The sequence below is a fragment of the Chenopodium album genome, chromosome 11, assembly GCF_948465745.1.
Source record: "Chenopodium album chromosome 11, dcCheAlbu1.1, whole genome shotgun sequence".
Lineage (NCBI taxonomy): Eukaryota > Viridiplantae > Streptophyta > Magnoliopsida > Caryophyllales > Amaranthaceae > Chenopodium > Chenopodium album.
Window position 1 is genome coordinate 43854295 of NC_137844.1, and position 72089 is coordinate 43926383.

The following is a 72089-nucleotide window of genomic DNA, read 5'->3' on the forward strand; positions in this document are numbered from 1 at the left end:
GAAATCACCCGGAAACCATATTTAAGTGTAGATCTGAGGATTTTGTGAGGATTTTGTGGTTATTGTGAGGAAGTCATGGGTTTTGTGAAGATTTGTGAGGATTTGTTGGGTTTTCTCAACAAATTTGTGGGTTTAGTTGGTTTTTCTTACCAAATTCGTGGGTTTTCTCAGCAAATTCGTGGGTTTTGTTGGTTTTTTCAGCAAATTTGTGGGGTTTTTCAGCAAATTTGAGGGTAGATCTAGCGATTTCGTGGGTTTGGCGGGTTTTTCAACAAATTCGTGAGTTCTTGTTTAGCAAATTCATGGATTTTTTTTCAAGAAAATTTGTGGGTTACATCACAGAGCAAGTGTGAGGATTTGTTGGGTTAGATCTAGAAAGGAGAAAAAATTTCATGGAGGAAGATGAAGAACCCAGATGAACATTCATGGAGGAAGGAGAGAGAACGTCATGGAGGAAGATGAAGAACCCTGAAAATATCAATGAAGGTTAGGTTCATTGAATGAGGTTGGTTGATGGATAAATAATTTGGTGGGAATTATTTATTTAATGATGTTAGATAAATGATTTAATGTAATTAGATTATGTTATGTAATTGAGATTATGATTTTTAAGTAAGGGTAAAATAGTAATTTTATAGGAAAAAATTTAATTACCAAAAAAGGAAAGAAATAGAAAGTTGCAACTAATGTGTACCACTCCTAAATAGCACAAGTTGCAACTAATAAGAAACGGAGGTAGTATTATTAAAACTCATGACAATACATGTGTCACCTTCTTTTAACCAATGACATGATGCCAAGTCATATGTATAGTCACATAGCTATTTATATTATTTTGAAAAATAATGAATTACGGAGTACTCCCTCCGTTTTTAAATACTTGCTCCACTTTCATTTTTCGGCTGTTTTTAAATACTTGCTCCGTTTCCTTATTTTGAAAACTTTTACAATATTTAATTAATTTCTCTCACCAAGTGAACCTAACAATATTAATTCCATATTCTCTCTCCTTCAATTCTCTCCACTACTTTAGGTTTTTTTTTTATAATTTTTTATTCTTCCACCAACCCCACTACCTCCATATTTTATTAGTTTCTCCTATTTCTCCTAAAACTCCATGCATAGAGAAATGGAGGAAGTATTTAAAAACGGAGAGAGTACAATTTAAATTAATGCTGTCAGTAAAATAAGAAATTTAAGATGATAGAAAACGTTTTAGAATTAAAAATATATAAACACACCTCCACATGATTCATGGCCTTTTCAATTCCCATTTTAAATGTTCATAACTATATTAATTAAAAAAATAATTAGTTATGGTAATACTTTGTAACTAATATGAAACTCATTATTAATATGACTCAAAAACCACAATCACTAGTGTATCATATTTAACATAAGTACGTCATAATTATTCATTTACGATATGAAATTTTTTTCTCACAAGCACGTTCTTTAATCTCATACTGTATTACATTTAGGAGTGTTCATTAATCGGTCCGGAGCAAAAAATGGACTGGAGCACCCTAGACCAGACTGAATTAATCGGTCCGGTCTTTAGGTCTTGAAATTTATTTTTCCGGTCTTCGTGTCTTGAAATTTATTTTTCCGGTTCGGTCCAAAACCCTATAAAAATCAGTCTTGAACCGGATCGATTTTTTGATTAAAAATATGTGTGAAACCTTAAATAATGGTTAAGATTATCGTTAATAAGGTTAGAAAATTTCATAAGATTTTTTGTACTAAACATACAAAAAAAGACGTTAAAACATAGTTTTTCCTTTACTTTTTTCGTGCTTTCCATAACTTTATTAAAAATTTAGAATTCGTTTAAAAAAAATTCTTAAATCGGTCCAAAGCAGTCTGATCCGGGTTTTGGACCAATTCTTTCGGTCTGGTCCGGGTTCGATCCCAACTTAATCGGTCCGGTTTTCGGTTCTTAAAATTCTAATTTTCGGTCTAATCCGGGTCGGTCCGTTCCGTTCCGGTCCGGTCCGATCTTGGACCGATGAACAACCCTAATTACATTAGATAACCTGGGGCATCGCTTGGGCCAACAACTAGTTTTTTTAGTAAAAACAAGGAAAATTTGTGAAAAAAAACCTTTTAAATGCCCATTTTGCTAGAAAAAACCTTTTAAAGCATTCTTTGTTAAAAAAATCACCACGATAACTTTTTTTGTTTTATGAAACCTGAGCACTCTTTTCCGGCATTGACTCCTACTTTCAAGCGTTGACCCATTACTTTTCCTACTTGTAGCCCACTATTGGGTAATTTTCCCTCCTTGTTTGTTTGGCTACCTTATTTCCCCCCTATAAATATTCTAGGGCAAGCCTCCCCAAATCACTTCATCAAAAATTAGGGCAAATCGACTCCATGAATTTAAACCAAGGTCAAACACATTCACTCTACCATTAAACTTGACAAACACACCAAACAAAAAAAGAAAAAATCGAACATATTCAACAACTTAGGGAAATAATTCAACAATACTACTAAACAAATTCAAGAATTCAACAAAGTTTATGGGTGTTAATTAAGCAGCACCACACTTCAAAATCAACAACAACATGCAACAATTAGGTAAATTGGGTTTCTTTTTTGTCGAATTAATTTGTTAAACCCTAACCAATTTATTGCATTTCATGCAATTCAATACGAAGTTGAAGAACTTACTTGGGTTTGTACTTCTCTCTATAATTAGGAAACCTTGATTCCGTCCAAACGACCCCTTTCTTCCTCCTTTAGCCATTGACAACAGTAAATACGTGAGTTTTGCTTTCCTCTTAAAAAAGCCCCAATTTTTATACTACTTTCAGTAATAAATTGATGATTATAAACTTACCTTAAGAATAGTTGAGGAGAGAGAGAGAGCGAGAGAGAGAGAGAGAGAGAGAGAGAAACCCAAATTCATTTGATGGAATTGTAGAGCATTCATGGAAGAATGAGAGAGAAAATAAAGGGGAAATAGTTTGGAGGGAAAATGGGGGGAGGGGGGAGGGGGGAGGGGAGTGCAAATATCAAACTAATTGGCTGCTAGAAAGCAAGAAGGAAAAGTAATGGGTTAACGCCTAAAAGTGAGAGTCAATGTCGAAAAAGAGGGCCCATATTTCATCAAACGAAAAAAAGTTATCGCGGTGATTTTCTTACCGAGTAACAAAGAATGTTTAAAAGATTTTTTCTTGTAAAATGAGACATTTAAAAGGTTTTTTATATGATAAATTTTCCAAAAAAACAATTAAGATGCTACTCCTAATAAAAAGTTAGCCGAAAGAACAATAAATTCCCAAAAAGTGTGCTTTGAAGGTGCGCTGTCTTCCTCTGTCCATTTTCTCTGTCATCCCCAACTCAACTCGTATAGAAGAAAATAGGCAGAGTTTCTTTGTTCTTTGTTTTCTTCCTAAAATTTGTTTTTCTTATTTTCATTTTTACGACATTCAATTCAATTACTCTTTCAACCCCTTTTCTCTCTCCTACCTTCAGCAGTCAGATCTGACCAAATTTTCAGGTTCTTCATTTCATCAATTTCTTGCTTTCCTTTTTAAAATTTTTGAATTTTTTTAGCATTTCTCTGGGATCTATGTATTTCAAAATTTTGAATAATTTTTATTTATTTGAATTTTTTAAGATCCCCATTTCTTGCATCTTGATTATTGTTGTTGAAAAATTTGAATTTGACTTAGTCTTATTAATACAGGCCTGGGATTCAGCTGGGTCTTGTTCTGCTGCTTCGGTAAACTCTCTTTTCCTAATTTTTGTTTGATCAGCAATATCTATGTTGCATTTGATTCTTCTTGTCATTTATGAATTGGGTTTTTGATGAATATTATCATTTTCCTAATTTTAATGCTGTTATTTTGATTGTTTGTAAGCCACTATGTGCTAGAATTTCGAATTTTAAGTTGGTTCGAGCTCGAAAGATTCAAATTGTGATGTGTTGATCTGATCGTTTGGTCTTAGTTTGGTCGTTTACATTATATAATCTCGACCTTTAAGTGTGTGCCACAAGGCTGTGTTGTAAGCTTTTATAAACGGAGGAAGTATTATTCATTTTATTAATTTTGTACACAATTGTGTAATTACTTTATCTTTCCTTTTGGAAGTCTGTTTCATCCGGCAGTGGTATCGATTAATCTCAGTGTTGCTAATTTATTACTCATACAGTTGTCAGTTTGCGTGATCAGTTTCTGATCAAACTGTATTTTCGAAAATTTTCTGTGCAGTGCCTGTTGAAGGGGAGAGAGTTGGAGCATGTCAATGAAGAAGGCATTCGACCAAACCATTCGGGACTTGTAAGTTGTTTCGAACCTGGTTACCTTGCCATATTTCTTTTTATGCTCCTTGAAGAGAAATTACTGACCTCTTAGTCTCGTACTTTAATAGTATCCCTACATACCTGGCATCCTAAATGTGTGCATTACCAATTGCTAGTTGGTGTGTGGAACATTGTTTTTGAGTCTTTGCTATGTTCTTCATGCCAACATTTGGGGAATATGCTGATATGGTGAATAATTATTATAAATTTCATGTTGGACATGCTAAATAATCAGATATTGTTGTTTGCCTTGGCAGAAAAAGGGAGGTCAACAAGAAAGTTCTTAAAGTTCCGTCAATAGAGCAGAAGGTAAACCCTCTCGAATTTTGATTGAGATTTTATTTTAATTCATGGTAGTCAATGTCAGACAGTCGTGCAGTATGTTTCACCTTGCTTGCTAAATCTCAGTCCTGTCCATTTTTATGGATTTCTAATAGATACTAACGTTGCTAATTCGGGTCTTTGGTTCTCTGGAAGTTTTTCTACAGGTTCTTGACGCTACTAGCAATGAGCCCTGGGGTCCTCATGGGTCACTTCTTGCAGACATTGCACTGGCTACCAGAAATTAGTAAGTCACATTGATTGCCAATTAATCCCTCTATTTTCTTTTTCAATGTCGTAGTTTGAAAAATGCTAATTCGGTTAATTTCTCACACTTATGCAGTCATGAATACCAAATGATCATGGCAGTGCTATGGAGGAGGTTGAATGATACTGGCAAGAACTGGCGCCATGTTTATAAGGTGGAGGAATTTAAACAAACTTTCTTGATATGTGCTCCTGTTGTTTTTAGTTGTTACACTTCTTACTCTTTGCACTTTGACTATCTTTAATGATTTATACGTGAGGAAAAACGTAGACTTGTGGTATCTTTTCAGATTCTTCTCAATGCATGTAACGAAAATATTAACTAATTATTTTACTTATAGATAATTGAAACTCTAGATATTCACTATCCAAGTTATGCATTTGCAAGTAAAATAAGAGGGTGTATTGGACTGTGTGTTACTGTTGATTGTTTAGGCAATAGAGTACTTGAAGTTAGTATAATGAGTTGGGATTCACCTTCCCTGAAACTATTATTTTTGTAGTTTGTTACCAGAGTTTGGATGACCTCATTTAAAGAGAAGAGGATGACATGTAGAAATCGAGGGGTTTGAAACAATGGTTTACCTTTATAAACTTAAATTCTTAGCACAGAGGTAGAGGGATGTTTTGGGGGGTTGGGGGGGGGGGGGGGGGGAGTTGTGGTTGTGTATTTGAGTTCATAAAAATTGCTGATTGTATTATACAAGGGAAAGTGAATAATGGTGATGAGAGTGCAATAGCTTAGTATGCCAGTTTCTTTCTTAATGAACAGGGGTTTGAATGTCCTATTCACTTTATTAGTATTGCTTTTAGATACTGGTTCATGCTGAAGATTAAAATGATGACTATGAAAGATTAAAGACAATTCTAATCTTTCAATTGGTGTTGCTTGACTAAATTTTGTTGATATCTATGGCATTTATGCTTTCAGGCTTTGACAGTTTTGGAGTACCTGGTGGCACATGGGTCTGAGCGTGTTATAGATGAAATAAAAGAACATTCTTACCAAATATCAGTAAACATTCAATCTTCAAGTCTTACTTTTGATATTCATTTATTGATCAGTCCATTTTTATTACTACTAGAGGGCCCCTCTTCACTTGTGTGTGATTCTCTAAACCATTTCTCTGTAGACATTGTCTGATTTTCAATATATTGACTCCAGTGGGAGGGATCAAGGAAACAACGTGCGAAGGAAATCTCAGAGCCTTGTGCAATTAGTAAATGACAAAGAAAGGATAATAGAAGTTCGGCAAAAGGCTGCTTCTAATAGGGATAAGTAAGTTATATTTTCAATTGTCATCTACTTTTGTCAAGTAGCAATTTGTACTTGTGGATATAGGGCTTAACGGTCTACTCTGCTCCTAGTACATCTTTCGTTCACATTTTGTATGGCCTTTGATGCTTGATATTCTTGCTGCTTTGTGCTACCCTTTGAATGTTTTTATTTATTTATTTATTTATTTATTTATTTTATTTAGCATAGTTCTCTATGCTTTGATGTAAATATAGAGGTTTGAAATTCTTTCAAAATCTTGGGTTGTTCAAACTTCGCGATGTTGGAATCATGATGTAGAAAATGTTGAGAAATTTTGTTCTGCTGTATAATTTTACCTAAATTGTACAGATAATGCTTTTGTGCAAACATTAACTATATCTGAATGTAGAAAAATCTCTAAGTTAAATTTACCTTGGAAGACATGTTCTTGTGGCTTCCAGTTTTTTTGCTAGTTTTTCTATAGTGGAAAACTAGAAATAAGCACCTAATACAGACATGTAAATTAAGTCTCAATTTCCTTATGACAATGTGAGGCTGGTAATTATGATTTGGGCTGAGAACATAATTTATCTGTTGGTTACATAAATGACCTACTATTAACACTTGCTTTTCCTTTTTTGTCTAAGCATATCTTGTTATATAGTTATCTGGTATTTATTTATTGATAATTTGATAAGGATTTGTGGATAAAAGGAAAAACTTTTATGCTAACTATTATTAGGTTTAGTTGTTGTTGTTGAGATTGTTTTATTGTGATCGTGCACTGTTTGTGTGAAACCCTCCCCCTCCAACTCCCCTGTATTCTTCAGACTCTTGTATTGTTTTGACTCCCTTGGAAGCTTGGATTTATTTCGATGGAAATTGTTGCCAGGCACTTCAAACTGCACAAATCTGAAGTACCACCACTCTCAACTTAACTATAACATTTCTCTACATCCACATCCAATTGACCTTTCTTTGTTTTATTTATCAGGCTGTCTTTAGGTATTTGGTGAATGTAAAATGTTCACTGTGAATTTTCATATACCGAGCGAGATATGGATTGGTTGGTGTATAACAAGTATTTAGTATATTATATCATTCTCTCTTTCCCATATCAGTAGATCCAGGTCCCATGTGTGGTTAAAATGACATGCATAGATATGTACAATTAAGTTGTGCATATATGGTTGCCCACAATTCGGTGAAAAATTTGTTTGCTCTAAAATATTTGGTGAATTTGTTGCTTAGCTGTTTTTGGGTAATTCAGTATGATTGTGTATAGCTAAATTGACTTGTACAACAGGTTTCGCAGCACATCTGCAATGGGTGGAATGTATCGACCTGGTTCAGGAGGATATGGCGATGATCGGTATGAAGGCCAGGATGAACGCAATGGTTATGGAAGGGAGAGAGAATGGGGCTCTAGAGATGATGAAAGATATGGGCGGTATGGGGATTCCTATAGTAGAGAGGGAGATCGTTATGGGAGAGACTCTGAAGAAAATTATGGGAGAGATAGGTATGGGGATGATGACTCCAGAGGAAGAGCTCGAAGTGATGATGACTACCAGTATGGCTCAAGGGGTAGGAGTTCTGACAGAGATGGAGATCGTGCTTACGATGATGAGGACTGCCATTCAGCTCGGTATGTTTTTTTGTATGGTTATGCGATAGCTATATGAAGCATCCTGTTGAAATTGCTAAGTAAATTCTTTCCCTGCAGAGGAATTACTGGCAAAGGAGAAGATCATAACGATGGAAGGTATATAGTTGCCTTTTCAGTTCTATTGTGAATCTGTATTGACTTGAATTTTGTTTTTCAACTTCTAATGCTATGAAATCAGTATTATAATTTGATCCTTTTGGTGCCTTTTTACCCTCCTTGTGTTGTGGGTGCGTTGGTTTGTTCTGCAGGCCTATTGAGCGCAAGTTTTCTGAACAAAATATTGGTGCTCCTCCTAGCTATGAAGAAGCTGTGGGTGTCACTAGAAGTCCTACTTACAGTGACAGGTATTTTAGGCCACAAATTTTGGTGCAACATGTACATAATTATTTTGTAATTGCCATTTTATATATATATATATATATATATTTTAAAACTATTTCTTGCAGGGATGGTGAAGCACCAGCTGCCTCAACCCATCAATCATCTCCTCCCACCGTAAATGCTGTTGCTCAGTCATCATCCCCAGTTGCTAATACTGCCCCTCAATCATCATCTCCTGCTAATAGTGTTAATCCAAGTCAAGTAAATCATGAGAATGGTGTTCAATCTCATCATAATATGGAAGCTGATACTTTTGATGAATTTGACCCTCGTGGTTCTGTTTCAGGTGCGTAACAAAGTTAACAACTACAACGTGGTTGATGCGTTATCGATACCTTACAGTTATATTCTGATATATCTATTAGTGCTAATGGCAGCCCTTATAAAAATGCATTTCCTTTTTCTCTCAGTCTGAATAAGGCGCAAAATTAAAATTTTTAGCCATCCCTGAATAAGTGAATATGGCTAACATCACTTAAGTTGTGCCATCCCTGAATAAGTGAATATGGCTAACATCACTCAAGTAGTGCATAAACAAAATGCATGTGAACAATTTGCTATAATTAAATGGAATATGATACAACAATTTATACTATCTTCAATGTCTATACAACAGTTTTTAATAACGGAAGCATAAAGCTCTGTGCTGTATATGTCGAATGTCCTACTTGTAGAAATTGCTATATGGAGCTCTCGTGCTCGCAAAATTCCTGTTTTCCATCAGCCAAAGTCCACTCATATCCACAATCTTTGTTTTTGGTTGGTCTTAGAATAATTATTATGCAGAGTTTGATATATTCTTTTCTATTTTTGCAAACAGCTGCACCAACTATGTCGAACACTGTTGAAATGGACTTGTTTGGGTCTCTTTCAGATGCATTTGCACCCAGTCCGTTAGCTATCATGCCAGCTCCATCAGATGTTTCAGACTTTCAATCTGATTCTGGGAACACTGCTTCTAACCCCTCATTTATTGCAGCTTCGGGGACTAATGTTCCTAACCAGGTAGAGATTTGTCTAGAGATTAATATCCTATAGGACCTACACATCTAGCTTTATAGAAAGGAAGCTAAGCAGCACTGTTTTTTATTAAAGTTTGATATATGCAAACCTTTTAGTTGGTGATGTTCACTGTGTAATTGAATATCACTTTCACAGTATAGCTTATATATCTCAGAACTTTTTCATTCTGAGCAACGGTTCTTTTAAATTTATCTTTTCTCTTACCTACTCAACTTCACTCTTTCTGTTTTGGGTTGTCTCAAAAAGAACTTTTTGCTTCACATTTTATCATTTTTCTCTCTGTCCCATCAATCTATATTATCTCTTTGGTTAATTTCTTTTTGTTTTTCTTTTTCGATATACTTAAAATTTATAAGACATTACAACTAAATAATGATCTTCACATTTGGTGACAGTCTTTTTAACATTAATATTATGATGACAGTCTTTTGAAGATCCATTTGGTGATTCACCTTTCAAGGCCATCCCGTCAGATGAGGCACCAACTCAATTCCAGAATTTTGCATCCCCATCGCCGTTTCAGTCTGCTGTGAATCCTTCAGAGCATTCTCATCCTGCAGCTCAGAAGGTGGAGATTCCTAATCTGGAGTTTGCAGACACTTTCTCAGGCTTAACTTTTAATCCACCTCCTGTTACTAATGTACAAACTCCACCAAATCAACAGTATTTGCCTCAAGAGCCACAATCCATGCACGATAATGATATACTTGCTGGCATTTTACCTCCTTCTGGACCTCTTCCTCCATCGGCTTCTGTTGGATCTTATCCCACTTCATCAGGTATGCATCCTGCAACTGCTTCACAAGCAGCTTTTCCTCCAACTCACAATTCAGCTGGAACTGGTTTCATGACCCAAGCTGGACCATTTTCCCAAGTCCCTGCTCAGAACTCAGGTGTGCCACCGAACCACCATTACTCACATCCCTATTCTGCTCCTCTCACTGCTATGAGTTCAAATTTGGCACCTCAGACACCAGCTGGAGCATTAAGTCATCAAAACAATAATTTCATGCGTGATTTTCTTCCACAATCTGGTGCAAACATTCCCTCATCATCACAGTCAGCTCCCTCAAGTTCTGCAAATGCTTTAGCCCTTGTTCCCCAACAACCTGCTAAGAAGTTTGAGCCTAAGTCAGTATGGGCCGATACATTGAGCAAAGGTTTAGTTAACCTGAACATTTCTGGACGTAAGTATATTGTTCGTGCAATTGATTTGTTATGTTTATTATTTCATCTATATGTATTATATCAAAGTACTGAACAATATTTGCCTGCTCTTGCAGCTAGTATCAATCCATTGTCAGACATAGGTATTGATTTTGAATCCCTTAACCGCAAGGAAAAGAGGATGGAAAAACCTAGTGCAACTCCAGCAACATCCAATGTCTCCATGGGCAAGGCCATGGGATCTGGTTCTGGAATGGGTCGTGCTGGTGGGGGTGGGTTAAGGCCTTCGCCAAACCCAATGATGGGTCCTGGCATGGGTGGTGGACCTGGTCCTGGCATGGGTATGGGAAGTTACGGGTCTATGAATCAACAACCAATGGGCATGGGCATGGGGGGCATGGGTGGTATGGGTATAGGAGCGGGCATGAACATGGGTATGGGGCAAGGAATGCAACAACCCAATGGTTTAGCCCCTGGATCAAACATGAACAATTATAATCCCATGATGGGAAGAGGTGGCTACCCACAGCAACCATATGGGGGTGCATATCGATGATTGTGGTCTTCCCCTATGTAATCTGCATTTCTGAAGTAATTTGGTATTCTGGAGATCATGCAGTACCTGTAACATAGCTGGGTGAGCAAGCGTATAGACGTGATAATTCTTTGTTCCTATCTCCATACATGATCTCATTTGATGCTGGCAACAACTGTACCCAATTCCCTGTGATGGTATCAAGGATTTCCCTTATTATATATACACTATTCGAAAACAGAGGGAAGTAAAATTCTGTTTAATTGAGTTTTGTTATTATTATTTTTTTGTATGATGAGAGTTAGCCTACCTCAGGCTTCACAATATTTGTTATATTCTTGGATCACATAGAATTGAGATGTGGTTTGTCCATCGGACAGTAAAAGTATTAATGAATGAGAATTATTTCATTGCACATTGCTGGAATTGGGATTTTGAATCACAAAGGTGAGTAAAGTGAGTAAAAGAAAGAGCATGACAAATCCTCTCTCAAAAGTGAGTGTTCTTCGAAAGAGAAAAATCATCCTTAATAAGTGATAATCATATGCAGCCCAGCCTGATTTTGGGCAGCCTTTTCCGGCCTGAAATCGGGTTGAGTCTGGACCGATTTTTCAAGAAAAATGGGCAGGCTTGGGAAAACATTTTTATGCAAATTTAGTTGATTTTTTTGCCCAGTCTCGAAATGGCTCGAAAAGCCCGCACAGCCCGGTCATTTGAGGAGGGTTTGCGGAAATTTTTAGCTGGTCCCGAGTGCAGCCATTTCTGGCTGGTCCCTCAATTTGAAAATGAACATTTAATATAACAAAAATGAAATTTTCTTGCTATAGGATATTTATTCTTACAAAATTAAATGTTTATTTTCATACTATCAAATGTTCATTCTTATAATATTAATGTTTACAATTTTTTGTCATCGTCTTCCTCCAAATCCACCATTTTCTCTCTCCAAACCTTCACCCTAAAATGGCAGCACCACTACGAGCCACATCCTCCGCTATATCACAAGCAGTCACCTCTTGAACTCTGCCCTTGATGGGAGGAGGTGTTCGTAATTCTTTGTCATTGCCTCCCTCCAAATCCACCACCATTTTCTTTGTCCAAACCTTCAAATTCATCCTAAAATGGCGGCATCACTACAAGCCACATCCTCCGCCGTATCACGAGCAGTCACCTCCAAGACTTGCCATTGATGGGCGGAGCTCGAAGGTCGTTGTCGTCGACGTGGTGGGGTCATGTGGATTCGACACCTAAAGACCCTATTCTTGGCGTCACCGAAGCTTTCTTGGCCAATACTTCCCTTAACAAAATCAATGGTTATTATGTACGAATAAACATTGTACTACATGAAAATGAACATTTATTTTATCAGTGAACCTCATATTGCATGAAAATGAACATTTAATAATTGAGAAATACAAAATTATTGTAAAAAATGTTCAGTTAGAAAATGTTCACTTTTGTTTATTTCTGGACGAGGGACCATGAATATGTACCTGGTCTCGAGACTAGCCTTCAACAACTGGAGGGTTTGGGCACAAATTGTTTGGCCCGGCCCGTAAAATGGGCTAAACTTTTAAGCCTTGGCCTGGCCCGAATCTGGCCCGACCCGCCCAATGATCACCTCTATGACCCTTTCATTTCTTTTGAGGGAGAATCGTTCCTCCTACCGTTTGTGCATGCATGAAGGGGGAGTATATACAATATACTATCTAATGTGATGTGAAACCCCTAAAAAGAAAAAGCTCCATTGACTTCCCTTTCCGTATGGCCGGCCAATCCTTGACAACCCCACAACAAAGAGTAAAATGCCAAGCCCTTTCTCCAGTAAAGAAAAAAGCATGCGTTCAAAATACCCCTTAAACCCCAACTACTTTGTTTGTGTACTAGAACAGTTACCACTTCCTTAGAACAACACCAAAAGCTTGTTCAATTAATTTTATTTTTGCTTATTTGAATTTATCTGATCTGGTTTCATCTGATTGTCAGATTTGACCAAACTTTGACCTTAAGTGTACAATAATTTATAAGGAAAAAATATATCAAGTGAGGTCTTGTTAGATTCGTTATAATGTGTATTTTATTAATATGTAATTTTCATAATTTTTTTTATTAAGAAATTAAAAATATTTAGCAATAAAAAACTGTATTTAAAACGATTATCTGATGTGAACTTATTTTTTCTTAAATAATTACAAATAAGTTGAACCAAATAGGGCCTAACTTACTGCTCTCTACTAAAATAATCTATTGTTTTTAATGTCAATGTTTTAAGCTGTTGCAAAAGATTGTAACTTTGTAGAGCTATTATGGTTTTAAGTCAACAAAAACTTAATACTGATATTTAATTTTCAATTAATAAGAATTATTTGGACTTTCCATTTCACATTAAAAACCATACATATATTATTAGTAGAAAAATTTGTTTAAAAAAAAAAATTAGATGCACCATTTTGAGGAAAAAAACCTTTTAAAAGATTTTGCAAAAGAAAACCCTATTTTAAACATTTTGGCTAAAAGAAAACCCGATTGTGAAATTTTTTTGTTGAAGACAAAATAATGCCAGAGGAGGTCTTGGCCACTGGTGGAGGTGGGTTGCCGATGGTGGGGGGTTCAAGGCGGTGACTCTATTGGGGAAGGGGTTGCTTCCAAGAGAGGGGGTGGTTGGCTGGTGGTGGGGGTGGTGGTTTTTGTTTTTTTTTTTATTTTTATTTTTTTTAATATGAATTAACTTTAATTTATATTAAATTTTTAAGTTAGAGATAGAGGGTAATTTGAAGAAAATTAAAGGTAATTAAGTGAAGTAGAGATATTAGGTTGTATTGTCTAGCTAATTAGAAGAAATTAATTTTGCATTAAAAAAAAATTTATAGGTTAACCACATAAGATTTCTTTTGCCAAAATGTTAAAAATCGGGTTTCCTTTTGCCAAAAAAGCAAAGGTGCTTTTTTTTTTTTTTTTTTTTTTTTTCACAAAATGGTGTATTTAAAAGGTTTTTTTTTGATAAATTTTTCTTAGTAGTGAAATTAATAGTTGCATTAGCTTAAAATTTGGGGAAGACTAATAATTAATTTTAATTTTATGTAGCAACATGCTCATTGGCTTTATCATAAAATTGCAACTTTTTTTTTTTTTTTTTTTTTTTTTTTCTGTTTTTTTTATTTTATTTTATTTTTTTATGGTGCAAATACTCCTTTACTTCGTTTTTTTTTTTTTTTTTTTGTTTTTGTTTTTTTGGTGTTATACTCGGTTCACCCTTTGGCTCAATTAACAATTGTGAATGGTTAAATTCCAATCCCCTCCCAATTGTTATTGTGGGGGATCAAACACGCAATTCTCTTCACCAAGTGTAATCCCAATTATTACGCCAACAATTAATTGGTGCAAATACTCATTTATGAATTTGATTTTAGTTTTGGTATCATTTTACAAAATAAATCACAAAGAGTATTGATACAGGTGTTGGTATCATTTTCCAAAACTTTAGTTAATGGAAAGTATTGTGTAGAACAGACTCACGTAAGTTCAATCATACAAACAGGAAAAAAAAATTTAACTGTCAGAAATTAGATAATAATGATCAGATATTAAATTATAATTATCAGATATTAGATTATAAGTGTAAGAAATTAGATAATAAAAGTCAGATATTAGATTTGTTTTGTTTGATAATACGTTATATTGGTCAGGTATTAGATTTCTTTTGTTTGATAATATGTTAGTATGGTTAGGTATTAGATTTATTTTGTTTGATAATAGATTATATTCGTCAGGTATTAGATACTTTTTGTTTGATAATAGGTGATATTATTCAGTATTGCACCACCATATAATCACCACAGTCATCCCCTGCATCCCACAATACCGAACCACCATTCACCATTTGACCGCCCAAATTACCACCCAAATCAGCCACAAACCTCACCCATCTATCGCAGCCCAGCCATCTCCACCTTCCCTCACGCACCTAACAGCAGCAGCGTTCCACCAACTCTCAATTCACAGCCACGTGTAGCCACCACTTTGCAGCTCATAGCCCCATAATCCATCAACCACAAGCAAACCAAACGGCCACATCCTCAACCCCCACAATCAATTCGCTACCACTATCCCAAATCGAGCCCTTGCTGATGTTATTCTCAATGACATTCATAATTCAACAAAAAAAGTTGGAAAGAAGTGCAACATGTTTGATGGGCGATGGGTTTATAAGTCGGAGGAGAGTCGTTCTAGTATGAAGGTGCTATGAGTAAATTACTTAGGTGGGGGAGGGTCACCGGCGTCGGGATAGGAAGAGGAGGGTCGCCGGCCGTCGATAGTGGACTAAGCAGTGGCAGTGGGCGGGGGATGAATGTGTGCATTATAAAACGGACTCACGTGAGTCCATTCTACACAAAACCATCTCTTAATTAATGTAGGGAAATTTTAGATTTTAACACCTCACAAAAACCCGAAAATGGTTTTTAACACCCCCATAAAAAAAAAAAAATTATTTTAACACCACACAAATTTCCAAAAAATGGGTATCACCACCACTTAATGATTCCGTTTAGGAATCCGTTAAGTGGGGCCATACAGACACGTGTCACTTTATTATTAGCCAAAAAAAAAGAAAAATTAAAAAAAAAAAGAAAAATTTTTAAAAAAATTAAAAAACCTAAAACTACCCCAGCCACCCCAGCCCCACCATCACGCCACCACTGCCCTCCCCTAACCCACCCCTGTCGGTGTCTGGCATCCTAGAGTAACGCCCGTTGCCGGCGACCCCATCCCAACTAGCCTTTCCCCCACATACGCACCCCACCCCATCCCTTTCCCCATTTTCGTTTCCCGACCACCACCCCAAAATCACCCTAAACGGGTTTTAGGGTTTCGTTTGGGGTGGTAGGAAATCGATTAAGGAAGGGGGAAAAAAGGAGAGGGAGAGCGTTTACGGGGGAGGAGGAAGGGGAGGAGGGGCATTTCCGGGGAACGGGGGTGGTTTCGGGGTAGGGGTCAGGAAACGAAAGTGAGGAAAGGGAAGGGGTGGGGTGCGTAGGTAGGGGAAAGGGCGGTGGGGGTGGGGTCGCCGGCCCCGGGAGATTCTCTGGGACGCCGGACGTCGACAGCGGGTGGGTTGGGGGAGGGCGGTGGTGGGGCTGGGGTAGTTTTAGGTTTTTTATTTTTTTAAAATTTTTTTTAAACAAATAAAATAGTGATATGTGTCACTGTGGACCACACTTAACGGAATTTTTTAACGAAAACCGTTAAGTGGTGGTAATACCCAATTTTTGGAAATTTGTGTGGTGTTAAAATAATTTTTTCTTTTTTTATAGGGGTTTTAAAAACCATTTTCGGGTTATTGTGAGGTGTTAAAATCTAAAATTTCCTTAATTTAGTTGTCAATTTATAAAAATTGCAGTCATGTGTATGTGTGTATGAACAAAAAAAAGCATAATCTTCGGAATTTAACTCTTTTACAGCTAAATTGTAAATTATCATAGGTTTTGTAACATTCATTCTTAGAATTGTGATTTTGTAGCGCAACTATGATTTTTAATGATTGCCGAGGCTTTGGCCAATTGACCAAACTAGTAGAAAAAAAAAACCCCAACGACAATTTGGGGAAAAAAATAACTCCGGCGATAAATTGTTAAAAAAGGAACCTAAGCCACAATTTAGTAAAAATGCAATATATATCTGGCGACATTTAGACCAACTTTTTTTTTTATTTATTTTTTTGACAAATTCCACAAATTACCTAATTTAATTTGTTTTCATGTTCAATTTATTTTTCCCATTAAAATTTTTTTTAATGATATTTTTGCCCCTTTTTATGTTACTAAATTTCAAATCGTTTAATCCCTCCATTTAATAATTTTTAATGATATTTTTGCCCCTTTTTATGTTACTAAATTTCAAATCGTTTAATCCCTCCATTTAATAATAATCGTAATATTTTTCTTTTTAAAGTGTTTGTAATAATTGTAATACTTCTTTATTTGTTAAGTACCCACCAGTAACATACTTTACATTATAATATTCCCCTTTAGGCCATCCTATAATTTTCTTACAACTTTGTGCCCTCCTAACTGTTGTGATTATTACGAAATGGATGGAGTAATTTTATATCCAAATTTTTTTTTAATTTTTTTTAATTTTGTCAATGAAGAGTTTACAAAATAAGTGAAAATTAAAATTAAAGCCTTATTTCTAAAAATTGTTTTTTTACCACCTTACCAAACTAAAATTAATTTTACTGATTAAAACTTATCTTTACCGATTCTCTAATATTTTTTTTAAAATAAATTAAATAACAATGCATTTTATAAGCGACTAACCACACCATCTAGCCGGACATAGTAACCCTTATAAAATTGACCGAGTAACCCCTGTAATACTAACTGTGTAACATCTAAGTAACCCTTATCTATAAAACACTGATTGAATAACCATTATAACAGAGTAAAGTATACAAATGGTCCTATATGTTTGGGGTTTGTTTGATTTAGTCCCTAATGTTTGAAATGGTTGAATTTAGTCCCTCAACCACCACTAAGGGTGGGTCTAAATGCTGACTGGGACAAACGTGAGGGAAACGTTTGATGATTTGGATTTAAAACATCAAACATGAGGGAAACGTTTGCCGATTTGGAACTCAAACGTCAAACATTAGGGACCTGCAATTGTGATGTGGCGTAGTTAATCAATATTTGCGAAGCTTATTCTGTACGCTTCATTTAAACAGTAAACATTAGGGGTAAGTTTGACACACGGTCCAATTACAAGCTGCCTTAGGTTAGTATGGTTAATTGAGTTAGAATTAACCTTAGTTAGGGTAAACCGAGGTTAAATTACGTGGGAAAGCGCACAAAATGAGTGACTTAAGTTAAGTCAGTATTAAAAAAAAGTCATTTCTCCCTAAAAAGCTTGGCGCCTTTTCATTTCCTCTCCCTTGTTCTATAAGAAAATTACTCCATTTTCAAAGCCTCAAAGAAGGCGATTGAGCATTTGCAGGTTCGTTTTCGAGTCGATTCAACATATTTGCAAGGTACATTGCTTAGTCTTTTACTATGGTTGTTTTTTTTTTTCGAGAAATTGGGTTGAAAATTTTATGGGTATTGTTAGGGTTTACTCGTGGCTTGATGATCAGTTGATTTTTGTAGTCTAATTTGTTGATTTTGGTTTTTAATGTGGATTTAAGTTTGTGTTTGGTGGTTAGATGATACAAATTAAACTGAATTTTGACTTTGATGTTGAAATTAAACCCTAGAAAATCATTTTTTAATAGTGTAAACAACAGGGGATGTTTTGAATTGCTTGTATGGTCGCTCACTGTTGGTTTTTATTACTTAGGATAAACCATGGCCGACCTTGATGAACTTCACCCAGTCTTGTCCATGGCTGAAGTGTTGACTGTGCACGTTTTCTCTCGTCTGAGAGACCCTGCGGATAGTGAGTGCATTACAAGTGTGTGCAGGGGTTGGAGGAAGATTTCTCGTCATGGACTTGACCATACCCATCCTGTGTTGTCCATGGAGGATATTATGTGCAGGAATGTCTTTCCAAGACTAGATTCCTGGGATGGTAAGAAGGTGAAGCTGGTTTGCAAGGAGTGGAGGAGGATGTGGTACAAGAGGCCTTGGGAACCTTCAACAGTTACCCTTGACACTTCCACCAAGAAGTGGGCCTTGGACTCTCTGGTTGATAGTGAGGAGTCTGAGTTCTGGTCAGGAATGTCTGGGGAGTGGTGGGATTATTGTGATGGGTTCTTGGGGAAGAAGATTGTTGATAAGGGATTGTAGACACCTAAAAATGTCTCCCCGAAACCTAACCCGATGATGAACAACCTTTTACCGCCATTATTGGTCGGGTTGAGTATTTAATCTTGGAGTGCTTAAACCCATATTCAATCCCAATAAATTTCATAAACCATCCCAATTCCTAGCCCATTTCCCCAACCATAACTTATTTTCCTCTTTTTCGTGCCTTTAAACCCAAAATAATTCATTTCGTGTCCCTTAAAATCATTCATTTCGTGTCCTTTTTATAAAAATGTTTAGACCAGTTTATTTTAGTCCATAATCTGGGTCCAGTGATTAAATAGTTGGATAGGGTTTGAAAAGAGCTTTCCAACGATATATTATAAGCCCAAATCTGAGTTATACGAATAAGTTATGGTCAAAATACTAAACTGAGCCTAAACCGAACCTAAGCCCACCTTACCTACGACCCAATGATCATGTGGAAGGTCCAAAGGATTTAATCCCATTCCTAAACCAATTAGGATTAATTGGAAGTTTCTATAAGTTTCTAAAAGATATTAATTATCCTTTTTGAAAAGATAAGATTAAAGCGTTTGAAATTGAATGAAACTCCTTTTTTTGAAAGTCCTAATTTTATTCGAATTGAAAGACGTACAAAGATAGTCAGATATGATTTTCGTGACTCATTTTTTTTTATCTAAATCTTACATGGTTGAATAACCCTTGAAATTATATTTTCAATGATATATTATAATATTAATTCCGAGGTATAACGAAAAAGATATAAAAGAAATACGAAACTCTATCCAAAACTGACACCGTCCTACTATTTCAGCCATATATTTTATTATACAAATGATTTTAATCTGATTTTAATTGGATTAGACAGTAGACTTCAATATCTTTCCAACGACATATTATTTATCTTATTCCGATTTCTGGATCAAAAGATATGATAAAAACAAAAACTGCAAAAACTGCTGCCTATAGCGAGAGTTTTATTCCGGTTCGAACTCGGATTTTAATTATTCGACCCTTCTTTTTTCTTTATAAATAGAAGTCATATCACCCATTTTTCAATCATCAACAAGCTTGATCACCAAATCATTCTATCTTCCTCTCTTCTACACCAAAAATCATTTTCTTCTCTCTCTCATACTCCAAGCCTTAAACCTATATTCCTAATTACATCATTCTTTCCTTAAGCACTCCAAGGAGTCCATACAACACCTGAGGTTCCGTCCTTAAACCAAGGTGTGAAAGGTAGAATTAACTGAGGGTTTGGACCAAATCAACTCTACTTTTAATTTAATTTAATTCCATTTGATTTATACTTTTATTGAAGTTACTAACAGTTTATTCATGATGTAGCAATTTAAAGGAGCGCGCGAAATGTGAGTAATTAATTATTTTAATTACTTATTTTATTTTAATATTGCTAGTATCATGATTAGATTTATTTATATTTGATTTGACTAACGATATTATTGGTAAATTGCTTCCAATATTAATGTTTATTCTATTATTATTGATCACCATATTGCATGTTTAAAGAGATATGTAATTGGAAATCACGCCTAATAAGATAATTTGGACAACCGATTTAGGTTCCTTTTTGATCTTGTTATTTAATCAAAGTGATCACAATATTTTAGAATTATGTGTTGCATTAATATTCAGCCAATTTAACCTAATAATAGTTTGGAGCGAATTGAATATTTTGTTTGTATGCCTTTGAGATCGCAGGAATAACTTTTCACTATAAGAATCGAGTAGAGGCCAATATGGGCGAATGTGACTCCATGACTCACTTCGTACCATCATCCCAATCCTCCTTTCATGGTTCCAAATTATGAATGGGGTGTAACCTTCACGGGTCAATCGTTGTTGCCTATCGTTGTCCCTTAATTGTGGTTGCCTTTTATGATCCGTGAACGGTTTACAAGTTCCTTAAAAACTTGTTGGCAGCTCCCTACTTTATTTGTCCCTAATCGTATACGTCAATTCCCACTTCCTATGAGTGCCAAGCACTTTAAACGGCGCCTACAAGGATTGGGGTAGGGGTAGGTGTAGTTTTTTGGGTAAAGTTGTAGGTTTTTTGCCATGATGTTTTTTGCTTGCTGGCCTTATGATTCAAATCAGATTTGTGTAGTTTTTATGCTTAGGAGGAAATGAACTAAACATTACTTTTGATCTGCAATGTTTGTGATTGTAGATGACAATGTGAGTGAAATTGTAACACATTGTCATATCAATCACAACACTTTTGTAAAGAATGAAATTGATTATGGGCCTGTTTGGTAAATGGCTTTTCATTGGATTTTTGATTGACTTTTGGCTTTTTCATTTGGTCAAACATTCAAAATTTGTGTTTGGTTATTGGCTTTTTCAGCCAGCTAAAAAGCTAGCTTTTAAGCCAAATGAAAAAGCTACTTGGAGTAGCTTTTAGCTACCTAAGTTACTAATAACATCCAACAACCAATTTTACCAAACATGTTTTTAGACTAATAAAAAGTCAAACAGCCAACAAAAAAGCTAATACAAACAGCCAGTCAAACCAGCCAATCAAACCATCCAACAGCCAACAGCCAGCAGCCAATTGCCAAACAAGGCCTATATATATGAAATTGAAGTTTGTTACTAGTTATTTTGTTTGATTATTTATGCTGAGCTCTATAATTTGTGATGTTTTTAATTCTGTGCATTAATGGTAATAATCTCAGATTGAACATGGAGTTGAATGCATGTTTGGTTGTTCATCATGGTGGGTGTTGGAAAATTGGTAGTGATGCTTCATATTTGGGTGAGAGAATTAATGTGTTTGATAATATACCTGAGAATGTTGATGGAGCCTATGTCAAATAGTTACTAGCTGGGTTGGGGTATGATGACATTGTTAAGGTCCACCTCTTGGATCCCAAGAAGGATTTTAATAGTGGCATAAGATACTTGGGATTTGAAAGCAACAATGTGATCCTTTCTTGGCTTTACTCATGGAATACAAACTAATACACATATATGCTGAACATGCTAAAACCAATAGGCCTGTGATTCATAATATGGGGAATAGAAGTGGTCTGCTGGGGTTATTTCAAGGAGAGTATGACTTTGATCCATTGACTGATGGTTACTGTAGACACCCAATTGTGTCTCCCCAAAACCAAACCCAGTGATGAATACCTTTCATGTCATTTGATTATCGAACAAAGCGAAAGTGTGAAAAGTCTAGTGATGAGGATGTTTTTATTAAAATATCTCTTCTTTCTGTTTTGAAAATATTTCTTTTCTCATCCTGTTTTATGAAAACGTCCAGTCCAGTTTAGTTTGGTCCATGATAAGGGTCCAATGATAGTGTAGTTGGATGGGGTTTGAAAAGACCTTTCCAACGATATATTATAAGCCAAATTCCGATGAATAATGAGGAAGTTATGGCCAAAATACTAAACCGGGCCCAAACCGGATTTTACCTATGACCCAATGATCATGTGGAGGGTCCAAAGGTTTAATCCTATTCCTAAACTAATTAGGATTTAATTAGAAGCTTTTATGAGTTTCTAAAAGATCTTAATTATCCTTTTTGAAAAGATAAGATCAAAGAGTTTGAAATTGAATAAAACTTTCCTTTTTTAAGTCCTGATTCTATTCGAATTAAAAGATGTTCAAAGAAAGTCAGATATTATTTTCGTGCCTCATAATTTTTATCCAAATTTTATATGGTTGGATAGATATTGAAATTATCTTTCCAATGATATATTATAATATTAATTCCGAGCTATAACGAAAAAGATATGAAAGGAACACGAAACTCTATCCAAAACTGACACCATCCCACTATTTCGGCCATATATTTTTATCTACAAAATATTTTAATTTGATTCAAATTGGGTTTGAAATTATACTTCAAGAGCTTTCCAACGACATATTATATGACTTATTTGAACTTCTGGATCAAAAGTTATGATAAAAACAAAATTCGCAAAAACTGCTGACCGACGAGTTTTATTTCGATTCGAATTCGGATTCTTTTCTTATTCTTGGACTCTCTTTTTTCCTATAAATAGAGGTCATATCTCCCTTTTTTTCAATCATCTACAATCAACAATCATCAATCTCTCTTTTTCTCTCTCTAAAGCTAGAAGCTTTTCTTCTCACTCTTCCTTTTCTAAACCTTCCCTCACTCAAAATTCCTCATTCACAAGATCTAGACACACTTAGCCAAGTTTGAAGTTGCCTTCGCCCTAGACGTGAAAGGTTATAATTTCTGAGGGTTTGGTCCCTAATCTCTATTTCAATTATTTAATTTAATTGTTTGATTTTATATTTTCCTTGAAGTTACTAACGCGTGTATTTTGTTATTAGAAAGAGATAAAAGACATCAAAGTATGTAGTCTTATTGCTCTATTCTTGTAGAAATCATGTTTGTTATTTATTAATTCCTAGCATCATGTTATGATGTTATTATTGCTTTCTAGTATCATGTTTAGGGTGCTTTCTATGCTTTCTAAAATCATATCAATATCATGTTAGTATCATGTTAGGGCTAAAGCTTTGATTTTTATTGTTTAGTGACATGCTAGGGTTTGTTATTAATCTTGTTAGTATCATGCCTAGGATCTTGCTAATAATATTATGCTTTAACATGATTATTTTAATTATGATTGTTATTATGATTATAATTATGATGATTGTTATTATGTTGCTTGATATATATTATTATTTGTTATTGCTTGATCATGCCTTTTATGCATGTTTAAAGGGAATTTGTACTTGTAGTCACGCTTAATAAGATAATTAATAATCTTGTTTAGGCTAATATGATTATAATTCAAGTGATCGCCAATAATAGTTTGTTTGTGCATTAAATTCAACCAACATAGATAAACAGGTTTAGGGTAAACCTAATTGCATGTTAGTCAGAAAGCGCACATGAATACGAGAAAAATAAAGTAGAGGCCTATTATTAGGGCAGGTTCTATCTCTTTTAGGTTGGATTTGTACCTTCATCCCCGAACACTAGTCATGATTCCAGACCTATTGGAGTTGACGATCTCATGGATCGTTAAGGGGTGTAACCTTCACCCTGTGAACGATTTACAAGTTCCTAAAACTTGTTGGCGACTCTTTTGCTCTAGCTTCCTTCCCTTTGGACGCCACCATGCTTAAGTGTATGATCACAATGGGGTTCAAGTTTGGGGTAATGCTTGAAATATTCCCCATAGTTACCATATTCCTAGGCATAGTGAACCATATATAGACTATGACATAGAAGGTACAGACGAGGAGGATGAAGAACTTGTGAAAGCCAGGTCTGAGATAGCTAACAATAAAAGAAATGAAAAATCTTATGAAGAGGAGTTAGAGATGTTGAAAAAGGTTGCTGCATCAAAAGGTGTAGTTGATATTGGTAGTGATTTTGAGGGATTTAGTGACCTTGACAGTCCTGTGAAATCAGATGAGGAGGGAGATTGTGGGTATCTTGTTCCACCAAGCACTAACAAGTACAATGGAGTTAAACCCAACCATACTCAACACAGTAAATCTGACTTTTATCCTGGGCAAAAATTTGTCAACCCATCTGAATTTAAAATGGCCCTTAGGTACTACTGTGTCTCTCAAGGTAGGAACATGCCTTTCACTAAGAATGACAAGAGTAGAGTGGGGGTTGAGTGTGAGCACAGTAGTAAAGGTTGCCAATGGAGGATTTGGGCTTCATGGACTAAAGACAAACATTATTTTTTTGTGAAATCATATGTCAGTGAACATACATGTGGTAGAACTCACAAGGTGAAGTCCATGTCATCTTCTTGGCTTGCAAAAAACACCTACCAGAATCAGCTTAAAGTAAACCCCTACATGAGGTTACATGATATAATGGAGTCTGTTTGGTTGGATTGGGGAGTCAGAATTAGTAAATACATGACTTTTAGAGCTAGGAAGAGAGGGCAAGGTCTTATACTTGGTGAGTATAAGGAAAAATATAGTCTGCTACCTAGGTATGCACAGGAGATGTTGAGAAGTAACAGGGGAAACAGTGTAAAGTTGAAGTTGAATGGTGAAGTGTTTGACAAGATCTACATTTTCTTTGAAGCTTTAAGGAAGGGTTTTTTTAAGTGGATGTATGCCATTTATCTCACTGGATGGGTGTTTTTTAAAAGGCCCTTATGGGGGCTAGCTTTTGGTAGTAGTTGGGAGAGATGGGAACAACCAAATGTTCCCATTAGCTTGGGTAGTAGTGGGGGTTGAGAGTGCAGACACTTGGAGTTGGTTTTTGACTATTTTAAGAACAGACTTGGGTAGTGCTGAAGGTGCAGGGTATACAATTATGTCTGATTAGCAAAAAGGATTAATTGGGGCAGTAGCTGAAGTTTTCCTTCAAGAAGAAACAAGGGTGTGTGCAAGACGACATGTGTACTGCAATTTCAGAGGTGTGTTTGGGAAAAGCCTTGAGTTTAGGAAACAGTTCTAGATGATAGCCAAAAGCAACACTAAGAATGATTTCCTTGCAAGGATTAAGGGAAAAATTAGAGAACTATCAGATGATGCTGCTGAAGACCTTATGAAGAGGAATTACAAAAAGTGGTGCAGAGCTTTTTACACACCTATGTCTTGTTGTGATAGTGTGGACAACAATATGAGTGAAGTGTTTAATGAATTCATATTGAAATTCAGACATAAACTAATCATAACAATGTTGGAAGACATCAGAGAGAGTTTAATGGAAAGACTTCACAGAAAGAGGGATATGATGAAAGAAGTTGACATGTCACTATGTCCTAGAATTCAACAACAATTAGAGAAACACAAGATTTAGGCCAGAGGGTGGACTGCATTTTGGGATGGTGGATTTTGTTATGGTGTAAGGGAAGGGGCAACACAAACTAAGTATGTTGTCAACTTAGCCTGTAGGACGTGCAGCTGCAATGCATGGCAATTGAGTGGTATACCATGCAAGCATTCAATTGTTGCCATATGGAATAAAGGTGAGCAGCCTGAAGCCTATGTGAATGACTACTTCAAAAGGTCAACTTATGCATTGGCATACCAGTACTTGTTAGAGCCACTCAATGGCCCAATTCAGATCAGACAATCTCTGCACCACCCCTTAAAACAGTAAACCACAGACCTAAGAAAAATAGAAGGCAAGGGGTAGGAGAAGTCACTGCCAAAGGGAAGGTAAGAAAGACAGGGTTGCCTCAACAATGCACAACATGTGGACTTAGTGGTCATAACAAAAGGTCTTGTAAGAATGCACCAATAGAACAGCATTGCAATGCTTCTTCTTCAAGGGAAGAAGCAGTTCACAGTGAAGCTACCATTGATGAGCGTCATTTATGGCGCTCATTAGAGTAGTTTTTGATTCCTTTTTCTATATTTTCTCGCTTTATTTTCTTATAATCTTTCTAGTTTTCTTTTATTTTCCGTATTTATAGCTCATTTTGGTTTTTCGTTCACTTTTATGAGTTTTTCATGATTTTTGTTCTTATTTAGCTATTTTAGTTTAGTTTCTATTCTTTTTGCTTTCTCTCTTACTTTTATTTGAATTCTTGCAAGTGAAGTTTTGAGATCTTATTTGCCTCTCTCTTACGGATATTTTCTCATTGAGTTTAGGTCGGGAATGTGCAAATATTTGAAGATCAAAGGCAGCCCTCCTCACGGGCATCACCTCGAGAGCACCGACAATGGGGATGCACGAGAGCGCTAGGAGCAAAGGCTTGGCGCAAGGATCTACGAGCGAGCAAGGGGAGCCGAGCACACGCAACACCATAGCAGGGGTGCGCATGCGCAGGCCCCTCTGTGCGTGTGCGCAGACCCTGCTGTGCGTGCGCACGGCCAGATGGTGCGTGCGCACGGGCCTGCTCCGATTCCTTTCGCTCGATTTATTATAAATACCCTTGACTTTTCCTTTTTTAGGGGTTGACGATTTTATATGTACTTGAGACTTATTTCCAAAATTAGTAGAGAGAGAAAGTAGAGAGAGAAACTTGAGATTACATGTTTTGTACTTCAATTTCATCTTTGAGCTTGGATTTCATCTTCAATCAATGAAAGTTTGTGAGAATTTCTTCCTTTGAACTTACTTTTGCTTGCTATTTCCTTTAATTCTTGAATGTTTGATTTGATTGTTGATCTTTGGTTTGAGAATTTGTTGAATGTTTGATTTTCTCTTTGATTAAGCTTGAAATGATGATGTTTGTGATTCAATTTGTTTTGTTTTTCAATTCCACCATGATTTGTGAGTAGATTAGTAGCTAGGGAGAAGGGGAAGCATGCTTGATTGATGATTATTGCTAGTTGATGATTCTTGGTTGATTGAATTGTTGCAATTAAATTGGTTAACATAGTTGTGTATGTGATTAATTTGATTAGGAGTGATCAACCTATATGATTAATCTAGATTGCATAGCAAATTTCAATGACATGAACCCTTGATTTGAGAATTGCTTTAATTAGTTGAATTTGATTGTGATTTTCCTTGTTAGTCATTCTTAGTGAACCCTAGCTTGGCTTATAGGATATAGCTTTAGGATTCTATTAATTGCAACTATTGTTTGTCCTTTGCAATGTTTGAATCAATCGAGTCATCCATCGATTAACATGATCGTTGAGCTTGCATGTGGAACCCATATCCCTAGTGTTTAGCATATTGATTTTCTTTGTTTAGTTCAGCTATTTGATACCTTAGTTGCAATTCATTTCATCTTACAATCTTCGAAGTAGCTTGACCCTAGGCTATAACTTTCTCCTACTCATTCCTTTGGGTTCGACCCTTGACTTACCTTATACTCGTATTAGGTTTGTTAAGTGATTATAAATTTGTTTGGATCTAGGGGAGATTAGAAAACGACCTACATTTTCCCTACGTCAAAGAAAGGGAAACAACAACAGTGCACAACATGTGGACTTCCAGGCCATAACAAAAGGTCTTGCATCAAACCAGTTTACAGTGAAGCTACTGCAACTGCAAGCAAAAACACTTCTATCCCTATGCACAACAGAGGTGTTGGAGTGTACACCTATCCCAATGGATTTCAGAGGATTGCAACTGTGAGTATTGTGAACCTAATTGATTATTTTGTTACAATTTTCTGCTTTCCATAATATGTATAACTAAATTTTTACTCATTGTTTACAGCAATGCACCAATCCTAAGCCAAATCAACAAAGACCAGCAGATTTCTATTTTGACTATGAAGGGGAACAAACCATTTACTCTTTTTCACAAGAGTACCCTGTATCACAGTCTCAGCCTGAACAGAACTCCCTACAGCAACAAACTATTTCAACCCAAGCATTGCAGAATCAAGTTAGAGCAAAACAAATGGAAATATCAAACAAGAAACATTAAGGTACATAGCATAACATAATTTCTCATTCATTCATATAATTCAATACATAGAGTAGTATTATTATTCCAACTAATAACTAATTGACAATTTTGCTAATCACAAAAACAGAAACACACACTACTACTAATGCAATAAACACCCACACTTCACACTTAAACCCTACAGAAACCCTCCCCTTTTCCCTTTTCATCTTCAGCATCAAATACTTTGTCTGCATCTTCCTTGCATAGTCCTTTGCTTCATTCATCTTCACCCTTAAGTGCTCAACATTAGCAATTAACATCTTCTTATCTTCCATTAAACCTAACACTACTACAAAAAAGGCCAAAGAGACCAGTTGAAAAAGGCCAAAGAGACTGCTTTCGAGGCGGTCTCTAGCTCAGTGGTCTCTTTGGCTAAGAGACCGCTTGTAAAGAGGCGGTCTTAAGCTGCTATACCAGAGACCGCTTTTCTGACAAAAACGGTCTCTTTGGGTGGTTGATATTTTGAAATTGTAGAAGCATAAGAGACCGTTTTTGTCAGAAAAGCGGTCTCTTGTACACCAAACTAAGACCACTTTTTTTACTTAGGCGGTCTCTCTTTTTGAAATAACTTGGACCACTTTCTCAGTTAGGCGGTCTCTCTTTTTTTTAAAAAGAATATACAATGTTTGTGTAAAGACCATGCATGTATGATAACGGGTCTCAAATGGGTAAATTTTTTTTTTTTAAAATTTTTTTTTTCTTTCGAATAATCAAAATTTTAAATCCTAGCTACCTGCATGCTGCATTAAATTTTTGCGCCAAATGATTCCTGTTTTTTTTTTTTTTTTTTTTTTTTTTTTTTTAAATCCAACCTGTACTGTAATCACCAAAAATAATCCTGTATATATATCCTGCTCAATATTATTAAATTGCAAGAAAAATAATCCTTGAACCTGCTAATATATTATATACAAATAACATTCAAATATATATATAATATACAAATAAATGTGTACTCCAAAATAGAAGGCATATATATATATCAAACTATATATATCCAACACAGTACTAATATATGTACACAGTAATAGCTAATTGCCAATGTATCAAAATACAAAATGTAGAGATTTTTCAAGTATCAAGACTAACAGTATTCATGCTGTAATCACCAATCACTAAGGTTCTTCCGGCTCCTCGTGATCAAGAACATATTGAATCCATAAGTCTCTAATCTCGTCAATTTCTTCTGAAGAATATGTGCAAGGATCTTTGGGAAAAATCTAGAACATAAAGTTATGAAATAACAACAAATTAGATTACATCCATTTACAATTGAGCTAAAGAGCTACTTTGCCTACTTTCTTACTTAAATCCAAAATATAGAGCTATTAGCATATTATCAACAAACAAATTTCTCAGTCCAAAATTAGGTAGTACTTTACTAGTTTCCATTAATTACGTACTGACAATTAGTTCAACAAATCAGAAAGGATTAAACCAAAGCAGAAAATCTTACTAGTGAAATAACGTTCAGAAGCTAATTGCATGAGATTGAGAACATGCAAGCACGATGGTCACTGTATAAAAGTTACAGCTTCTGTTCTAAGACAAGCAGCCTGAGCACTCTAGAATTTTACAAGTTAGGACTTCTAGGCCGCCTATTGTACACACATATCACAGGAGAAGGCAGCAAGTTCAGGAGGGAATAAGCAACACAAACAGGCCGAGCATACCACAAGACAAGAAACAACAACAGCCAGCAGCAGGGGACATGTAATCAGAACAGATTCACTTTTCAGAGCTTTCTTTTGGCACCAAGGGAAGAAGACAAATGTAGTTGTTATTAGTAATTAAGGCTAGTTACATGTAGTATGTTAGAAGAGACTTAAATAGCTAGAGGGGAGCAAAAGAGAAATTCATTCAGAAAAGTTGTAACATCTTAGTAGTAGCCTTAGTTGTAACTGAAAATTTAACACAAAACCAGCAATGCTACCAATTTACCATAATGTCATAAGATAAATGGCACATAAATCGATAACATCACAAGAAAAAAAATGAAAAAAGAAGCTTATGGCACATTATATGCTTTACAAATAACTGCATACACAAAGAATAACAACTTAAATGACATGTATGTTGAAAATACCTGCTCAGAAATCCATAATACTCTGGTTTGTATAATGTCCAGCATATAGCGACATACAAAGTAACCACAGTGCTTTGTGTATGCAGATTGTAGAGGACACTGATACAAAAAAAATAACCATTAAAACAGTTTTGGATCTGATTTTACACTACTAGGTATGAAATATGCTAAAAATAATAATGACTTACACGTGGTTGCTTCCACCCTATTTTTGGATTCTTTTTTATTTTCTTGATATCTTTTCGATGCTTCATGCTGAATTTAACTATTCCCCTACAAAATCATTTCAAGATTGCACGGTTGCATTAATTTTGATTAGATAATAAAAAAAACACAAGAAGTTAACCAAGTGAATATTTTAGTAGTACATACTCATTGATGATTTTTTGTGCAAATGAGTTGATTTCGTTTTCTGCTCCAAGTGGATCTGACCAATACACCAACCCATTCCATGGACTAATCACCGCTAACGTCCAATGCAGACTAGACATATTGTAAAATAAATATATCGTAATGGGATTAGTTAAAATTTGAGGATTTAACATAACTCAGATCTATAAAAAAAAATAAAAAGAAACTAAACTTACTTGTCATTATAAGGAGCAAAGAATAATTGATTAACATTTTTCCCCTCATTGGTTCCAAAAACATGGGCTAAGTAGTCAGATCGAACTTGCTCATCCGTTGTCGGTGTCAATGGTGAAAGAACATTACAGTCACAGAACCCATACATTCCCGAGACACCTTCTTTTTGACCACGTTCTTTTAGGTGCCTTGTCCCATGAAAAGTCATATGAATATTAGTTAATGGGCCAAAAAAAAACAATATTAAAATTAGAACCTATATTATATGGAAACTTACTTCATGAAGACCTTCATTTGCGATTCTCCGACCTCCCTTTGGAAACACCAATCAAGCAAGTCTTCAAAGTCAAGTGAAACATCCAACCCATTTTCGTTAAGAAACACGCTTTCCGGGATAGTTATGGAGATGGTATCACCCGTCTTTTGCATTCCCATAGCTTTTTTTCTCATAACACGCATCCAAGTAGATGTTACCTTCTCACGATCCTTGTCGGTAGAAACATATGTACAAGTGGTTGATGCTTGGGAGGATGTTGATCGTGGGGATGGTGTGGTCATATTCAACTCCTTATCTAGTTGCTTGTCCTCCTTATGGTTTCACACAAAAACAACACGCATGTAAGCTTTAGAAGAAGGTAGATAATAGTTGGACATTGTCACAGAATCTGTCATTTATAGCAATTTCCAACTTATTTATCCAATGCAGCAAAAATAATATTTGTATCTTGCTTTTCTGCTTACAGGTTCTTCAACTTTGGACACTGTCACAGAATCTGTCATTTATAGCTGCTGGAGTCGCAATAATTGTTTTACTTGTCTACTCGAGTTTAAAGAGCATAGTCTTTACATCAATTTAGATTTACATAACAGTATAACACCCTTTCAAATATTAAAATCGTCTAACAACAGAGAAATTTATTCACTTAGCAAATCCATACTTTTCAAACCTTCACTTGATGTTCAACCAATTATATTTTTATGTGCTTTTTATTGCTTAAGTTTGCGCTTGTTGAACATTTTATCAATCAGTAATTCATCAAAATATATGCAGGGTGGTTGTGATGTCAGAAGACCAGCCTACTGGAGTATTAACAAAGTTGAATTCAGTTCTTAGAAGAATTGACCTGGTTTGCAAATTATGCGCTCCAATGGTTTCTGGTTTTATTGTAAGCTTTGTATCACTGACAGCATATCACTGACAGCAAATTATGCGCTCCAGTGGTTTCTAGTTTTATATATTAATCCTCTAGTAAATCTTCAATTGAGTCGCATGGTAGTAATTAAGTACAATATATAAGCCACATTAATTTCTTCTCCAAGAAACTCATTTAAAGCCACAAATCTGGTCACTTTTGACTGACTACTATTCTAATGCAAAAAAATTCTTAGTGTCAATTAATATTTTTCAAACGGATGCATGAAGGTATATAATCACAAGTGTAACGGTTGCAAAAATCTTATTTTCAACAATCTTCCCAACTTCAAAGGCCACCCTGACTGCCTGACTAACATTCAATTAACATGCTTTTTTAACATGACTTAGCCTCTTTATTTGGCTTGATTAGATAGCATAAATGCATAATTATCATACTTCTTGAGCTCTGAAAACCAACACAAGGATGGAACAGTGAGAATTGAATTACTATCCCCTAAGGTTAAAACAAGCGAACCATGTCACTAGATCTATGAACAGTGAGAAAATTAATTGACATGTACTTAATGAGTTTATCATCAAAACTAAAATAGCCAAGCTTTCACAAAACTCGATTTTTTCTTTTCTAGACAATGTGTAAGCAGCAGGAGGCAAGTATGCTCGACCTTTCTGATTCGTAACAGCATGCAATTCATCTCTAATCCCCATATGCACCAAGTCATCTCTAGCCTTTTTACCATCTTTAGTCTTACCAGAGATATTGAGTAATGTACCAATTAAACTATCACACACATTCTTCTCAATATGCATAACATCAAGTGAATGTCTCACAAAAAGGTGTTTCCAATAGGACAGTTGCCAAAAACATGAACACTTTTTGAAACCTTGGGTAGGAAGAGCTTTTCTATGTTTCTTTCCAAAAGTAATTTCAATTTCCTTCCCCTTTTCAAAGACCTCTTCACCTAACATGACTTTTGGTCGCCCTTTAAATTCTTATCTCCCATCAAACGCATTCTTTCTCTTTCGATATGGATGATCAGACGACAAAAATTGACGATGAACCGGATAAACAAGCTTGCCGGATGCATTTAACCATTGTCCCTTGCAATCCTCCATACCGATAGGACAAGATGTTTCCCCTTTCACAGTATACCCCGAAAGATTACCATAAGCCGGAAAATCTTGAATGGTGCAAAATAGCATTGCTTTCAGATTAAACTTCTCATTGCGATGTGCATCAAACACTTCCACACCTTCTTCCCAAAGCATAATCAAATCGTCAATAAGAGGTGCCAAGTACACATCAATGTCATTTCCCGGCTGTTTTGGCCCTGCAATTAGCAACGAAAGGAACATATACCTTCTCTTCATGCACAATGATGGGGGTAAATTGTAGGTCACCAACATAACGGGCCAAGTACTATACGTACTACTCATGGAACCAAATGGATTGAAACCATCTGTAGACAATGCAAGGCGTAAATTACGCTTTTCATGCGCAAATTCGGGGTATTTTGCATCAATAAACCTCCACTGCGGAGAGTCAGCCGGGTGTCTAAGCATTCCATCGTCTACTCGACCATCAAAATGCCAGGTTAACTTCTTTGCATCTTTTGCTTTTGAAAATAACCTCTTCAACCTTGGTACTATTGGAAAATACCATAATGTTTTGGCAGGTACTCCCCGATCCCCTTTCTTATACCGTGAGGCTTTACAAATCGGACAACTCTCTAACGATTCGTATTGATTACGATACAATACACAATCATTAGGGCAATCATGCATTTTCTCATAAGGTAAACCCATAGAGCTTAGTGTCTTTTTCGCCTCATATGTACCAATAGGAAGGACATTGTCTTTGGGAAGCATGTCTTTCACCAATTCCAATAACACATTAAAACTTGTGTCCGTCCAACCATGACCAGCCTTCAGGTTGTATAATTTGAGTATGGCTGATAATCTTGTGTACTTGGTGCAACCTTCATACAATGGTTTTTCAGAGTCGTTTAACAAGCTCTCCAACATGGAAGGGTTGTTATCAAATTGATCCTCAACTGCATGCAACATGTCCTCCAGTTGATCACCCTCATTATTATTATGAACTTCGCGCACATCATCCCTTTTCTCACCACTACCACTATCTTGTATGTCCCTAAACTCTCCATGCCAGATCCAACGGGTATATGTTTTATCAAATGCCCATTTACTCAAATGATTGAGAATTTCGTCGGGTCTCTTATGCAAAAAATTATGGCACATAAAACAAGGACAACGTAGCTTGGAGCGGCCTCCACTGTTTTCTACTGCAAATTTAATGAATTCCTTAACCCCTGCTGCATATTCAGGGTCACCTGGCTTCGATGTTGATATCCAATTTCGATCCATTTCTAACCACCAAGAACAAGACCTCAAATCTTAAAGCTGTCACATATGTGAAGCTCATATAAAGGCAATTTGGAATATAACCACAAGATTTACAACATCTATAAAACAATATATATAATTAAAACAATAATTGCATGAGTATATTAATATTGTATAGAAGTCGAAAAACAAGATTGAGATAAATTAACTTAAAAATATCACATAAGTAAAGCTTATATAAAGGAAATTTAGAATATAACCACAAGATTTACCAAATCTATAACAAATATATATATATATATGTATAAATTGCAAGAGTATATTAATATTCTGTAAAAAAACAAATATCATATTCATTAAACAATAGCAATAAGCTCTTCCTATTCATTTTTTAAGCACAAACAATATACTATACAAAGTAAAGAGTAGAAACATGGACCACTAGTCATTTACTATTTTTTTTTAATGTGAGCAGCATGAACATCAAATTTGAAGAGCTTTTACATTCATGTTCTGTCATTTTTTATAGCACATATTTTTTCACATGCAATTATTTTAGGAATCCTTACATGTGGGGTAAGCTTATATATACTATATTTTATACACCTTTTACAAAGGTACAAAACAGAACTTTTGCGGGAAAATCAAATTCCTAAGAACTACTATATATAACTGCTCCTATCTCAAACAAAGCTCTCCAAGCCAAATCAACTAACCAGTATAACAAGACGATTAAGATACAAATTTTATGCAAATAGATACAATAGAAAAACTGAAAAGAATTTGAATCATTATGCATTTTTATAACAGTATTCTTCTTATAATATAGCAAAACAACCAAGGCAATGCAACCTCAATAAAACAGTAGATTATGAACAAAAATCATTCATTTTTATGAATTATATGTACCAAATACATAGTTACAACATCAATTGAATGAAAAATCGAAACTGAAAGAAAAAAAAAAATTAATACCTCGCGCGGCCTTAGCTTCTCCAAAGTTAGGGTTTTAATCCTACAATTGGAGAATTCTCCAACAATTGAATGAAAAATCGAGTGGAATTGCGGTTGCTACCGTGCGCCGGAAGATGGAGTGCGAACGGTTGTGTAACAATGGAGTGCGAACGGTGGTGTAAAGATGGAATGCAATTATGCAATTATTAGTTGAGTGCAGTTAAGCAACGGAATTTCAGTGCAGTCGCGTCGGCAACCTTTAGGTGGAGGTGGACGGAGGTACGTCGGCAGCCTTAGCGCGGTGTCAAGCTAAGCCAAGGGAAGGAGAGTTTGATCGACACTAGATCAGAGTAAGCTAATTAAGAGGGAAAAGCAAAAATTTCGAGCAGAGAGAAAGCTTAGTGAAAGTAAATTATTTTAGGGATTTTAATTTGGCGGTTTAGAATTAGGAAAAGCAGAGACCGGTTATTACTTTCCACTGGTCTCTGCCAATTTTTAATTTGAAAAAATAAAAAAAATAAAACACCTAGAGACCGGTTTTGTAAAACAATTGGTCTCAAACTATTTTAATTAAAATATTAGAATATTCTAAAATACCCCAAGAGACCGGTTATCTTTAAAAACTTGTCTTTTGAATTTGTTTTGAGACCGGTTTTTAATGGTGAATGGTCTCTTGGAACAAAGAGACCTCTTATGTAGTAAACAGGTCTATTATTTATGGTCTCTTTGGCCAATTTTGTAGTAGTGTAATATCACATCTCTCTGCCACTCAGTCTGCCCTTCATCAAACCACTTGAAAACCTTGCACCCCCTTCTGTTTGTGTCTGCATCGTAATTGGGACATGCCATGAACCTCCTTCCTGGATTGTCTTTAGTCCATGATCTAGTCCTTAACAATGGCAGACCACAGTGGCAAGTGGTAGCACTGCCAAATGAACCCCTGCTCTAGACATTATCAAAATACTGACAAGAATTTTTTTTTTATTTTTTTATTTTTTCTCTTTAGGCTGAAACTTCCAACAATTCTACAAAGGATAGACTAATTGAAGCAGCAAATGCATGTTTTTGGAATTGCCATGTCCTGTTTTGAAGATAAACTCCTTTATATAGCCATTTTCAAGTGTAACGACTAATTTTTTAATACATAGTGAATTTCAGTTATTTTGGCTGTTAAAATTTTTTTTTCTGCATTTATTAAAGCCCTTAATGTTTCAACAGCTTCTTATTTTGTTATATTTGCTGATGAAATCAACCAAAGTTCCTCAAGTTTAGTCCACTCAGCAATTATATCAGATAAATGAGTTAAGGTCCTTTATGTTTTGTCTAGTCATCTTTTGCAGGTCCCTCATGTTTGATGTTTTAGATCCAAATCATCAAACGTTTCCCTCACGTTTGTCCCAATCAGCATTTAGGCCACCTCCTTAGTGGTGGTTGAGGGACTAAATTCAACCATTTCAAACATTAGGGACTAAAATCAAACAAACCCCAAACATAATGGACCATTTGTATACTTTACTCCATTATAACACTGATCAAGTAACCCCTATAGCACTAACGAAGTAACTCTTGTAATAATTGGTAACACGGTATGGCCGGCTATGTATAAAAAGTTTGTGATTAAATATAGTATAAATCGATCTTATTTTAAATAACTTTTTAAAACAAATTTAATGATGGAAATAGAATTGAGTTATAGGATATTTATTAAAAGTTATGATTTATTTTGTATATATATATGAAATATTAGAATTCTATCGATAATAAAAAACTCTATACAACAATTTTATGTTAAAAAATCTATCCAAAAATTCAACAATACCTATTTATCTCCTACGTGGTGCGACACTTGGCAAAAAACTAGAATGCCAAGTGTCACTGTCTCGTGGTTTGGTTGCGAGACCAGCTTTATATATTAGCGATATGATATGATGATATGATATCTGATTGTTGTTCACTTACATCAATTTGCTACTGTACTGCCAATTCTATCCACCTAATTCCATTCACTAAATTCATTGGAAACAATACTACTTCCTCCGTTTTAAAATACTTGCTTCACTTTCTTTTTTCGGCCGTTTTTAAATACTTGCTTCATTTCTTTATTTGAAAAACTTTTACAATATTTAATTCATTTCTCTCACTTAGTGGACCCAATATAAATCATATTTTACAAATTTCATATTCTCTCTCATCCAATTCTCTCTACTACTTTTGATTTACTTTTTTTTATTCTTCCATCTACTCCACTATCTCCATATTTTATTACTTTCTTCAATTTCTCCTAAAACTTCACGCATGAAGAAATGAAGCAAGTATTAAAAACGAAGGGAGTAGTACATACTAGCTGACTCATAAAAGGCATGCACAACTAATCAAGTATTTTTATTATCTAACTTTTCAGACTTCACGACTAATCAAGTAATTTTATTTCCAAATTTTCAGACTTTATTGTGTTTTTTTTGTCAAATTTGCTAGTGTGTCAATTGTATCCTTGTATCTACCTAATTCCATTCACTCTTGTCTGAATTCTGAAATCTTGTTTTCCCATTTGTTGACTTGAAGTCTTGAACAATTTTTTTTGTTTCTCTACCTTACGCGTTTAGCAAGGAGATGGATTTTTTTTTATTATATATATATATACTCCCTTCGTTTTTAAATACTTGCTCCATTTATTCATGTACGGAGTTTTATGAGAAATTGGAGAAAATAATAAAATATGAAGGTAGTAGGGTTGGTAAAAAATTAAAAATTGTAAAAAACAATAGTAGAGAGAATTGAGAAGAGAGAATATAAAATTAATAAAATATGATTTATATTGGGTCCACTAGTTGAGAGAAATGAATTAATTATTGTAAAAACTTTCCAAATAAAAAAATGTAGCAAGTATTTAAAAACGGCCGCAAAAGGAAAATGGAGCAAGTATTTAAAAACGGAGGGAATATTATTTAAACTAAGGAGAGGGGATTTTTTATTACGGTATTTGCAGGTCAGACAATTTGAGAGTGAAGAGGGAAAGGTAAGGCATCTCCACCTTTAAAGTGTCACTAATGGGATTGAAGCCCAACCTCAAAGTAACAAGGTACAATTCATACGACTAGAAGCTTGGTCGTTTAGCATCATATTGGGTAATCATATTATCTAAACTGAAAGGAGTGAACAACTAGTACTTATATACGGTCATACAGAGTACAAGAGTACCTCCTTCAAATCTCTGTCTCCATTTCTCATCCCTTAAAATTGCAATGATTCTTCTCATTTTTCCCTCCAAAATGTTTAAACACCTCAGGGTTTTGGGCATTCTATTATACCTGATTACTATCTCAATCACAACCGCTGAGCAAGTACATTTCCTCTACGAAGATTTCAGCAAAGCAGGCAGCACCATCATTTTAGAAAACAACGCTAAGTTGATCAACAATAACAGCATCATACAGCTGACCACCAACACCAACCGTATAATGGGGAGCGTCTTCTACGCCACTCCAATTCCTTTTAAAAACACCTCAAATGGCTCCGTCTCATCATTCTCAACTGTTTTTACTTTCGGAACATTACCAATGTACGAGTTCCTTGGTGGTCATGGCCTGACCTTTATCATCTCCCTGACAATTGTCCTCTACACGGCCCTCCCTAGTCAATACCTTGGCCTCTTTAATAATGCCCATGATATGCACGGAGACTTCACTAACCCCATCTTTGCTGTCGAATTCGACACAGACCAAGATTTCGAGTTTGGGGATATTAATGATAATCACGTTGGTATTGATCTTAACAGTTTGGTCTCCAACGTGTCTGTCCCAGCTTCATATTTTACGGAGAATTCTACCAAAAAAGATGTATCATTGAAAGGTGGATACACAATTCAAGCTTGGATTGGTTATGATGCTTCAAACCATCTTATGAATGTAACCATTTCCTACTAAACCAAGTATTCCCTTAATCTCATTTAAGTATGATCTTGCCAAAATGTTTGGTGAAGAAATGTATGTTGGATTTGCTGCTGCCACTGGTTTACTTGCGAGCTTGCATTATGTTCTAGGCTGGAGCTTTAACATGAGTGGACCTGCTAAATCTCTTTCAATGCCTTCACTCCCACACCCTCCTAATAGTTTAAGTGGTGATCGCAAGGCAACTTTGGCAGTTGTTTCATCTATTTCAGTGTCTGTTTTTATTTTTTTAGTCATTATTTGTGGTGTTATATATGTGATAATATGGATAAGGAATCGTGAAATAATCGAAGAATGGGAGATCACAACCGGGCCTCACCGGTTTCAGTACCAAGAACTGAAGGAAGCAACAAGAGGGTTTCGAGAGGAGTTACTTGGGAGAGGTGGATTTGGAAGTGTGTATAAAGGAGTTCTACAGAATTTTAACACCCACATCGCAATTAAGAAAATTAGTCATGAATCGAAACAGGTGTTGCCGGAATTTGTAGCAGAAATTTCTAGCCTTGGCCGACTTCGCCACAGAAACTTAGTCAAACTCTTGGGCTGGAGTCGTCACAAAGGTGATTTATTACTTGTGTATGATCACATGACTTATGGAAGCTTAGATAAGTACTTATTTCATCAGAATCAACCAGTTTTAATACTTAGTTGGGAGCAGAGGTTTAAAATCATAAAGGGTGTTGCTTTTGGACTATTGTATTTACATGAAGAGTGGGAAAAAGTTGTAGTTCATAGGGACATTAAGGCAAGCAATATTTTACTAGATGGTGATTTTAACAGTCGAATTGGTGATTTTGGACTAGCACGGTTGCATGACCATGGGAAGGATTTAGGCACGACCAGGGAGATAGGCACATTGGGTTACTTGGCACCGGAGTTGTCACGAATGGGACATGTAACCACTAGCTCTGATGTGTTCGCGTTTGGGGCACTTTTGCTAGAGGTTGTATGTGGGAGGAGGCCAATAGAACCAAGGCTTAAAACTGAGGAGCTGGTACTAGTTGATTGGGCTTGGTCAAAGATGAATGCAGGGAACACTATGGAAGTAGTTGATCCTAAATTGAGCGGAATATTCAACCACCAGGAAGTTTTAACGGTGCTAAAGCTAGGATTGATGTGTTCAAGTAATGAACCTCAGTTTTGACCTAGCATGAGACTTGTAGTGAGGTACTTGAATGGTGAGATGACATTGCCAGAAGCGTTGAGAGCACCTAATCAAGATGATGAGTTGAGGGTTTTGAATACATCAGAATCTTCTTCTTCTGGAATGAATTTGAATTTGCAATCATATAGTACCGGAGATAGAACTAGGGGTGCTAATAGTTATGCTAGTAGTATTAGTGTAATGACTGTGTAAAGAACACCAGTGTGATCACATTCTTCTTTGTTTACTTGTTAGTGACAAGATGTATATTCCAAAAGTGTGATTATATTACGTTTTTGGAAGTGAATAAGGAATATTACATCCATTTGTAAATGATTGCAAATTTGCAAGTTACTTTTATAGGTGTGGACTGCGGTACGCAAAATTACATGCGGCAGGCTCGGCTGATATGTTTCATTTATTAGCCGGTATGTTCCATTTAATAACTTATACTCCCTCTGTCCTATAATACTTGAAACAGTTTCCATTTACGTCCGTCCCTCAATACTTGACTCGTTACAAAAAATGGAATGAGACCACTAATTAAAAAAAACATTTTCCCACAATTTCTCTTTGTTCACCTACCCCACTCCAACCCCACTTTGTTGTTCTCTTACAATAAAAAAATACAAAAGAGAATCTTTCATACAATAAACAAAGGTGAGATCATATAACCCTTACTAAGGCATCACTCGAGCCTAAAAACTATTAGGATGATTCTATGGTGATAAAAGAAATTTTGATCACCATAAGGCCAAAGTGGGCCCAATGAGGTGTCATCCTCGTGGCCACAAAAAAGAAAAAAAAAAAAAAACCTCCATTTTTTATTTTCCAAAAATTCATTTATGTAATTTTCAAAAATATTGAAAATCAATTTCAAATTAGATTTTCTTATTTACATGTATCAGAAAATGAAATAATTAGAAACTTTTAAAAAAAATTAATTAGATTTTAAGATTATTGATGTTAATTACTCTCTCTCTTAGGGTTTATTTAATCCCTTTCTCTCTCTTTTCTCCCAGTCATCTCCGGCGTCGGCGGAAACCTCTTTAAATCACCGCGAATCGATTTTTGAAAACGGATAGCCCTTGTATGGACTTCGATGGAGTTCATCGTATTCCTTGTGTTTTGGGTGTGATAAATCTCGACAAACAGACTTTTACATCAAGATTTCATATGTTATTCAATCAAATTAGTCTTTTTCGAAAAGTGAATTAAAGTAATTATGGCATTTTATGTGCAATTTTATAAATTTCTGCAATTTCAGAAATTTCATTAATGGTGGTCGAATGACCTGAAACAGATGATGAACAGTAACAATTTCTCAGTTGGAGCGAGGCATATAGTTAACAGAAACTTCCACCTCCGGACTAGGACAATACCGACACCCTACAATTTAGGGTACATTAAAAATTAAATAACAAGACATAAAACGGTTAAAGAATTGTCCCATTGGCACTGAAGTCCTACTCTTAACATGCCTATTTGGTCCAGGGTTCGATTCTCACTAGGAATTGATAAATTTTTTCTCTTTTTTTTGGGCATTAAATTATTTAGACATGTCCAACTTCGTACAAGGTATTTTCTAAACAAACATTATGTAGGATTTATCTATAAAACTACATGGTAGATGTTTTGGGTAATTTTATCCATGCCACGTGGGCCAATCATATCTTGACACGTGTCATACTCTGGTTGGACCGCATTGGACCAATCTCCATTTGATACGTGTCCTTCCTAGAACTCGGGAGAAAAAAGGCGGCCTTCAAGGGCCTAAATCCCGACTAAGCCGTAATACGGCGCAGCCCATCAGAATTAGCTCATAGTGACCTAATTTGGGGCACGTTTCCCAATGACCCTATAAATAGGGAGATTCCCCCTATTTTCGGGGCACCGACAATTGATTACAGCATACCCTACATTCTCTTACATTAGAGAAGCACCTGATCTCGGAATCCGAGAAGATCTCACCTAAATTTCCGCACCTTTTTCCTACTCTCATTCAAGTACTAACTTGATCGTCGGAGGCGGAGCTCCAAACACTCGGAGTCTCCGTTGTTTTGCAGGTACAGGCCGCATTCACCAATCTTCGAGCTATAACTCTCTCGAGGGACAAAAACACCCCAAAACATTTGGCGCCGTTTGTGGGGAGAGTACCTCAAAGATGGTTTAAGAGTCTGTACCGCCTCCCGACCCTAAGGCTAATCAGCCGGAGGTCTTTACAGACCATGAGGATGATGATCCTCAGGTCGAAACATACATAGCCAAAGATGGCTCACTCATCACAAAAGCGCATCCGTCCCAGAGACACTCTGGAACGAGGTGAAAGCCAGGCGGTACAAGTAGGCCCCCTGGTCATCCAGAAGGGGAAACACAGTCGGCAAGGGGTCAGGCTCCAGTCACCAGAGACGAGCTCATGAACTTCATGACGTGTTTCAAGGGTGAGATTAAGGACCTGATCGAAAAGAAAACGACTGGCTCTAGCAAGGGTCAGCCGGCCAAGAAGTCTCCTCGAACTGCGAGGAAGAAGTCAGTCAGGGACAGGCAGCCAACTCCGCATCCAAAGGACAAGGCAGTCGCAACCCTTGACTGGTCCAAGATCCTTCTACCCCAGAAGGGTCCAAGAAAGCCCACCTGGGAGGATCAACCGGTAGGTAACAAAAAATCTACCCCTGACGCTCGGCAGATCATCAAGCGTCGGAGGAGTCAGCAGCTGTTTGAGTCAGCCTCTACTTCAAGCTTTCCAGACAGCTTCAAAAACACATTTGTAGGGAACACTCAATCCTTGCATGAGAGCCATACAGGCGGTAACACCGTCCATTCTGGCCCTTAGATGATTGAGAATGCACCGTACGTACCCCCTATGGTCTACGGTCCGTATTCTCCGCATTTCATGCAGCTGGCCCTCTTTGGGGGTCAGGCGTCATATAATGTCCAACTGTTGGACTGGCAGATCAGTCTGCTCAAACTTGGTGAACAAACTTCTGCGTTCACCAAGGAGATAACCGAGGCGGCACAGCCGGCCAAGGTTAAGAATGTATTGGTTGGTGCCTATGACTGTACCACCAACCCGGAGGACCACCTCATGGCCTACTCCAACCTCGTGCACATGTAGGGGTTGGAGGATGCTATGTGGTGTCGATGCTTCCCGGCTACATTGAAGGGCATTGCCCAACAATGGTTTGGCAACCTTCCAACCGGATGCATTGACAGCTTTAGGAAGCTTGCCTTCCTGTTTTCCTCCAACTTCTCAATGAACATTCCCGCCAAGAAAACAAGTCTCGACATGAGCACCATCCAGCGGGGAGATAGAGAAGGACTTCGCTCCTACGTCAGGCGGTTCAACCTGGTGAGAATTCAAATCCAGGGGCTGTCTGATGAGGTAGCCTATACAGACTTCTTCAAGAGTCTGAAGGACGTGTCGACCTTTAAATTCAACCTTGTCCGGAAGAGGGTCTTCACCCTTCAAGAGGCGTTGATAGAGGCGGAGAGCTTTATCCAAGCCACCGACCTCTGCTCGTCCATCCATCAGTTGGACTCCAAGAGGTCCGACAAGCGAAAAGATCTGTCTGCTCAGCCGGCCCAAAAAGCTGTAGAGAGCAAAAAGAGAAAAGAAGTTTGGGCGGTTGAGGAACCTGATCAGCCGTCCAAAAAAAAAAGAAAGAATTCAAACCGTATGTCTCACGTTATGAATTCAATAAAGACTGTTACACCATCTTTACAAAGGTGAAGGACCGGCTGACCATTGAGAAGCCGAATCCTATGAAGAGTTCCGTTCAGTCGCGGAACAAGAATAAATTCTGCCACTTCCATCAGGAAGTGGGCCATGACACCAACGACTGCTACAGTCTCAAGCGGACGTTGGACCGTCTGGCTGACAAGGGCTTGCTGAAGTTCTATGTCTTGAAGTCCAAAGCGGCTTCTAAGACGAATTCGGGGTAGTCATCAAAAACTGTCCAGCCTACTAGTAGCTCAGATACCGATAAGGATCCGGTCTACACTATAGCAGGAGGATTCGCATGCGGTGGCCTGACCATTCGGGGCACCAAGGATCATCTAAAGAGGATGATCCATTCAGTTGATGATGGACAGGCGTCCTCTAGTGGTACATTCCCAAACGTCCTCATCACTGAGAAGGATCGGGGCAAAGTCCGCCGACCGCATAACGACCGAGTCGTCATTGAATGCAAGGTCGCCAACCAGCTAGTTGGCCGGATCCTAATAAACACGGGTATCTCCTCTAATCTCATCAGCTACAAGTGTCTGTCCAAGCTTAATTACAAGCTGGACAATCTGCGTGACGTCTCCCATCCATTAGTTGGTTTTGGCGGAGGAGTCGTGCACCCAATCGGACAGATTGATATACCCATCCGGCTGGGGGAGAAAGGGAAAGGGCGACACATGGTTAAAGAGCTGACCGCCTATAATATTATTATTGGCCGACCCACTCTGAACGAGTGCAAGGCCGTCATCATCCCAGCTCTCATGCTTCTCAAATATGAAAGGGATGATGGCTCTGTTGGCTCCCTCAATGGGGATCAAAAGACGGCAAGGGAGTGTTATCTCTAAGACGTCAAGCCGACTGCTGCTACAGCCGGTCAGCCGAAGGAGCCAATAGACCTTGACGACGTCAGGGACCCTGATTCGCCCCCTCCAGCCGCAAAGAAAAGAAAAAATGAACAACTGGTGGAGGTGAAGAAAGAGAAGAAATAGCAATCACTGACCGAGGAACGGTCAGATGATCTCCGTCCCCAGTCGGCTAGTGAGCACATTGATATTCCTCTGGATGACAGCCGTCCAGAGCGAACTGTTAAGGTGGGGACGGTTGCCTTTGAAAGGCTTGGAGCAGACTTGCACCATCTGCTGAAAGAATTCAAAGACATTTTTGCTTTTGAAGTGGAAGAGATGCCAAGCATCAGCCCAGATCTCGCTGTCCACAAACTCGCCGTGGATTCAAAAAAGAAGCCCATCCGCCAAAAGAAGAGAAATCACGGCGAGGAAAGAAGTCAGGCGGCAGCTGCCGAGGTCAAAAAGCTATTAGACGCCGGGTTCATTCGGTCATGTAACTTCCCTGATTGGGTTGCGAACGTGGTGCTTGTAAAAAGCCGAATGGTACTTGGCGCATGTGTGTTAACTACACTGACTTGAACAAGGCATGTCCAAAGGACAGTTACCCGCTTCCAAAGATCGACAGCCTTGTCGACTCTACAGCCGGACATGCCTTGATGAGTTTTATGGATGCCTATTCTGGCTTCCATCAGATACCCCTGTGGAAAAAAGATCAAGAGAAGACGACCTTCGTCACTGATCAAGGGTTATTCTGCTCTACGGTAATGCCGTTTGGCTTGAAGAATGCGCCGGCTACTTTCCAACGGATGATTAATACAGTCTTCATTAATCAGATTGGGAGGAATGTAGAGGTGTACATTGATGACATGATAGTCAAATCCAAGCTACAGGCGGATCACCTTGCTGATCTCCGAGAAACCTTCACCACACTCAAGCGGCATAAGGTCATGTTAAATCCCAAAAAGTGTGTTTTTGGTGTTGAGTCTGGGAAGTTTCTCGAATTCCTGATTGATCAAAGGGGGATAGAGGCTAACCCCGAGAAGATACAGGCGGTGATTGACATGAAGTCACCCCGCTCTGTCAAAGAAGCTCAAGGGCTTACCGGTTGTCTGGCTACGCTTGGGAGATTTCTCAGTTGGTCAAGTGACAAGTGCCTTTACTTCTTCCAGGCAATCAGGAAGAGGACTAGAATTGAATGGGGAGATGATTCTGAGGCGGCCTTTCAGAAATTAAAAGAACATTTACACTCCTTGCCAAGGCTTGTTAGCCCTCTGCCAAAAAAGACGCTTTATATGTACCTATCCGTCTCTGATCATGCCCTCAGTGCCGTTCTCCTTGCTGAGAGAGGCGGTATTCAGCTCCTGATTTATTTCATTAGCCATGTACTCAGAAATGCTGAACTCCTGTACCCCATGGTTGAAAAATTTGGCCTTGCTCTTTACATGGCTGTTAAGAAGTTGGAACCATACTTCTTGGCACATCCGGTGGTGATCTACACAGATCAACCCCTCAAGCGGCCAATGACAACTCTGGACTCATCCAGCAGAATGCTCAAATGGGCTATTGAAATGCAAAGTCTTGAAATCACTTACGAACCAAGGAAGGTAGTGAAGGGTTAGGCGTTTGCCGACTTCATTGTCGAAATGACAAGGCCGGTTGCTCCAGACAATCTTGATCAGGTTTGGAAGGTGCATGTAGACGGGAGCTCTACTATGAACGGCTGTGGTGTAGGTATTATTTGTCAATCTTCGGAAGGAGATAAATATGAATATGCATTACGGTTCAAGTTCTAAGCCTCAAATAATGAGGCAGAATATGAAGCCCTGCTAGCCGGTATCCGCATGTGTAAGGCAGCAGGGGCAACAAAAATTGATGCCTCCTCTGACTCTCAGTTGGTCGTTAGCCAATACTCTCAGTTGGTGAGTATGAAGCCACCCATCCGGCTATGATCAAATATTTACAGACGGTCAAAGCTGAAGCTGGGACACTTGAACAATATCATCTAAGTCAGGTGCCCCAGTCTGAAAACAACCAGGCGAATGCTCTGTCAAAATTGGCATCCTTTGCCTCCTGTGATATGCCTCGGTCAGTCTTTTGGGAAGTGATGGAAAAAGGAAGCATATTTGATGATGAACCCATTGGAGTGCTGGACCGAAGTTCTACTTGGATGGATGGCATCCGGGCGTATTTAACAGACGGCACGCTCCCTAATTCACCCCAGGAGGCGGCCGTGCTAAAGAAACGTGCTGTTAACTTCGAGATGAGAGAAGGAGAGCTCTTTAAGTCGGGGTTTCTGAAGCCTCTATTGAAGTGTGTTACCCCATAAAAGGGGAGAGAAGTTCTCGAATAATTGCATGCGGGATACTGCGCCTCTCATGCAGGCGGCAGGTCCTTAGCCATCAGAGCCAGGCGGCACTATTTCTGCCCTACTCTTGAGTCAGATGCCATGGAGTTTGTTAAAAAATGTGATAAGTTTCAGAGATTTGGCAAGCTAATCCATCGTCCGGCTACTGACCTGACGGCAATCCACAACCCAGTCCCGTTTGCTAAATGGGGCATGGACATTCTAGGTCCTTATACGCCTGCACCAGGCGGAAAGTGCTACATTCTCGTGGCTATGGATTATTTCACCAAGTGGGTGGAAGCAGAGGCGGTCAAAGGCATCAAGACAAAGGATGTCATTTCCTTCATATGGAAGAACATTATCACCCGGTTTGGGGTACCCATGTCTATGGTGTTTGATAATGGACCCCAATTCTAGACGCCTCAGTTTAAAACTTGGTTGGGAGATCAAGGGATCTCACATTGTTTTGCATTAGTCGGCCGACCCCAAGCAAACGGCAAGTTGAAGCCTTCAACAAACTCATCTCAGACGGTATCAAAAAGAAAATTGAAAGAGCCGGTGGTTTATGGGCTGAAAAGTTAATTCATGTCCTATGGGCCATCCGAACAACAGAAAAAGGGGCAACCGGTGAAACCCCATTTCTCACGGTTTACGGTGCTGAAGCCGTCCTGCCCATAGAGCATTATGAGCCGACTCTACGAGTCATGCTAAGAGGCAAACTGGGAGGCCATGCGGCTTGCGTTGGACTCACTCCCGGAGCGCAGGGGCAATGCTGCCTTGCGTCATGAGATTTACCGTTTGAGAATGACTCGTGCCTATAACAAGAGAGTGCACAAACGACCCTTAAAAGTTGGGGACTTTGTGTTACGAAAAATGGAGGCAACCGGTAGGGCAAATGAGCAAGGGAAGCTAACCCCTAATTGGGAAGGCCCCTACCGGATCTATGAAGAAGTGAGAAACGGCACCTACCGGCTGGAAACCCCAAACGGCAGGCGGCTGCCTAGAACTTGGAATGTAGACAACTTGAAAAAGTACTACTTTTGAGACTTGTAAATTTTTGTAAATAAAAAGCCCATCAATGAAAAGTTTCTTTTTGTTTCCAATTGCTTTGTATATACATGCGCAACAATCTACTACCGACTGTGAAAATCACAGACGGTCTATTGAATAAATAAGCTAGGATAAATACCTAGCGACTAACCTGAAATTGAGGCTAATGGCCGGATGCAAATTTATTTTATAAATCCATCTGCTCCAATATGAGTACGGCGTCCGGTGATGCCCCTCCGGGTGTTATCGTCGCAGATGGCATTCTATCGTTTGCTCTACCAGCATATGCAGACGGCAAAGATTGAACGACCAAATTGGTTAACTCATAGTTGTCTGACCAGAATAGTCTAAAAGAATGATTAAGCTAAAAACCGGATGTCAAGTAACATCAGCTGGTTAATTACTGAAGTTCTCTATTGGATTATTCAACGAAGTTGTACCAGTCATCCCAATGGGGCAAACGAACCAGGTGCAATGGATTGCAGGAACCCCAGACGGCCTTTATGCCGTCCAAGGACCATTAAGCAGGCGAACAATATGTTCCCTATTCCATTAATTTCCAGGCCGCAAGTTCCCATCTAGCTCACAAAGAAATGAAATGCAAATGCAACAAAAAGGGGGAAATAAGGCTTTGATCCTGCCTACTCCCGATTAGATAAAACGGCTACTTATAATTTATATGGATAGGTGTGTATTTGGTTTGGGGTAATCACTACTGTGATTGATTGACTTAGGAACATTCCATACTCTTTAAAGTATCAAACATTCCAAAGTCAATCAATCAATGAAGTACTGAAACCAACCACACAGCCGCCAGGGTCAAGAATGTCCAGTACACTATTTAATTTGAATTGCTGAATTTCCGCATGCTCTAAAAAGTTAGGCAAAAATTCAAAAATCAATCAAATTTGCAAAATCAGTGCACAAATTGAAATAAAATCAGCCGACTCAATCGGAAAACTTCATTCAAGCCGGTAAAAACCGGATAGTAATGTTAACCGGATAACATCCGGAATAGATGATATGTCTAGTTTATGTAGTATTTTACCCCCGTCCCTTGGTCATTATTAGTAGTGTTTTTGGCTCTTTAGAGCCACTTTTATTACTAATGTGTTTTCTAGTGTTTTCGTAGTTTTGGTTGAGTTTTGTAGGGAATTGCACCTTTGGAGTACTTTCCCGGGATTTTATGGAGCAACTACGAGCATTGGAGGAGCACGGCCATCTTTCGTAGCCCAAGATCGGTTAGAGTAATCAAACCGGTGAATAAGGGCTCGACTTGTGTGAAGACGAGGCATTTGGACCGAATGATTAAAGCCCCAAAGAGGATATTTGGTTTGGGCCAAGTTACGAGCCTAAACGAAGAGTCCAAGCCGCCCGGTGGTCCGCCCGATGGTCCGCCCGATCGGGCAAAGAAGACTTATATCGCAGCAGCCCTTCGCCCGATCAAAAAGGCGCGCCCGGTCAAGCGGTGTGGCGCCCGGTCGGGCGCGTGTCTCTGATAGATCTTTTAAGCATCGTTTAGTTTGTTTTAGTTTAGGATTCTTGCTTATTATAAATATGTTTTTGTTAAGCAAGTTTAGGATTCTTTTTACACTTCCTTATTCTCACTTTACTTTTGTAATTCTTTCTCTTAGACTTTCTCTCTCTACTTAAGTTTATTTTCTCTCTCTACACTATATACTTTGTTCTTTACTCAACTCTTTATTCTGATTACTTCGGTAACGATTTCTTTTCTCTTAATCTCAGTTATTTATTTTATTCCTTCTATCATGTTTTATTTTGTTGCTTTGATTAGTTTAGATTTAATTATGTGTGAGTAGTTCTTTTTCTAGGGTTTATGGGGATCCATAAATAATATGAAGGGGTAATTTATTATTATTAATTATCAATGCTATATTAATTTCCTATTGATTGATTTAATGCTCTGTGACTAGATTAGGCCTGATCTTTTATGCATGAGTTTGACAATACTGATTCGAGATTCGAGAGATGAGAATTGATGTTTAGGTCTAGTTTCAATAGGCAGGTTAATCTATAAATGGTTAAGTCGAGATTCGAGAGATGAGATTTAATACCGGTAGATTAATTCTGTGATTGTAATACGTAGCAAAAGCCCTTTATTATCTGGTTAATTGATGCATTAATGATTGGTTATTATGTTTTACCCTGGAATATTATTTATTGGTAAACCTATGCCCTAGATCTTTAATTCATTGATTCCTCTTATTTTATTCTCCCTACTTATATTCTTCGTAGTATAATCTTTAAATCACAACAAATTATTACTAATAATTTAGATTGCTATTAATTAATTAGGAATAGAAAGACTAGTTTCCCTGTGGATTCGACCCTACTTCCCTATCTACTTTAGTTAGAGGACTTAGGTAATTACTTTTGATTAGGTGATACGACTTTAGCCTGTCAAAATTTGGCGCCGTTGCCGGGGAGGCGGTTATATTTTTTTTTCTTATTGTTTTTGTATTCTAGATTATTTTCCTTCGTCCCGGAGAACATAAGTTTTTTGGGACAGTTCTCATATCTGTTGTCTAGTTCTTTGTTTATGCCCAGGTGTTCCAGATCAGGCTACATTCCTTTCGATCTTGAGATCGAGCGCTCTTTCCATAGGCAAAAGAATTTATACAAGCAAATACTGGCGAGTTCTGGTGGTGAAATTCCTAGAGACCCTTCATCTGATTCTAGTGATCCAGACACTTCTTCAGAATCAGAATTAGAGATGGGAGAAAATCCACCTAAAAAGCTCAGCGACTATTCTCAGCCATCTTTGGCGCATTTTCCCCACCTTTCTCCTACGCCAGATCTCGAGGGAGTTCAATTCGAGATCAAGCCTCAGTTTATCACGATGATAGAAAGGAAGCAATTTAGTGGAGCTAAGGGTGAAGACCCAAATCTACACATTGCTGACTACTGTCAATATTGTAACACTATAAGGCAAGCTGGGGTCACGCAAGATCAAATAAGGGAGATTCTCTTTCCTTTCTCTTTATGTGGAAAAGCTAAACTGTGGTTTAATGGTTTAAATAGAACTGCACTTGGCATTACTAATTGGGAGACTCTTGTTTTGAATTTTTATAACAAGTATTACCCTGCAGAGAAAACAGCTCTATTGAGAAGCGCAATTCAAAATTTCGCCCAAGAGCCAGATGAGTCACTATATGAAGCTTGGGAGAGATTCAAAGACCTGCAGAGAGAGTGCCCTCATCATAACTTAGCACAGTGGCAGTTGATACAAGCTTTCTACAATGGGATCGGAAATTCTTCTAGAGGAATTTTGGATTCTACAGCTAATAGGAGGTTTATGAACCTCAATGTTGATGATGCAGGTCAGGTTATTGAAGATATGGCGATCCATGATTCCCAATATGGGAATCCTAGAGGTTTTGCAAACAAGGGAAAACACCACGTCGATTCTGTATCCTTTTTGCAATCTCAATTAACCTCTATTTGTCAGAAATTGGATAACCTTACTACTGCTAATTCTAAAATAGCTAATGTTTCTGCAATTGATAATAATGCTAATGATGCATTCTGTGAAAATTGTGGAATTGTAGGTCATTGGGAACATGAGTGTAGGAGTTCCATGGAGCAGGTTAACGCTTTTCAGTCCATCAAGCAAAATAACCCATACTCCAACACCTATAATCCCGGGTATCGGAACCATCCTTATCTTTCCTACAAGAGTACTAATGTGCAAAATCCCACACCTCCACCTCCACAACAACCACAACAACCAGCACCACCACCTCATCAGAAATATTACCATCCCAATGCTGGCCAGAAAAACCAACCACAAACTCCTCCACCACAATCTGACCCAGCTTTATCAGAAATTAGAGCGATGTTAACTAGTATGCAAAAGCATATGGAGAGTAGAGACTCACAAATTGACTCGATTGTAGCCCACAATAAAGTCATAGATACTCAAATTGCACAGTTAGCCGCTGCTCTTCAGGTTCGCCCACAAGGAGCCCTACCATCGCAACCAGTACAACCCACAGATCAGGCGTTTGCAATTACCCTCAGGAGTGGTTCACACTATGATGGGCCTCCTATGCCCAAAGAAGATGAACCTGTTTCAACAAAAATTGCTAATCCTAATTCTTTTATACCAAGGGATATTAATCCTAGCCCTGCAGGGCTAAAGGGTAGTACTAATATTTCTGATGTTACATTGCAGGGTAAAACTCCAGGGAAGGTTGTAACTCAAGACAGGAATAATGATGTGCAACAACCAATTATCAAACTACCATTCCCAAATAGACATTTGAAAACCACCATGGATAAGCAGTTTGGTAAGTTCCTTGACATGGTGAAGGATTTGCAGGTAACAGTTCCCTTTACAGAATTAATCACGCAAATACCTGCATATGCAAAATTCATGAAAGAAATATTGACTAGGAAAAGGTCTATTAGTGAGGTAGAGACTTTCGCTTTTACTGCTGAATGTAGTGCCGTACTACAAAATAAATCTCCACCCAAACTAAAAGATCCCGATAGTTTTTCTATCCCTTGTCATATTGGCAATTTAATGATTGATAATGCATTGTGTGATTTGGGCGCTAGTGTTAGTGTCATGCCATTATCTGTGTGTTTAAAGTTAAAAATGGGTAAATTAAAGTCTACTAATATTACTCTGCAAATGGCCGATCGTTCTTCTAAATACCCCATAGGCATATTAGAAGACGTCCCTGTTAGAGTAGGTAAATTTTATATACCTGTGGATTTTGTTGTTCTTGATATGTCTGAGGATTTGCAAACCCCAATCATTTTGGGTAGACCCTTCCTTAATACTGTAGGAGCAATTATTGATGTAAAATGTGGTAAATTGACACTATCAGTAGGGGATGATAAAATTGTTTTTAATTTGAATAATACCCCTAAAAGCCCCATGCTAGAGGAGAAGTGTTATAAAATTGATGTGGTTGGTAATTGTTCTAATAAGTCCCAGGCTTTTGTTAAAGATCCCTTGGAGGCGGTATCGTGTGTTGCATCTTCTACAGGTACAACTAACCGATGGACAGAGGAAGTGGACGCAATAGAGAGAGCCTTATACTGTGAAGGTCTTGGTTTTGAAGATGAGAAGGTGGAAATAAGTACACAAGTTGCGGAAACTGAGCCTATAGTGAGAGTTCCACCAAATCGTGTTGTAATAGCTCAACAAAGTGATAAATCGAGGCAACCAACGGTCAAAAAGGGTTCTCAATCGAACAAAAGTAAAGACCCACCAGTTCAAGCCAATAAGGATCCAGCCAATAGGGTGAATTGGCGCCTTACAGGGCGTGTTAGGAAGCCGAGTCGTGGTTTAAAAATCGCTCAACCGGGTGAAGAACCACCCGACCAGGCGATAGGCCAAGGGTCTTAACTTCCCGACATGTGGTAAGAGGGTCGTGCGGGACCTAAATAAACCAGCGCTCTGCGGGAGGCAACCCGTATTTTTCTTGTTTTTTTTAGTCTTCTTTCTATTTCTTGTGAGAGGAGAGAGGAGAGAGTTTAATGAGTTTATTGAGTTGTACAGGTTAGAGGAAAAGAGTTAGTCAAATTTGGAAAAAAGAGAAGGAGTCTCTCGTACCAAACATTGCCTCGGGCCCGACCGGGTGAAGGAGCGCCCGACCGGGCGCGAGAGCAAGGGTGCAAAATTGACAATTTTTGCCCGACCGGGCGAAGGACCGCCCGACCGGGCGCGAGAGTTGACGAGTACGGACATTTTGACCGCCCGACTGGACGGTATGGCTCCCGACCGGGCGCGAGAACAAAGAGAATTTAGAGGGTTTATACCGCCCTACCGGGCGGTGTGGCGCCCTACCAGGCGGAGTGGCGCCCGACCGGGCGCGAGAGCGAATCAGCAAAACTGCTCAACTTTGACAGGCCATAACTTTTGTGTTTCTTATCCGTTTTTGGCGTGTGACCTATCATTGGAAAGCTCTTCAAGTCTAATTTCCAATGAAATTAGAATCATTGCATTATCAATTATATATCAAAAGTTATGATCAGAATAGTGCACCTGACTCAATTTTTATTCTTTTTCCACTAACACTTTGTTTCTTTCTTGCCCAATTTTGTTCCAAAGAGATGCATTGCAATCCTGAGGCTTTGGTGACATTTATGTGGTGATGATGAAGAGTAGTCACCTTGAATACTTGCTTCCCCTTAAGACAATGAGGACATTGTCTGATTTAGCTTGGGGGGAGGTTCTCGTGTTCATATGGTATATCTTTCACTCTCTCTCTTTTTATTGGTATGCTTAGTGTAGTTTTACTGCTTTCCTAGTGTAGTTTTATTGCTTTCCTATAAGAAAAATACAAAAAAATTGAAAAAATAAAAAAAAATCCAAAAATACGTTCCAATGAATTGTAAATCATGCTTCTCTATGCCCCATACTTGAGAAAATTTATTTTGATTCTTGGTTATTGATGATGAGCATTGTGGATTTGTTGGTCATGATTTGAAGTTTGATTGTTTGGATTCCTTAACATGCGTCAATTTTGTCCAACTACTTGTGAATATAGTGCTTGACTAGTTGATTTGGTTAGGAATGTGTGTTAGTTCCTGGTATGTCAATGAATTTGAGTATTGGTTTGCAACTATGAGTAGTATTTCATGACTCACTTATTATGCACATGAGGAGGACGAAGGCGTTCATTCTTTTAGGTAGCCTTCAGACGATATTAGATACATTTGTTCCCTTCTTGCTACCCATGTTGTTGCTTGTGCCCTTTTATTGTTTATTTAGCCACATTACAAGCCTTTTTAGCCCCATTGGTTACTAGTCCCAAGCTTGGCTTGGGGGAGCTATAGTTAGTGAGGTGAGGGAGTTGTAGTGTGCACATTATTTGCACAATGTGGAGGTATAAGAAGAGTAATTTGTTCTTTGATTTTTGTGATTGGAAAAAAATAAGAATTTGTGTTTCAAAGTTGAAATTTCCAATGTGGAATAAAAAGAAAAAAAAAAGCAAAAGAAAAAAAATTGTTATATGTTCAAATTATCTATATGAAAGTTGCCCAAGAAAAATTCAAAGAAAAAAAAAAGTATCAAGTTTGAAAAAAGAATGAGTTCAAAGTTTGTTTATTCACTTAAGTTCTACATTGTCATATTTTTATGAGTGAAATTGTAAGTGTTGGGATTGTTTATGTTGTTTGGAGTAGTATTTGGTGGATTCTTGTTGGAGTTAGTTATGTTGGAGATGTTGATCATTATTTATTTTGATTATTGGTTTTATTAGGATTTGGCTCCCTTTAAGCATGGCTTTTCTCTCACATGTTCCCAAATATTTCCTACCCTTTTCCCTAGCCTTACATTACAAGCTTTAAAAGACCTTTTGACCTTGTGCATAGAGTTGTGTAAATGTGAAAGTGTTGTTTATCAATGCAAGTTATGATTTGACATATTCCGAGTCGACTATTAGATTGAGTGCTTATCATTTTAAATACACGAGTGTGTGAGTTTGGGAGGGCATTGTTCACATAGAAGGGTGGTTGGAGAGCGATCGAGTACATCTTTTACTCGCCACATAAATGAGAGTTGAGTGTGTGAGCACTAGTCTTGAATTCTATATGCTCGTGTGGTTTGCTCTATTTGACAATTGTTGGGGAGGAAGAGTGATTGGATGAATGAGATTGATTGATATTGAAGCATGCTCATTAGATTTGCCTTGAATCGTCTGTGCTTGATTTGATTATTGGGGTGAGGAATGTTTTATATGTTCATTGATGAGCTCTTTGCTTAGGGACAAGCAAAGGTTTGGCTTGGGGGAGTTTGATATGTCTAGTTTATGTAGTATTTTACCCCCGTCCCTTGGTCATTATTAGTAGTGTTTTTGGCTCTTTAGAGCCACTTTTATTACTAATATGTGTTTTCTAGTGTTTTCGTAGTTTTGGTTGAGTTTTGTAGGGAATTGCACCTTTGGAGTACTTTCCCGGGATTTTATGGAGCAACTACGAGCATTGGAGGAGCACGGCCATCTTTCGTAGCCCAAGATCGGTTAGAGTAATCAAACCGGTGAATAAGGGCTCGACTTGTGTGAAGACGAGGCATTTGGACCGAATGATTAAAGCCCCAAAGAGGATATTTGGTTTGGGCCAAGTTACGAGCCTAAACGAGGAGTCCAAGCCGCCCGGTGGTCCGCCCGATGGTCCACCCGATCGGGCAAAGAAGACTTATATCGCAGTAGCCCTTCGCCCGATCAAAAAGGCGCGCCCGGTCGGGCGGTGTGGCGCCTGGTCGGGCGCGTGTCTCTGATAGATCTTTTAAGCATCGTTTAGTTTGTTTTAGTTTAGGATTCTTGCTTATTATAAATATGTTTTTGTTAAGCAAGTTTAGGATTCTTTTTACACTTCCTTATTCTCACTTTACTTTTGTAATTCTTTCTCTTAGACTTTCTCTCTCTACTTAAGCTTATTTTCTCTCTCTACACTATATACTTTGTTCTTTACTTAACTCTTTATTCTGATTACTTTGGTAACGATTTCTTTTCTCTTAATCTCAGTTATTTATTTTATTCCTTCTATCGTGTTTTATTTTGTTGCTTTGATTAGTTTAGATTTAATTATGTGTGAGTAGTTCTTTTTCTAGGGTTTATGGGGATCCATAAATAATATGAAGGGGTAATTTATTGTTATTAATTATCAATGCTATATTAATTTCCTATTGATTGATTTAATGCTCTGTGACTAGATTAGGCCTGATCTTTTATGCATGAGTTTGACAATATTGATTCGAGATTCGAGAGATGAGAATTGATGTTTAGGTCTAGTTTCAATAGGCAGGTTAATCTATAAATGGTGAAGTCGAGATTCGAGAGATGAGATTTAATACCGGTAGATTAATTCTGTGATTGTAATACGTAGCGAAAGCCCTTTATTATCTGGTTAATTGATGCATTAATGATTGGTTATTATGTTTTACCCTGGAATATTATTTATTGGTGAACCTATGCCCTAGATCTTTAATTCATTGATTCCTCTTATTTTATTCTCCCTACTCATTTCTCTCTTAAATACACTACATTTTCATCATATTAAAAAGCTAGAGCCCACATGCCATAGTCCTTGTTGGGGTAGAGAGCATTCCAGGCGATCTTCATCCGGGCGTCGGAGTCCGCTTCATTTTCAGCAATCAGGCGGTCTTGCTCCGCCTCGATTGTTGCCTTGATATTCATTTGGACTCGCTCCGCATCCTTCTTCAGCTTCTCAACCTCCTCCTTGGGATTTACATTCTCCCGGGAGGCACCCTGCCAAGGCCTTGAGGTCTTCCTCTGCCTTCTTGAGTTTGAATTCAGCCGTGTTGGCCTTCTCCTTGGCCTCATCTAGGGCTTTTTAAAGACCCCTGATCTGATCCGCCTGTTGCATCAATTCGGCTTTAGTTTCAAGTTCATTAATTGTACATTGATATTCAGCAACATCCTAAGAATCCCTAGCTGATCTAATGGCTCTCTTTACCTTCTCCCTCTTCCGGACATATGGCCGTTTGAGTCCATCAACCCTGAGCATGGCCTACAGACACAAACGATGTCAATCATGCGGGATATATTATACTTAGTTCCAGAAAAAGGGAATTAGATATACCTCAGACAGGAGTGCAGTGATCCGTTCAACATTGAACGTCTCAATGCCCAGGATGGCATCCTTCTCCTTCTTGGGGATGACCGCCAGCATGAACCGGGCATGCCCCTGGACGTCTGGCCATCGGGGGGATTGATCTGCACCATATGTAAAAGGGGGTGAGTGAGCTATATAGGAGGCACCAGCTTGATGCCGGCTGTCCAACGAAGAAGTCTGTTGAGAGTGAGATTTCACTCGCAACGGCCATCCTAGCTCAGGCGGAGATTCGAAGGGATGTATTTACCTTCAGGAGCATGTGGGATTGCACCACCCATAGGCGCAGCGGGGCCAGATGGGACCATATCAAAGCCCACTCCAAAGCCTCCGATGGTAACATTTCTCCCCACAGTTCCTCTCAGAAGAGCCTTCCAGGCCCGTCTTACCTGAAGCCGCTTTGGCGGAATTCGTAGGCTTGGTTGGGGTGGAGGCGGTCTCATCCCGTCCCCGTTTGAATAGGTTCTTAGTAAAGGACCTAGGTGCCTCTCCACCCTGCAATTAAAGAAGCATTAAATATACAACCGGCAACGCCTGTTGGAGGAACAATGCAAGAAGCTAGACGGTTCTTTACCTCAACCTTCAGCTTGGCGGTCTTAGCCTCCGCCAGGTCTCTCCGGATTTGTGCAGAGGACCGCTTGGGAGTCTTCTCGTCAGCTACCATGTTCAAAGCTTCTTCTGTAAAAATAATGAACATATGGTTAGTGCAAAATCATAATTGGCTAACACTAGTACAAGTGGAACGAAACCGGATGTATATCAAACATACGCTTTGGAAACATCGAGCTAAGCCCACGGGCGGATAAGAACGCCTCATCTCTAAACCATGCGCACATGGGAATCCAATTATTACGGACCTTTATTACGTCCCCGGTTGAGAGTGTCTCCAGATGGAGCTCAAAAATTTTGGTTTCCATGATAGCGTCATAGCCATCCCTTGGGATCCGAGGAAGGGCACATTTGCGACCTAGTAGGTCGGGCTTTTTATTATACCGGCGCAGCTCCCGATTCTCTCGATGGTTTGGGGCAGACAGCAGAAATAAACGGGTCTTCCAACTGTCATATTTGAACACCTTGTCCAATGTCATTTGATACTGAGGGAGGGTGGTCAAGGTGTACCACGCCCTCCAACCGCCTGGGTTACGGCTGAGATAGTGCATGTGTGCAAAAGCCTCCCAGTTGGGATTCAAGTTTTGCATCTCACAGGCGGCAACATATCCCAGGATGTTAGCCCATGAATTTGGGGAGAGCTGCCAAACGCCCCGGCCATAACCCCTGAGTATGGCTCCTACAGCATGGTGAAGCGAGAACCGGAGGCCTACCAGGAATGCCGCCTCATAGCATCAAAAGTAAGCATTGGCATTCTCCTAGTCATCTTTCCAAGAGATGGTGCCTAGCTCAGGCGGCACCTGGATAGTATATCCATTCCCTAGGGGCCGCTTCTTTACAAAGCTTTCAATGCCCTTTAGCATTGCCCGCCTATCTTTGGCGGAGATATGGATCTGAAAAGGGTCGTCCTTTGCTTCCCATTTTTTCCTCTCTTCGGCCTCATTATCCTCAAGCAGGAAAAGAGGGGCATCACTATCATCCTCAGGGCTAGACCCTGAGGCAGAGCTTTCACCATCTCCCTCATCGCCGGCTGACCCCGACGCAGACTCTTCCCCGTCTCTATCTTCGGGGCCAGCTTCATCAAGGTCCATTTGGGAGACGACTCCCTCTCCGTCTCTACCCTCATCATATAAGATGGTGTCACTTGGGGTTCTAGGATTCCCAGACGGGGAATATTTCCCTGAGCTTTCATTGCTCTCTGACCCCTCAACCGGGGTTACCTCATTAGACGGCACTTCCAAAGAACCTTCTCTTCGATGCCATCTGGAGGATGTCTGTTTAGTTCTAGCCATCGTGTCCTGCACAGACACATAGGTGGTCGGTTGAGGAGTACAAAATTGCTCCATACACCCAGAGCCGGCACTCCTAGTCCTAGACTCAGCCGTACCAGGAGACCGGCTGACTACTGACCTAGGTCGTGCCATGTGTGTTGGTGATGAGTCCATTTATTGAATGAATTGAAGCAAATGTAAATGAGCTGAAGGGGGTAGAGGCGGTACCTTACGTTTCTCTCTGAAAAGGGGGCAAACGGTGTTGACTAACGCTGCTGGAGTTGACTTTGCTTGCTTGGGGCACAGGCGGAAGACGAGCAGAGCTTGTGTTCACACGGACAGGCGGCAGACTCTCTGTCTAGAATTGGTGATTTTCTCTCTCTAGAATGTTTTGAAAACGTCCAAAATGAGGGGGGTAAATCGTGTATTTATATAGGGGTAAAAAACAGGGGCATCCTGGTAATTTCCCCGTAATGTGAAAGGTTAAACTTTCACAGTAAAAAAAAAAAAAAAAAAAACTTTATTACTATTTTCTATAGCTGAGTGACATGTGTCACAGATGCCACGTGGCGCGCCACGTCACATCTGTGAGGGGCAAATGTTTTGGGTAATTTTACCCATGCCACGTGGGCCAATCATATCCTGACACGTGTCATACTCTGGTTGGACCGAATTGGACCGATCTCCATTTCACACGTGTCCTTCCTAGAACTCGGGAGAAAAAAGGCGGCCTTCAAGGGCCCAAATCCCGAGTAAGTCGTAATGCGGCGCAGCCCAACAGAATTAGCTCAGAGTGACCTAATCTGGGGCACGTTTCCCAATGACCCTATAAATAGGGAGATTCCCCCCATTTTCGGGGCACCGACAATTGATTACAGCATACCCTACATTCTCTTACATCAGAGAAGCACCTGATCTCAGAATCCGAGAAGATCTCACCTAAATTTCCGCACCTTTCTCCTACTCTCATTCAAGTACTAACTTGATCGTCAGAGGCGGAGCTCCAAACACCCGGAGTCTTCGTTGTTTTGCAGGTACAGGCCGCATTCACCAATTTTCGAGCTGTAAATCTCCCGAGGGACAAAAACACCCCAAAACAGTAGTTACCTTACTATATATTACTTCCAGAGATCACAGTTATCAAAGTAGGTGGTTTGTCCACAAACCAGAAAAACAACCCCACCCCTAAGAGGAACATAAAAAAACCAGCAATCACAATAAATCTATATACAAGCAGATAATCACACAAGAAAGAGCTACATGGAATTGAAACAGGATTATAATTAAGCTAAGTGAATATGTTAGTGAAGAGTTCATGGTAAACTCTTGTATGTATGTGTCATCGCAAATGTCCACATCATGTTGGCCTACATGTTTTACCTAGTTTTCAGACAAGAACAAAGCCTGACTCTGCATTAGATTTAGTGTACCATTTCTAATAGCTGGAGTACATATTATGGCACAGTTCATATGGAATGTGTTAATCAAACATGTTCTCTACCAGAGTTCACATCAACTTGAAGTATACATGTCACATGCCCCTACTACATAAGTATACATGTTGCAACGTCGCGGATATAATATATATGTAGTGCATTCACCTATATACATATGTGTATATGTTGTATACGTTAATAGCAGTATGTCATATAAAGTTCAAGTTTATCCGAAACATGTGTGTCATTTTTATTGATCTTATTACCTCGATTTTGTTACGGTGATAAAATATAAGTTACTGATGTCATTCTCATTTGAATGACCACCACCACTAATATTTGCTGGTAAATACCAATTGTGTTTAGGGATAATACCAACATATTGTGTATTGGCAAAAGCCCTATACGCTATTGGTATATCCACGTAGTTTATATATTTCTTTGCCCACCCACCCCATTACATAAACCAATTTTCTACAATCGGCGGAGAGGGAAACAAATGAATTAAGGGCTTAAACCAAACATAAACCGAATTATAGAGAAGTAAATGAAGTTAACGGATTGAGAGTGGGGTAGAATTGAGAAATACGCAATATTCATATTAAACAAAAAAAAAAAATTTAAAAAAACTCTACCCCTTAGCTCACCCCGGCCCCTATCTAATTCACCAGTAACTAGACGGTTCGGTTTCTCAAGAGAATCCGAACCCCTGAAGTAAGCTTATAACCTACCGATGTAATTGTTGTACAAATCGAGAATTGAAAAACTATAGGCAGGATTGTCTACAGCACAAACTCCAGTTATGTCGACACAATATGATTCTATCATAAAACCTACTGATCATCAATTCTTCTTTTTGGCATTGTAGAGCACCGTAGAACGTCAGTTCGCCGAGAGCTCGGTATTTCCTGCAGATATAGAGCAGCCAGATGGTCTGAGGAGGAGGAGTACCCATTTGCATAGGCGCTGGAAGCTCAATTTCAGACTGTACGTGTAGCAGCCCAAGAAACAGAGGTGTGAAGCATGTGACTGCCATCTTCATGTAATGAAATTACCGTGCTTGCATCTGTATGTACGGTTGAATCACCACCAAACGTACCGAGTCCCTTGTTTCTCTCGGAAGCATACCATACCATGAAGAGTCTCCCTAAATCTAACGAGGAGTAAATGTTGCGTGCCTTGTAATTCGTTTCCATCTGAGACAACAAGCTAAAACGAAGCACAAAGTAAAGAAAAATACTATAGGGTATGGAAACCTGTGAACCTAAAGTATAATGACTCATGTTGCTGGGGTAAGGGGAACAACCAAAGTCTGGTGGGGGGATCTTTCCCACAATACAAGCCTTTTCTTTTTCTTTCGATAGCCTTCAGTAACTGCAATCACATACCCATCTCAGTTTGTATTTTAAAATATAATTAATAAAACGAAACACAAACAAATCTACAAGATGGTATTCACAAAAAAATGGCCGGGTATAGTACGATTTACCAGTTTCAAAGTTTTAGCATAACATATCTGTTCACCACAAATACAATAGGGTTAAACCAAAGCAAGCATAATATATAAAATAGTCTCCTATGTTACACAGTCAATGATTATAAACCGACATATTCAAAACCAAAATACACATACGATACATTATATATTATCTGAACCACATAGGTAATCTGCAAAGGCTATACAGGTCCATACCTATTGGATAATAAACTAAAGGGTTAGTGTCTGCACCATACAGGTAATAACCAAAGGCAACACAGGCTTAATCCGAAAACAAACACAACATAAAAAAAATGAAGTTTCGTGTGTTAAAAGCCAAACAAAATTTAAAACAACGGATTACCATACCATAAGAAGAAGAGGACATCCTCCTAGTAATTAAGGTTTCTCTTGAGCCTTGAAGTCAACTGTTGCATCAACCGTACTATGAAGCACAAGCTTGGCAACATTACAACTACTAAGACCATCATCCCAAACAATAAGATTCAGCCTTTCACCTTCTTATCGAAATTCGGGCAGCAGAAGACCGTCAACATATAAATACCCGTAACTAACTACATAGCCATGGAATACCAATTTATCGTCTAATAGAGTAATACCGCCTCCGTTTTTTTTAATACTTGCAACACTTCCCTAAAATGGAAATGTCATAATACTACAATTTCTCTTATTTTAAGCACATGACCCACTACATTATACTCCAAAAACCTCTCACCCCATTTTAAAGTGTATTACATCATGTGAACCCCACTTTTCTTAAATAGAGTGAAAAAGTGCGTGTTGCAACTATTAAATAACGGAGGAAGTGACTAATATGTATCAAGAACAGGTGAACAACTAAACATATATACCCCAGTAAATTAAATGCAGCAAGGACAGGACGATGGTTACTTATAAAGCAATAATCATGTCCAAACTGACACTGTGAAATAGATGTCCTAAAATCAAATACATCTGCATGAATTAGATGTCCTAAAATCAAATTCGCAGTTGGATGCAGCTTGAAGAAGGAGAAAGGAATACCTTCAGCAGAAATGTCATTCATCGTTCCTCGTATTCCATGGAACCACATCTAGCTCCATTCTCTACTGGCTCCAACTTTATCTCTAATAGCATCCCGATTCAGTCAAATAATCGAAAGACCCAAATTTTTATGAAGTTTAAGCCAGGAGAAGATCAAGGCATAACCAGAAAAACAACCCCACCCCTAAGAGGGACATAAAAAAACAAAAAAATAAAAATAAAAATAAACCAGCAGTCACAATGAATCTACAAACAAGCATGTTTTACCTAGTTTTCAGACAGGAATAAAGCTTCACTCCGCATTAGATTTGGTGTACCATTTCTAATAGCTGGAGTACGTATTATGGCACAGTTCATATGGAATATGTTAATCAAACATGTTCTCTAACATAGTTCACATCAACTTGAAGAGGTTATTGTTGTTCTGGCGTGCGTAACATTTCTAGAGGGAATTTTTTTCACTTACACCACAGAATGGATCATCAAGTTTAATCTTCTCCTCCTCTTAATTTACATGTACTTCGTCACTAAAATGATTTTTGCAATGAACATTGCAATGTAACATGTATCCTTGAGCTAATTAAGTTACAAAATTAACGACGCAGGTAAAACTTTGTCACATCGCTTGACATGAGCCACAATGATTGAGCCACAAAAAGTACTCGATCATGTTGGCTCATGTAGCCGACCCTACTAATGGGACTAAGGCATAGAAGCAGGAGAAGATTAACAATGTAGGATACTTTTAACAGCGAGAGAATGCTAAAGTTGATGTAGATTTTAGATCCCCACTGCAGGCTTGGCAATTCATGGATTACTACTTTGTCTACACCATTGTTTACTACGTAAACAGTAAAGGGGCAAGCATTTAACATATGGTCTGAAGGATATAACAATGCAAGGAACGAGTGAGTAGAATGTCCATATTTATGTAGCGAGCACAACTGACAAGTTTAGCACATGGTGAGTCAAATATGTACCCAATATTTCAAGAAAAGAAACTACATGGACACAAACAGGACATGAAACATGGAACCATTTACTCTTGAACTCTGAAAAGGAGTGTGACTTCATCCCAATCCTGTTGCCATACAAACCATGTAAGACTATTAGACTTTAGATGGGAAAAGAATACCTACGTATACTAGTTATGGTCACTCGTCGTTCCAAGAAAACCAAAGAGCAACTTCAACGACTTCAAGGGTTTCACAGTAAGTACGAGAATTCATTTGATACGTACACCGAAATCACTTCAGACCTCGGATTACACAAAATAGTCAAGTTCGATCACTCAAAAAAATCCCCATCAAATCCACCGTCTACAGCTATTAAAACAAAATTTCAATACATTGTAATTAGTTTGTATGAAGAATTCATTTTAAGACCTCGGATTACACAAAATAATCCAGTTTAATCACTCAAAGAATCCCCACAAAATCCACCGTCTACAGCTATGAAAACAAAATTTCAATACTCTACAATAAACTAAACCCTAATTATTATAACCAGATTTCACATTAACAACATAATCGGTTACATCTTACCAACTAGTCTACAATTCAAGTAGTTCATAAAGAAAACTACGCTGTAACAGTTTACAAATTACCTTGCACCAGTGGGGAAAGGTTATAGGATGAACGATCTGGTAGAACAAAGAGAGAGAATTGAACGAAGAATTTAGAGAGAGAAAACGAAAAGGGATTTCTGAGGAGAGAGAAAATTTAGGGTTTTTTATAAATAGACGTTGGGGAACACCTACAAGGAACCGCCAACCCCAAAATAAGTTGAAATTTTGAATTTTGGGAAACCGCCCACCGTTGGCTTCAAATCTTTTAAAGGAAATTGGATTTCGAATCCCATGGATATTACCAGGAACACCTATGGACGGTTCCAAAAAAATTTGCTAGCCAAAGTTTCAGGGGTAGATAACCAACTAAATTTACACAAAATTCAAAAGTTTGGTTCTTTTATCACATGTCAAGGTTATAGGGTAACGCGTTGTAGGTTATTGTGTACTCCGGCACTAGTGTCGAGGCTATGTGTTGCCACTGGATTTTATTCACATGCAGATAGCATTGTTATATGTTAGTGGACAGGGCATGTTAATGGTATAGCAACATGGTAGCCGTTTCTACGTCATTGGCGTTGATAATTTTATGAGCCATGACTTACGTATAGTACACGTACATGTTCGCAATTATTACGTGTCACATGCCCCTACTACATAAGTATACATGTTGCAACATCGCGGTTATAGTATGTATGTGGTGCATTCACCTATACACATATGTGTATATGTTGTATACGCTAATAGCAATATGTAATATAAAGTTCAAGTTTATCCGAAACATGTGTGTCATTTTTATTGATCTTATTACCTCGATTTTGTTACGGTGATAAAATATAAGTTACTGATGTCATTCTCATTTGAATGACCACCACCACTAATATATGTTGGTAACTATCACTTGTGTTTATGGATAATACCTACATATTGTGTATTGGCAAAAGCCCTGTACGCTATTGGATATATCCACGTAGTTTATATATAATCCCCCCGCCCGCCCACCCACCCCATCACATAGACCAATGAGTCGTTGGTGATTTACAAGTGTTTATGTGGCAATCACCAATAACAACAGTTACTGTTTATAATCTTCTTCAACTTATTCGACCATCATCACGGCAATCTCTAAGTCAGAACTTGCTAGAAGTTCAATAAATACAAATAAAGTGACTCCATCATCACGACAATCTCCGTGGATGACTCAATGAAAAGGGATTTTTAAAAGAGAGAGAATCCCCATGGTTGAGAGGAGATTCCGGAAGGCCGTCGGCGACTCCATTAATACGAACTCCAATCACTCAGTTTATAAAGGCTATGGTGATATTCCGCAATAATACGACGGTTATGTCTGCCGTTTCCGGATAACGGACCCCAGTGGTCGACAGGAGAGAGAGGGGTAAACAAACCCTAAAAACAGAGATTCCAGAAATCCATCGGTGACTCCATGAGTATGTACTCCATGTTCTCCGTTTATAAAGGCTATGGTGATGTTCAGCACGACCGTTTCCGTGAAGCAGTCGGTAGCTCGATACAAGATTCCAGTGATCCTTCCGGTGACCATGAAGACAGATTCAGAGGAGAGAGAAATGGTGTTAAGAAAACCCTAAGAGAGAAAATAATAAGTATTACTCACCTTAATTTACTTAACTAATATGTAACAATTTTTAATCAATTTATTTTCTGATTTTCAGAAATATTATTTTTTGATTTTTCAAAATTATAAAAATTAATTAACAAATTTTCTAAAATGATTAAATGGTTTTTGAAAAAAAAAAGGGGAAGGACCCTTTTATTTTTATTTTTTTTAATGTGTGGCTTATATTAAGCCATGTCATGCGACTTAAGGTGATCAAAAACTATTTGATCACCTTAGAATTCTCAAAAACTAGAATAATCTAAATTCCTTATGTATGTTATAATTTGAGTTCCTTTTCTCACCCTTTCTGAGTTTGTTCCTTCAATCTAGAAGCATGTAATTTCGCACGTTGAATGTTTTATGATGTGAAACCTATACTTCATAGGTTTGATATGCGCACGGTTTGGAAGGTCGCAACACTTGCAAGGTCTAAAGTCTGTGAAGCACATATATTCATAAAAATAATGTTTGTAGTAAATTAATTATTAATACAAAAAATTAAAAACAAAAGAGAAGTTAAATTTGCCACTGCACAATCAAACAAACATTAAAGAGCACCTATCTTGCTAATTGGGGCATCGAATCCAGCACAATTGCACTAAGAACACTAGTCAATCATACAACTTATAGCACAAACTCTAACAAGGATCAAACTTTCTACGAATTATTCATTGCAGTTGCTTATCGTGTATGTTTACTCTTCACCTTCAGTACTTGTATGTATCTCAACATTTTTTCCATGGGCTTAACAAGAAGATGATGTTATACAGGTATAGTTACATTTTGAAGTGAACAATTTAGGTTTAATAAATTTCATAAAAAATTAAAATGATGAAAAACTGTTGCTTCACACAACATCCTAACATCAGAATGGATGATAATGTGACTGCTACATTCTACACGTAGATAAGGACAGCAAAACTTCATCTGTCTTTATGTGACTGCTACATTCTACAGGTAGATAAGGACACTCATCTCGGGCCAAATTTATCCAAATATGAGTACTTCATAAACAATGTTTATATGCAAAATCTGCTTACAGATTATGGTATGACACCAGCTTCTAAAACAATGTCTATCATACTGTTTATTAAAGTATTTACCTCTTGCACATTACTCACAACAAACTTCATTATCTTATTCCAAAAAGACTTGTATCCTATCTCCGAGTGTGTCATTAAAATCTAACAGTGTCCCTTGCATCCCATCAGCAGCATTGTCTAAAATCTCCTTGAGGTTTACACCCACTAAGGCTGTTCAACACAACATTAACAATTAAGATCTTGAAATGATTTTTCCGGAGTCTATAATGCCAAGGTACCAACATTAATGATAACACAATTTTTTTTTGATAAACATAACACAGTTGATAGTGTAAAAGCAGTGGGTCATTTGTTCATCATAAAGGTAAAGAATACGAGTACATAGTATTGTTTACCAAGTCACTTGCTAATAGATATGATGCATTACAATTAATAGCAAAATAAAGAACTAGCAATAAACAACACTAATAACACCGAGGTTTATGTTTTTTTACCATAAAATTAAGGACAAAGACACACTGGAAGTTACTAGCCTAGGGTCCAATTATTATGGCAGTTCTGAGTTTTAGTATCTCTGATAGCCATAATTACTTGACAAATTACATGGAAGTGGGGTCAAATTATACGCCCCGTTGATATCTATAGTATGGTACATTAAACACTACGGCAATATATGCAATGAGAACAGTCCCCAACAAGGATAACATAAGTTGGACACAGTAAGATTACATTTAATTAATTTTTTCCTCTTATATGGATTATTTTGTGATCGTAGTGTACCTTTAAGGTTATAAGGGAAATTCTATAGGATGGAAATTAGACAAATATTATTATGTGGGTCAGAAGGTTGGGCATTTAGGAAGGAGCACATTAAAATGATGGAGAGTAACAAAGATGTATATGTTGAGATGGATATGCAAGAATACATCGAGGGATAGAATTAGAAATGTAAATATTTGGAGGAAAATTACGATAAGAAAAGGGAGAATAGGTTATGGTGGTTTGGGCAAGTGAGACGTCGATCAAAAGATAAGAGTTATAATGAAAATCTCAAGCATAGTAGAGGAAGACCAAAGATGATTTGGATACAGTTAAAAAGGCCATATAAAAAAATGGGTTTACAAGGTGTTGTATAATTAGAGAGCACTCACAGAGTCACAGCAGCGAATGGAGGAAGAGGATTTTTAAGGATGTACATACGAGATAGACCCAGTACGAGCAGCCAACTCCACCATTTTGGGAATGAGGCCATGACTGTTGTTGATGCTGTTTCCCTTTCTATGGAGGTGTATAATGGCCATGTTTTTATTTATTTATTTATTTATTTTATCATTTGTTTATAAATTGAACACAAATCAGTAAACAATAAGCCAAAGCAGACCAAAGCAGTGAACAAGTTATTATTTACTGATACCTGGAACTATATTTGTGATACCATCCAAGAATCCAGCCTGCAAGAGAAATGGATAAATTATGGAAAAACTTCTTCTAGGCAGATAATGTAGAAAAATATGTAACACATACACAACCTCCTCCCCTCCCTGCATACTTAAAATAAGTAATAAAACATACAAAACCTCCTCCACCCCCCAAGCTAAAAAAAAAAAAAAAAAAAAAAACCCAACTGCATAACATGCCTACATCTTTGAAAAATGAAAGGAATGGAGTCATAGTTCCCAGGCTATAAGGCCTATAAGTCTATAACAAAGGGGACATTGGAATGGCCAAGGTCAAAATCCAAACTATCCTTTAAAAAAAAAAATTGCTAAACTCTTTTTTTTTTTTTTTTTTTTTTTTTTGAAATTCCTAAACACTATTAATTGACCTTTACAGCTGTCAATTAAAAAAAAAAGGGATTTTCCATATGGTACCATTATAGTTTGGGCTTTTCCACTTGGTACCCATTTTTTGATTTTATCCCAAATAGTATCATTATACTTTCAATTTATTCTTTCTTGTAGCATTCCATCAAATATATTATGAATTCTTTGATTTAGGTGTCATTAAAAAAAATTAGTTAAAGTTTTAAGATGATGTTTTAGCCCTTAGTGGCCTTAAGGTTCAAGTTTGAGGTCGAAATTAGCAACAATGTCACAGTTTATATACAAGAAAAATGTCTCAATTTATATATTTTGAATTGTTTCGCGCAAAAAAAAAATTGTTCGGTTAAAGTTTTGGGTGTTATCAACTCACCATAACCAGGATCAAATTTTGCACTTGAAATTAGAAAAATAGTACCACAATTGCCCCAAACTAATGTTACATTTCACGAGATGCTATAGTAAAGAATAAGTAAAAATTACAATGGTACCATGTAGACTGTAGAGTAAAATTTAAAATTGGGTACCAAATGGAAAAATCAAAACTACAATGGTACCAACTGGAAAATCCCCACAAAAAAAAAAAAAAAAAAAAAAAACAATTATGGAAGCTTGTCATGCCTCAAACAAAGCTGTTCTCTTTTAACTCAGTACAATATTTTCAAGCACTAAAAATGATTTGGATTGCAGTAATGCTAATATTTCAAGAGATTAAACAAAAAGAGCTCATTAGCCAGCATTCAAAGTTAAGAAAATAATACCTCCATCCCAATTTAATAGTCATGCCAAGATTTGCATGAAATTTTATATGATAAGTTGTTGGCTTATATATAATATTTATTTTTTAAAAAAATGGATGTGATGGGTGATAGTAGAGGAAATTTTTAATTGAATGTGAGGATGTGTGCCCTTAACTTTTGGTATCTGAGAGGAAGGGGGGGGGTGTAATAAAATATTACTAGGTCCATGCCGCAAAAATAAGTGTGACAACTGAGTTGGGATGAACACATAAGGAAAGTGTGACAACTAATTGGAACGGAGCCAACAGAAGGACTAGTGGTGGCCAATGAATAAGCCTATTTACAAGATTCTTTGGAGGCTTCATGAGGCTATATTTAGCTTTTAACCATATATCTACTTCCTCCGGAACACTTTTCTTAAATGTAAATGTCTAATTACTTGCAACCAAGCCACTTTTAGTAAGTTTGATATGAAATATTCCAATAATAACCTTACTTGCACACCGTCCCTACTACCACTCTCTCTCCTTAGCCCTTCCCTTTGAGTCCTTAACTCCTCTTCCAGTCTTCCCAACCACCAAGCACCACCTTGTTGCCCCTTTACCTCCCACAATCCACCCCAAATACCACAACCCTGAAATTTACCCCACCTACCCCAAAAACCACCTCATCATCTAGAAAACAACCTCACCCGCCCCAAAAACCACCCAACCCACTCTGAAACAACCTAGACCACTCTCAAAAACCATCCCACCCACCCTCGAATTCAACCCTACCCAGGCCATAACCACCTAACCCACCCCAAAACAATCCTTACCACCCTTGAAAACCATCCCACCCACACCAAAACCACCAAACCCGCCCTGAAACTACAACACCGCCCTAAAATTATTTCTAATGGTGGTGGGTTTGGTGATTTTGGCATGGGGAATGGTGGCGGACTGGTGTTTGGGCTAGCTTGGGTTAAATTGACACGTGTCATTGCTAGTATGTTTTAGATTAGATGTACAAATTGAATTATAATTTTATTCAAAAAAATTATTAGATTATAATTCTAAAAAATTATCATATAAATTTATTTTTTATATCATAATATTTTTTGGAGCGAAGGAAGTAGTTCAAAGCGTAAAACATCCATTTATAATACATACTAATAAGTTAAAATAATATACTTCATAATCTAATAGAATTTTTTTACTATGTAGACTTGTCAATTAGGGTCGGGTCAGGAGTCATCTTATATTGGCTCACTTCAGGTTACGAGTCAACAAATGTTCAACCCTTGCCCGAAATTTTGGGTTCGGGTCAACCCTATGGGTTTTGAACATTTATTTTATTTAATTTATTTTTTGCTAATTTTTTTAATGTATTAAATCGAATGTTTCCACCAACATTATTATTAGTCATTACATGACTGCTAGATAGCAAATCATCAAAAAAGCACATCAATTCCTAACTAATTTTGTATCAATGATATATTTTAAAATTTGAAATATAGATTAAAATTTATCTCAAAATTCAATACACAACCCGGGCATCGCACGGGGCACAAAATTAGTATTAAACCCTGTTCACTTCACCTTAAAAAAAATA

The 72089-nt window shown here is 37.8% G+C and overlaps 2 protein-coding genes, 1 long non-coding RNA gene, 1 other non-coding gene and 1 pseudogene across 6 annotated transcripts; 2 read left to right on the forward strand and 3 right to left on the reverse strand.

The window, feature by feature from the left end:
* The first annotated feature begins 3287 nt into the window (after positions 1–3287).
* LOC145567589 (clathrin interactor EPSIN 2-like) lies at positions 3288–11349 on the forward strand. Of its 3 annotated transcripts, XM_081626900.1 has the most exons (16): positions 3288–3508; positions 3698–3733; positions 4224–4292; positions 4573–4624; positions 4804–4883; positions 4980–5058; positions 5835–5918; positions 6037–6182; positions 7468–7809; positions 7888–7926; positions 8079–8174; positions 8277–8497; positions 9032–9216; positions 9659–9802; positions 9899–10421; positions 10518–11349. In XM_081626900.1, the coding sequence occupies exons 3-16, from the start codon at positions 4252–4254 to the stop codon at positions 10955–10957; spliced, it is 2472 nt and encodes an 823-aa protein (XP_081483026.1). In that variant the 5' UTR covers positions 3288–3508; positions 3698–3733; positions 4224–4251; the 3' UTR covers positions 10958–11349. The 3 variants fall into 3 exon arrangements, with proteins under 3 accessions (XP_081483026.1, XP_081483025.1, XP_081483027.1); XM_081626899.1 differs by having other exon boundaries at positions 9659–10421; XM_081626901.1 differs by lacking the exons at positions 3288–3508; positions 3698–3733 and having other exon boundaries at positions 4793–4883; positions 9659–10421.
* A 17782-nt stretch (positions 11350–29131) lies between these two features.
* On the reverse strand, positions 29132–30425 carry LOC145568918 (uncharacterized). The gene is made up of 3 exons (XR_014096014.1): positions 30323–30425; positions 30135–30233; positions 29132–29268 (listed from the first exon to the last, which is right to left on the reverse strand). It is a non-coding gene; the product is annotated as an uncharacterized LOC145568918 (long non-coding RNA).
* A 2440-nt stretch (positions 30426–32865) lies between these two features.
* LOC145566654 (uncharacterized) lies at positions 32866–34257 on the reverse strand. Its single transcript, XM_081626005.1, has one exon. The coding sequence runs from the start codon at positions 34255–34257 to the stop codon at positions 32866–32868; it is 1392 nt and encodes a 463-aa protein (XP_081482131.1).
* A 4202-nt stretch (positions 34258–38459) lies between these two features.
* LOC145566655 (L-type lectin-domain containing receptor kinase S.4 pseudogene) lies at positions 38460–40494 on the forward strand (annotated as a pseudogene).
* A 10871-nt stretch (positions 40495–51365) lies between these two features.
* Positions 51366–51472, reverse strand: LOC145569652 (small nucleolar RNA R71). The gene has a single exon (XR_014096224.1). It is a non-coding gene; the product is annotated as a small nucleolar RNA R71 (small nucleolar RNA).
* Between the last annotated feature and the right edge of the window lie 20617 nt (positions 51473–72089).

Excerpts from the sequence above, each read along its gene's own strand:
- LOC145567589 (XM_081626899.1), top strand. The coding sequence starts at position 4,252 with ATGTCAATGAAGAAGGCATTCGACCAAACCATTCGGGACTT. Across the intron at positions 4,293-4,572 it reads GACCAAACCATTCGGGACTT|AAAAAGGGAGGTCAACAAGA; the intron begins GTAAGTTGTTTC and ends TTGCCTTGGCAG. Across the intron at positions 7,810-7,887 it reads GAGGACTGCCATTCAGCTCG|AGGAATTACTGGCAAAGGAG; the intron begins GTATGTTTTTTT and ends CTTTCCCTGCAG.
- LOC145566654 (XM_081626005.1), bottom strand. The coding sequence starts at position 34,257 with ATGGATCGAAATTGGATATCAACATCGAAGCCAGGTGACCCTGAATAT.